We start from the raw sequence: 72,089 nt of genomic DNA on the forward strand, positions 1-72,089 counted from the left end.
GCTTGCCTTGCATGCTCGAGGCCCTGGGTTCGATTCCTCAGCACCACACAAGCAAAAAGAAAAAAGCCGGAAGTGGCGCTGTGGCTTCAGTGGTAGAGCTCTAGCCTTGAGCTGAAGAGCTGAGGAACAGCGCCCAGGCCCAGAGTTCAGGCCCCAGGACCGGACCTAAAAAAAAAAAAAAGTTGATTACAAAATAACAAGTGTAACAACAAACGTAATTCCTTTAAATTAAATTTAGTTTGGCATTAGTGTATTAAATCTTCACCTCAGAAAGGCGTTTACATAGCATAAACTTTACAAAACTTTTGAAATTAGACAAAATTGTCATTTTATCCCAAAGAAAAATAATATTAGGACCTACGCAAAAAAGGAATCTAAAACTTTCTATATGGAATACAATCTGAAAGGACACATTAATGAACCTATATATTATAAAATAATATAGAATTCAAAGTATATCTAGGAAAGAATAAAATAAATTATGGACATTATGCAAACATAGAATATAGAATATTTTAAAATATTCTTTTTCAGACAACCACCAGAAATACTTTAGTTTCTGTACTACTCATTTCAACAGATACGTTAAAATTATTTCTGATTAAAAAATCACAAACTCTGCAGAAATCATTATACATGTATACAAAAACTCTTGAATTCATTTTAACATCCAATGCAGGCAATTCACTTGGAAGAATTCCACGGAATTCATGAATTTTTACAGTAAGTATTGGTGTTGCCGGGCGCTGGTGGCTCACTCCTGTAATCCTAGCTACTCAGGACGCTGAGATCTAAGGCTCACGGTTCAAAGCCAGCCCGGGAAGGAAAGTCCGTGAGACTCTTATCTCCAATAAACCACTAGAAAACTGGAAGTGAAGCTGTGGCTCAAGCGGTAGAGCACTCACCTTGAGCTGAAGAGCACAGGCATAGCGCCCAGGCCCAGTGTTCAAGCCCCATGACCGAGCAAAAAAAAAAAAAAAAGATATTGTCCTTATTTGGATTGTGGAAATATTTTGTATGGACACAAAGGATGGACTTGCATTTTTGAAATTTAAGAAACTTAACCCGACCATTAGGACTTAAGAGAACAATTTGTACAGCCTTCCACAGCTTCATAGAGGTAGTGATAAATACTTATCCTTTGGGCAATTTCAAATGCAGTTTCTTCTAAGTTGTTCTTCACGCCTGGTTTATATAATGGTTCAACAGAAGGAGATCCAGTGTATCTTTGCTATCTCAATTCTCAGCACAAGATGTAAGGGGGTCAAGAGGCCTTTAGTTAGGGCATTGGTATCTGTATCATGATGAAGTAAGAAAGAAGCCAGTCTGGTATTATTCTGCATATATACACTGTGCAGGGGTGTCCAGCCATCTACAGTTATTGCATTTGCCACTTGAGCCACCAACTCATGGACAATGTCTAAGGGTCCACTGTCGGCTTCCAGATGAAGTGGGGTATACTCATCATCATCCCCTATTATTCACATGAGTGGCCTTTTTGAAAAGTAGTTTCCGCACTGTAGTAAGCTGAATATTTTCAGTAGCCCAATGAAGAAATTTACTTGGATCCTTCTCCATTTTTTGTCTTGCAATTGATACTATTCCTTACTTTTTCATCTTGTTCCTCATCTTTCTAAGAATTCACTAAGCAGAGACTTTGAGAGTCAGTGGGAATGAGGTTTCCATGTATTTCCCTAACAGTTCACATTGTTTGAACTGGTCAGAAATATCCGGTGAATTTTCTGCATATTTTTTTCACCATGATTTATATTCTCTTTTTCTAATTTTACTATTCGAAATTATTCTAACTGGAGAGTAGGGAATTGATGGAGAACAGAGGAAAGATGTTCCTCCATATTCAAAGGTACAGACTGAAAATGAGAACCAGTGATGTCTTCATGTGCAGCTTATTCTAGGAATGAGAAAATATGAAATAATGCCTTCTATATAAATGATTTGGGAAATGGCAGAGCAAAAAGTGAAATGATACAACCAAAAATATAAAAGCAAAATAAATTAGGATAATTATGGCGCAATCATATTATCTATGAGAACCATGAAATAGAGAAAGGAAGAGTGATACACATGTGCAATGACCTAGCTAGCCACAAAATCCATGCCTCTGATCAATTGATAGAGCAAACAAAATTGTATTTTTTAAAAAAGATTGAAATAGAATTTATGTATTTACTTGAAATTAGTAAATACATTTTTAGTAGCCTACATAAAGAGACATAGCTTTGACCAAATTACAGACAAGAATCTAAATCCTTGGTAATTCTAGTAACAGATCTGACTGAAATCAGTTGAATGACACTTTTCCTGTACAATGAAGAAATAGGTCCAAGCTAGTAAAGCAGCTAGAGAAGGCAGGCAGATTGTATCTGTGACAAAACTTTGTGTAAAATGGTATTGAGAATTTCTTACTGGTGATCCACTTGCACTGGAAGCATGATTCTGAACTATTGCTTGCTGATTCTGAACTATTGCTTTGATCATTATATTCTCCAAGAAGAAAAAATGAGAATTGATAGTTTAGGACTACTAATACATTTTCACCTTCTCACTAAGTACCTTCAATCATCAAAATCACATGAAGACAATAGACAGGCCTACTTTTTTAGATGAAAACAAGTGTCTTTAAAAAAACAAGGAATTTATGTAGTCATGCATAGGACTTCTATTTTACTAATGCCTCATATGTTTTAATAATGTTAGGTAACAATAAATAATGGATCTATTAGAAAGCTCTTAACGCTCATATGTTCAATAGTGAGTTCTCTTACACTGTATCATGGTATTTTTTGTTTATGGTCTTATGAAGAAATTTACATTACTAACTTGAATTTCTGACAGGACAATATCATCACTGTACATCTTGCTTCTATACTCTCAGTTTTACATTACTATCTAAGTATGTGCATTAGATAACTATAGAGGAAAAAGTAGAAGCCACACTGATGGCTCATGTCTTTAATCCTAGTTAATCAGAAAGATGAAATCTGAGGATTGTGGTTTGAAAGCAGACCAAGAAAAAAAAAGTCCATTAGATTCTGATTTGAAAGTGACCAGCAAAAGATAGAAATGGAGCTGTGGTACAAGCAATAAAATGCTAGCCTTGAGAAAACTGAAATAAAAAATAACAAATTCTGGCAAAAAGCTGTGTGTACAGTAGGAAATGCCCTGCTGTGATAGGAGCCATTCCAGATGTGTGAGAGGCTCTGAGTTTTGTCTACAGTTGTTCAGAGACCAATATTGCCATCTTCCCGGGGGTTGGAATATTCATGTGCTCAAGGACTGCTGAGGCCTTGGGCTACCCGTTGGTGTGTGTGTGTGTGTGTGTGTGGTGTGTGTGTGTGTGTGTGTGTGTGTGTGTGTGTGTGTGTGTATTTTTCCCTCATTTTTCTCTGTCCACTTGGTGAGTGCCTGTCTGCCTATTCCTAAATTCAGATGGTGCCGCTTCTCCATTGCAACCTTGCCTTTAGCCCCCTATCAGGATCTATAATGAGTCTTAAATTGTCAGAGACCTAAATATTCCACTTTTCCTTTGGAGCCCAAGTTCAGCTATCCATATCTTTGTCCACCTCCAGAGGAGGTGTGTGTGTGTGTGTTTGCCAGGGCTTGAACTCAGAACCTAGGTGTTATCCTAGGTATCTTTAGCTTGTTTGCACAAGGTTGGTGCTGTACTACTTGAACTACGGTAGCTCCGCTTCCCATCTTTTTCATGATTCTTTGGAGATAAGAGTTTGCCCAGGCTAGCTTTGAATCTTGATTGATCCATAGGTCTCAGCCTTGAGTAGCTAGGATTATAGGCATGAGCCACTGGCATCCAACTGCATGGATATCTTTTCCTACACTCTTCTGTTCTAACAGCTGTCTACTTGCCCTGGCCTAGATCTCTGACCTCCACATCAGCTTCCACCAGCCTCTGACTGTGAAGAACATAAAACTCAAACCTGATCCCATTCTTTTTCCTCAGGGGAGGAGGTTATGTTTCATCTGAAGCCAGGGATAGGAGGGGTAGCTGTAGATGGGTCCTCAGCTGGAGAGAGGTAGTCTGTTTTAGCCAAGAAAGGAAGTGTGGCCAGATGCTAATAGCTCATGCTCTCATACTCCTAGCTCCTCAGGAGTCTGAGATCTGAGGATTGCCATTCAGAGGCAGCCCAGCTAGAAAAGACTGTGAGACTCTCTTCTGCAAATAACCACCCAAAAGCTGGAAGAAAAGCTGTGGCTTAAGTGGAAGAGTGCTAGCCCTGAATGAAAAATGTGAGGGACAGAGCCCAGGACCTGAAATCAAGCCCTAGAACCAAGGTGCTTATGCGTACACACACACGCACACGCGCGTGCACGCGCGCACACACACACACACACACACACACACACACAAACATACACAGGAAGGTGGTAATGATGAGCTGAGCTAGAACTGGGGGCAGTCCTGAGGCATTGTCACAGTAAACTCTACAGGCATATCAAGTGTTTTCTCCCTAAATCCTTCTTGGGCTGAGGGGTCTGGGCCATGGAAGTAAGTTCCATGGAACCAGTCCCTCCATTTGTGCACTGGGCCTCAGGACCAAGGAGAGGGCACTATGGATGCTCATTTGTAGTCAGCCCACGATTGCAGACCTTCCTGTGTCCCTGAGCACTGGTGAGAAAAGCAGGCCTCTGAGCACTGGGACTCCAGGGACAGCTACTGCTACAAGCATCAGCCAGCCGGCTGTGGATTCCTGAGCCTACAAGTCTTTCATGAGCCCAACTTAACACTTGCCCAAGGTGTGCCTGACAAATTCACACTCTTGTGATACCTGCATGAATGGGCATTACCTGGTATGAAATCTTGCAGCTTCTGCCCCTCCTGGCTCAGAACTGTGGTCTGAGACGTCAATTTACTGCTCAGATCCACATTACATGCATGACAGATGCCATTCTGATTATCTCCATGCCCCAAGGCTCCACCCTTCTCTGGTACTATGTCTTGCTTTGTAGACAATGGCCTCCAAACAGGCTGCTCTCAAGCCGCGTAGGACACCTAGACATTGGGAGACCCTTAAGGGCCCACTGGAAAGTACTCTGCCTAGAGCCACAGAGGTACTAGCAGGCCAGGGGTTGGTCATGGGGCTTGAACTCTGGGACTGGGCGTTGTCCCTAAGCTCTTCAGCTTAGCACTTGAGCTAAAGAGCCACTTCCGGTTTTATGGAGGTTCCTTGGAGATCAGAGTCTCTCGGACTTTCCTGCTTGGGATGGCTTTGAACTGTGGTCCTCACATCTCAGTCTTCTGAGGACTAGTCTTTCACCACAGTGGAGTAGGAGCTCCTGAAAGCTTTTCTTTAATTTTTCTGTGCCATTACTGGGGCTTGACCTCAGGGTCTGGGCTCTGGTCTCTTAACATTTTCCCTCAAGGTTAGCACTTTACCGCATGAGCCACAGCTCCATTTCTGGCTTTTAGTAGTTCATTGGCAAGAAGAGTCTCACTAACTTTCCTCCCCTGAGCTGGCTTCACATAAGATCTCTATCTCAGTCTCCTGAGTAGCTAAGATTTACAGGGGTTGAGCCACTGGTGGCATTGTGCTAGAAGCTTTTCTTTTCTTTTTATTGTGAAAATACTGTACAGAGGGGTTAAAATTACATGGGCAAGATAATGAGTACATTTCTTACCAAGCATTGTAGCCTCCTTCTTTGTTTCCCCTTCCCATCACTTCCCAGCCTCCCCTCGGCCCCCCACCCAACCTTCCCCCCCTCCCCCCCGCACCAAAGTTGTAAAGTTCGTTTTAAACATGACAACTTATACTTCTCATTGTTGCAATGGGTCAAACAAGCGTTCTTCCCTGCGTTTGCCCTGCCTTCTGTATGCAAAGGAGGTCGGAGGGTCAGGAGCTGTTAAAAATAAGATTCCAGCCACAGGAAATGGATGGGGTCTCTGGTAAAAAGCCGAGCTAATCTTCCCCCTGGGCCCCATTGTGGGACCCCACCCTCTGCCCTACCTGTGACTCAGCCTTGAATGTCCTGCCATACTTGCTTGAAGCCACAGAACCTTCATTCCACCCACACCATCTGCTCTACACCTCAGGACCTTTGCCCATGCTGTACCTTCTGCCTGAGGCCCTCTGCCCTGAATCCACATCTTAGAACTCCTGGGGAATTTTGGCACTGCTTATATCACGTCCTGGAGCAAGTATTTACTTCCCTTCTCCCACTTTTTTTTCATATTGAGTTGCTAGAGATGGAACTTGTGCAGGCTGACTGGCAAATGCTCTATCTTGTGTGTGTGTGTGTGTGTGTGTGTGTGTGTGTGTGTGTGTGTGTGTGTGCATGTGCGTGCCAGTCCTAGGGTTTGATTTCATGGCCTGGATGCTATCCTATCCCTGAGCTTTTGTGCTCAAGGCTAGCACTCTAGTACTTAAACCACAGTTCTACTTCTGGCTTTTTGTGTTTAATTGGAGAAAAGTGTCTCATATAGACTTTCCTGCTTGCAATTGGGATCCTCAGATCTCAGCCTCCTGAGTAGCTTACAGAGGTTAACCACCAACACCTACCCTCTACCCTACCTCTTACCTTATAACCTCGGCCCTCCTCTGATTCCCAGAAGAATATGTCTCATCAGGCTCACTTATTTTTTTGCCAATCTTGGGGCATGAACTCAAGTACTGGGCATGTTCCTGAGCTTCTTTTGCTCAAGGCTAGCCCGCTATCACTTAAGCCACAGTGCCACTTTTGGCTTTTTCTCTTTCTGTGGTACTGAGCAATCGAACCCAGGGCTTAGTGCATGCTAGGTAAGCACTCTACCATTAAGCCACATTCGCACCCCAAGGCTCCCTTCTAATGGGAATTATGAGGGTGAGATTTTTTGGCATATCCCTTTCGGCATATATATTGTTGACTATTTCATATCTTTGCCAAGATTTCGGACCAGCCTGTGACTCAGCAATGAGGAATGATAAATGAGTGATAGCCACCAGGCCCTAGAGGTCTAGGCTCACATCCTACAGAGGGATAGAGAATATGGAACCAGAAACTTTGACAACTCCTACAGTCTAGGTACTGTGATCTCCCTGGAGGCAGTGACTGGCTGCTAGGTGTCCTGATTGGACACCTCAGCCAGAACATAAGACTTCAGTTATTAAATGGCAGAGAAGAATGCTTTGTTCGAGCTTCCAGCTCAGACTTAGAACTCTCTGAGGGCTTGTTCCAGCTTACCCAGGTTGGGGGACTGGGCATGGGCAACCTGCTGAATTCCTGTCATCCATACATCATCCATCCATACACAGAGATATAGAGTTATTGCCTCCTTTTTGGGGGGGCAGTGGGGGCAGTTCCAGGTTTGTTCTATGAGTCTAGGCCTTGTCCCTGAGCTCCTTTTGCTCAATGGTAGCACTCTGTCCTTGAGCCACAGCCCCATTCATGTTTTTTTTTTCCCTGTGATCTCTTAAAAATAAAAGTGTCTCAGGCTTTCCTGCCACGGCTGAATTCAAATTGTCATTCTCTACATCTCAGCTTCCTGAGGAGCTAGGATTACAGGCAAGAGCCCTGGCTCCTTCGTTTCTTTTCATCTTTTTGTGCTTTTTTGTAATTTTAACAATCTGAAATCTTCAAGGTGTCATTCTAATGGTTTGCATTCAAAAGAAACTAACCAGGCTTGGAGTTCGAAAGCCAGGACTGTCACCCACAAATGGAAGGAGATCCTGAAAAACTCATTCATATTCATGTGAATGCTAATGGCATGGTATAAAAGTAATAATTAAATTTGCAGTAAATTCATGATTCTATTTTATAATGCCACAGAAAAGTTATTGGATTTATATCTTCCATTCTAGCACCATAGTATGATTCCCATAATGGAAGGATACTGACTAATTTTTAATTAATGCTTTTATAAGTATTCAAACACGATACTTCATTAAATGGAGGCATAATTTAATAACTAATAATGGTTATCATATATATAATTTAATATCCTCACATTCCCTCTCTCTGTATGCATATATATCTACATATCTATCTATCTATCTATCTATCTATCTATCTATCTATCTATCTATCTATCTATCTATCTATCTATGTTTCTTTCTATATATAGATATATATATATATTCTATAGATATCTCTATAGATATATATAGAGAGATATATAGATATATCTCTCTATATATATCTATATATCTTCTCTATATATCTATAAATTTATAGATATATAGAGATATATAGAGATCTATCTATATCTATATCTATCTATCTATCTATCTATCTATCTATCTATCTATCTATCTATATAGAGAGAGAGAGAGAGAGAGAGAGAACGATCACTCCTGTGGCTTGATTACAGGTCATCAGAACTTTCTGGAGCTCAGTTTGCCAGAGGCTGGTGTGCTAAGACTGTGATCCCATTTATGGATTGGCCATTGTAGGCCTTGAGTTGAAATCCCAGCATGGCCAAAAATTTATTCGTGCAGTAAGAAGCCAATTTTGACACTTTTTTTCCTTCTCTTTGAATGTCCTGGGTCTCAGTATGATGTATAATCCATATGCAAATATATCCTATGTGATATGATGTAATAAAAGAACTATTATATGGGTAATAATACTAAATAAACAAGGGTAATAAAGATCATATGCAGTAAACCCATGCATGAAAATAGATCTCATATATTAGTATTACTTTTTCCAGTGCTGGGCTTCATTTCAGGCCCTGGGAACTAGTCTGAATTTCTTGTCTTCAAGGACAGTGAGCTTTTCCCCTTTACCCACAGTGTCACAGAGTTATCCAGACCCTCAGTTCAAATAAAAGGCCTGCCAGAAAAATGGTGCAAATTCCAAATCAGGGCCTTATAATAATTATTATTTTTTTGGCCAAGCACAGGGCTTGCATTCAGGTCTTGGCATCTCTGCCACAGCCCACCCTTGGATCCTAGGACCCTAGTTCAAATCTTGAGGCTGGCAAAAAAAAGGAGAAGCATAAAACTGAGAAGTTCAAGAGGTGGTTTTTTACTTTTTTTTCCCTTTGTATTGTGACCATCCTGGATGTAAATGACAAGGCAAGAAAGAGTACATGACTTTGCATTGCTGATGTTTCGCAGACTATTAAAGAAGCCATAGCCAAAACTGGCAACTTAGGTCTGGAGGTCGAATCCTGGGATTGCCACTAATGAATGGCAGAGATTCTAAAAACCCATTCCCATGTACATCTATACAAATGGAATGTTATAAAAGTAACAAGTAAATTAGTAGTTAGTGTTTGATTATATTATAAAATTATTCACAACATTTATAATACAATGACTAATTTTCAATTAATACTTTATTATGTATTCAATCATGATCCTTAAAAAAGGAAGGAATAATTTAATTCCCAGTAATCAGTAGTAATATTGTATATGCAATTTCATAGTTTACAGACATCTCTCTCTTGTTTCATGCATCTAGAGCTATCCATCTATCTATCTATCTATCTATCTATCTATCTATCTATCTATCTATCTATCTATCTATCTATCTATCTATCTGTCTGTCTGTCTGTCTGTCTCTCTATCTATCTATATCTCTGTAGAGATATGTATCTATATCTCTGTAGAGATATAGATAGATAGATAGAGATGTATCTCTATCTCTATCTCTCTCTATCAGCCACTACTATGGCTTGTTCCCAGGTCCTCAGAACTGGCTGGAAGCTCAGTTTGCCAAAGGCTTTTGTTCTACAACTGACCCTTTCATGAATTGGGCATTGTGGGCTGTGAGTTCAAATCCCAGCATGGCCAAAATTTTATATGTGATGTCAGAAGCCAATTTTGACACATTTTTTTCCTTGTCTGTGAAAGTACTGGGTCTCAGTATGATGTATAATCTATATGCAAATAGATCCATGTGATAAGATGTAATAAATGAAATAGATGCTATATATGTATTATCACTAAATAAAATAAAAACAAGGGTAATAAATGTCATAAGTTTTGAGCCCATGCACGTAAATAGATCTCATATATAGATATTATTTTTTTCAGTACTGGGGCTTGAAATTGGGCCCTAAAATTCTTGCTGAAATTCTTGTCTTCAACGACGGTGAGCTTACTCTCCGCCATAGTACCACAGAGTTACCCAGACCCTGAGTTCAAATCCCAGGCCTGCCAGAAAAACAGTGCAAATTCCAAGCCAGGGCCTTAATATTTTTTTTGGCAATGCCTGGGGCTTGAACTCAGCTCGTGCAACTCTGTTTCAGTTCTGATCATCCTAGGCTGCTGTGCAGCTTCTGGACCCACAGCCCATCCTGAGATCCTAGGACCTGAGTTCAAACATTGGGACCATCAGAAAAAAAAGTAGAAGTGCTAGGAAGATGGCTCAGTAAACAGTGCTTGCCTTGCATATATAAGGCCCTGGGTTAGATTCCTCAGCACCATATAAGCAGAAAAACCTGGAAGTAGTCTTATGGCTCAACTGGTAGGGCGATAGCCTTGAGCTGAAGAGTTGAGGGACAGCACCCAGACCCAGAGTTCTGGCCCCCAAACTGAAAACAAAGGAGAAGGATAAAACTGGGAAGTTCCAGAAGGCAGTTTTATATGTTTTTTTTTTCCTTTGCATTGCAACCATTTTGGTTCTAAATGACAGGGCCTGGAAAGTGTACGTGACCTTGCCCTGCTGAAGTTTGGTGGGCTATCAGGGAAGCCATAGCCAAAATCAGCAACCTAGGCCTGGGTGTGAATCCCAAGACTGCCACCTATGAATGGCAGGAGATCCTAAGAAATGCATTTTGATATATATCCATACAAATGGAATGTTGCAAAGTAATAATTACATTAGTAGTGTATGATTATATTATAAAATTATACGCAATAATTATAGTATATTGACTAATTTTCAATTAATACTTTATTATGTATTCAACCATAATACTTAAATAAAGGAAGGAATAATTTATTGATAATTCGTAGTAATATAGTATATATAATTAATTAATATACAGACATCCCTGTCTTGTTTTATACATACATATATATATGTACTTATATATGTATGTGTATATATGTGTGTGTGTGTGTGTGTGTGTGTGTGTGTGTGTGTGTGTGTGTGTGTGTGTGTGTGTGTGTGTGTGTAACAATCTACATATCTATTTCTACACTTGACATTCCTGGGGCTCTGTGGTAGAGTGCTCGCCTAGTATGTATGAAGCCCTGGGATCCATTCCACAATATCACATGAACAGAATTAACAGCAAGTAGTGCTGTCATTCAAGAAGTGGAGCACTGCTGTTGAGCATGAAAGCTTAAGGATTGTGTTTAGACCCTTACTCAGGCCCCAGGACTGGCACCAAACAAGTTAGAATATTCTGACTGCAAGTATAGAAGGCCAGGATTTCAAATACCTCATCACAGAGCAAGCTGCGAGTCTGAAGCCGATGGATGCCACCTAACATGACTTAGCCAGAGGTCAACAGCTGCAACCCAGCACCATGGAACCAGATGATGCTGGCTCACCCCTTGCTGCTTGGGGGATGATATCAGACACTGGTGGGTTGAAAACTCAGCCCTGACAGGAAGTCTGCTAGACTCTGAGCTGTGCCTCAAAATGGTAGAGCTCTAGCCTTGAGGAAAAGATCTTCGGACAGTACCTCCAACCTATGAGTGAAATCCCCGAGGCTGATGATACTCCCCACAAAAAAACACCCTCTAAACCGTAAGATGTTAACTTGTGTGGTTTGTGATGTGTATGTGAAAGAGTGGTGATACTGATGAAAGCACCTTAAATCTAAAGACAGTTTATACTATACAGCTATGTGATGAAACCTTCCTGGGGTGCTCGGTCCTGAGTCTTTCACGGGGTGCTGGATCATTCATGGGGTACTGTGTGCTGAGTTATTCACAGGGTGCTATGTGCTGAGTCCTTCACGAGTTGTATTCTTTCATCTGGTCCTTATAAGAGCTACACAAGTAAGATGATTGTGCAGATGAGTAAGTTGAGGCTCAGATATGTCCCCAAGGCAGGGCCAAATTTATGTATATATTTAGCTCTAGTGACGTCTCCTGCAGACAATTGTTTTGGTTTAATTTTCACCATCATGAACCTTGAACTCACAGCCTAGGTGCTGAATTTCTTCTTGGGCTTATGGCTAAAGTTCTACCATGGTGAGCCAAGGACCTCCTTGCAGCAAAGTGTCAGGGCTTAGGTGTCTTTAGCTGAGGTCTATCATCCTGTCTGCTCAGGAAGCTGAAGATCTTGGTTCAAAGCAATTTCAGATCATGGTCCAAAGCCAGCCTGGGCAGGAAATTCCTTGAGATGGTTATCTCCTAAAACCACCAGAAAGCCTGAAGGGGCCCTGTAGCTCAAGTGCTAGAGCGCTAGATTTGAGCTGAAGAGATGAGAGACAGCACCCAGGCCCAAACTTCAACTCCTCCAACTTACAAGAAAAGAAAGAAAGAAACCTGAAGTGGAGTGCTGGGAATTTTTCCTCGGGGTAGACTGCTTTGCATGTGTGAAACCCTGGGTTTGAATCCTCAGTACCACATCCATAGAAATGTTCCACATCCCTGAAATGGCACTGTGGCTCAAGTAGTAGAGTGCTGTCCTTGTACAGGAGAAACTCAGATACAGTGGTTAGGTCCTGAGTTCAAGCACCAGGATTGGTGTACACACACACACACACACACACACACACACGGAGGCATCGTTGCCAATAATGAATCATTTCATTAGGTATAGCTCCCTAATTGTCTACCAGGAGCACTCTTGAATTAATGGTAGCAGTTTGTTTCAACATTGAAACATAGTCTTATAAAGACAGGATGAGTGCAGGGAACTTGGCCTGCCCCGGGATGTGGCACAAATGAAGTTTTCCTGTCAAAACAGAGCACTGGGGAGAGAGAGATCTTGGGGTAAAAAGAGGCCTTTTTCTCCTAACCTTCAGAGCCTGCCCACACTCATTCTCAGTAATTGGCCTGGATGAATTGTTTGTTACACAGCTGTACAGGAGTGAGGCCTTTTGTCTGCCTGTTCCAACAATGAAGCAGAGTTCCTCCAGCAGCCTTGGGTATGGAGAACCCCTCAGGCTACTCTGGGAACATTGAGGGTAACCCCGGAATATGTACTGTTTAGAAAGCACTGTCTGTGCTATGAAACCATTCTATTCAAAGCAAATTTCCTAGCTGGGTGCCTTTCTTCATAGAACCTCTGGATGTTCACTGATACAAATGCATGCATACATACTCAGACACATGGAGTTAATGGCTTTTTTGTAGCAGGTTTTGAGGCTTGAACTGTTAGCCTAGACATTTTCCCTGAGCTCCTTTTACTCAATGAACCATTTTATTGTGTCTTAAACCATGATTATGATAGCCTGGGATGCAGCTTCTATACCCACATATGATCCAGGGAACCTAGGACCCGAGTTCAACTCCCAGCACTGGCAAAAGTACATCAAACCAACAAAAATGGAGGAGGAAAAACCCAGGAAGTTTCACACAACAGTTTTACATTTGTTTCCTCAGCACTGTTACCCTCCTTGGTCTCAATGACTAGTCTTTTAATTGTATGTGACCTTGCATGACAAAAGCTGGAGGGGTATCAGTAAAGCCTGAGTCCAACCCAGATATGTAGGCCCTGAGTTCGATCCTGGGACTGCACCTACACACTGCCAAAGATCTAGGAAACTTGTTCCTATTTATTGGAACACTAATAAAATGTTTGAAATGTACTAATTGAATTACTGATTAGTTAGTCATTCCAGTATAAGATTGTATGTAATAAATATAGGTCATTGATTAATTCTTCATTAACTGTTCTACCGTGATTAATTAATAGAGGCATAATTTTAGACCGAATAATTGGTAGTAAAAGAATATATTAAAAATAAGATATAGACATCACTCTTTATATAGGGTTATACACTAGAATCTACATAAATGTATATCTGTCTGTATATATTTATGGATGTATATACATATGTAAATACACACAAAAATGCACACACACACTGCAATCTAAACATCTATCTGTTTAGATTGAGTCTTTCACAGAATGCTGTGTGCTGAGTCATGCAAAGAGTGCCATGTACTGTGTCCTTCACAGGGTGCATTCTTTCATCAGGTCCTTGTAAGAGTTCTACAACTGAGATGATTATGCAGACAAGAATATTAACTCTCAGATATGTCCCCATGGCAGGAAAAAAATTATATATTTCTGAAGAGTAATGAGTTGTCTCCTGCAGACAATTGTTTTATTTTGTTTTTTCTCAGTCATGAACCTCGAACTAGGGGCCTGGGTGCTGCCCCTTACCTCTTGGCTCATGGTTAGCACTCCACTACGTGGAACCAAGGATCCCCTTGCAGCAGAGTTCACAGCCTAGGGGTCTATAGCTGAGGTTGTCATCCCGCCTTCTCAGGAAGATGAGATCTGAGGATCTGGGTTCCAAACTATCCCAGGCACAAAAGGTACCATGAGCCTATTTTCTCCAATTGACCACTAAGAAACCTGAAGTTGAAGTTGGGTGTTTGTTGCTCATGCCTGTCATACTAACTATTCAGGAGGATAAGATACAAGGATCATGGTTAAAAGCTAGCCTGAGCTAGAAAGTCCTTGAGACACTTAGCTCTGATGGACCACCAGAAAAACTGAAATGGCGTTTTGGCTCAAGTGGTAGAGCACAAGACTTGAGCTAAAGAGCTCAGGGACAGCACCCAGGCCCAGATGTCAACTCCTACAATAACAACAACAAAAATACAGAAACAAACTAACAAACCTGAAGTAAAGGGCTGAGAATTTGCCTTAGGAGTAAAGTGTTTTTCATATATGTAACCCTGGGTTTGATTTCTCAGGACATCACTAAAAAAAAAAGCCTGAAGTAGCTCTGGCTCAAGTGGGAGAGGGCTATCCTTGTACAAGAGAAACTAGTTATAGTGCTCAGGTACAGTGCTCAGGTCCTCACTTCAACCCCAAGGAATGGTGTATGAGTCTGCGTGCATGTGCACGCACACACACACACACACACACACACACACACACACACACACACACACAGACTAGAATTGATGCCGTTACACAAAATGGTAAAATAACGGGCTTCTGTACTGAGCTCATGGTCAGCACCCCAGGCTTGTTTTCAAATCCAATACCTAGCCACCCAGGGCTCAACTAGGAGAGATCAAAGGTTTCAAAACCTGATGAGATTCACCAGCCCTTGATGACAGGAAGCTTTGATATCAGATTTGTGCTTGGATTTCCCAGGCTTCCAGAATCCTAGAGAGGAATCATAGGACCATCATCGCCGTCAATGAAACATTTCATGAGGTTCAGTGCCCTAGTTTTCTGCAAGAAGGACTCCGGAATTTTATTGAACACTGTATCTGAACACCGGAATATAGTCTCACAAAGGCAGGATAAGTGCACAGGACTTGGCCTGCCACAGGAGGTGGCACAAATGAAGGCTCCTGTCAGTGCTCTCCCCGAGCATTGGGGAGAGAGATAGTTTGGGGTACAAAGAGACCGTTTTCTCCTGACCTTCAGAGCCTGCCCAAAATCATCCTCACTATCTGACCCAGATGGAGTTGTTTGTTACACAGCTGTACAGGAGTGAGGGCTTTTGTCTGCCTGTCCATTCAATGAGAAAGACTTCTTCCAGCAGGCCTGGGATGCAGAGAATCCCTCAGTCTACCCTAGGAACAGTGATGGGAGCCCTGGATTGTACACTGTCATGAAAGCAGTCTCTGTTACGAGATCATTTTATTGAATACAAATTCCCTAGCTTGGTGCCATTCATCATAACTACTCTGGAGCTTCACTTATAGGAATACATCCATACATACCCAAAGACATGGAGGTACATGCTCTTTTTGAGTGGTCAGGTCCTGGGGTTGAGCTATGATCCTAAGCATTGTCTCTGAGCTCCTTTTGCTCAAGGGTAGTGCATTAACCTTTCTGTGATCTCTTATAAATAGTAGTGTCATGGACTTTCCTATGCTGACTGGATTCAAACTCAGGTTCTCTACATCTCAGACTCCTGAGGAGCTGGTTTTAAAGTGAGAAGCCACTGGTACATTCTTTCTTTTCTTCTTCACTTTTTAATCTGGAAAATCTGACTTCTTAACAGGGTCATTCCAATGGTTTGAATTTATAGGTTAACTACCCAATATTCTTCATAGCTGCTTTCTCTAGGAAAGATTTTCTCTCTTCATCTTCTCATCTGGTCACAGTTTTGTAGCCAAACGTGACAAATGAGTGTCACAGGATTTGGGAGCAAATGTCCACAGGACATGCCAGTACTGTCAATTAGCATTGAGCTGCAGTGAATTTTCCTACTCAGGATGAGAGGACTGAAAGCTAGAGCGATCCCCATACTGTCTGCATTGCTCCTTTTGCCTATAAAATGATCTAATGATTATGAGTGTTGTGTGTCTCCAACCTTAAGTATCTAGAACACACTAGAAGCATCTTCTTGTATCTCTTTTTCTCTAGTGCCTCTTGAAATTTAGATTAAGGGTTTGTGTGGAGGGGCTCCTCGGTGAATCCCTGAGGAAAGCCACTTGAAGACTCTTTGGGAGATTGCCGTTCAAAGTCAGCCTGAGCAGGAAGTCTGTCAGACTCTTATCTCTTAAAACACCAGAAAACTAGAAGTGAAGCAGTGCCCCAGAGGATAGAGCTCTAGCTTTGAGAGAGAAAGCTGAGCAGGAGACAGAGGCTAGACCAGGCAGGAAATCCTGGGAGGCAGTTATGTCCAATTAATGAACAGATGGCTGGAAGTGGATCTGTGGTGGTGGTAAAGCCTCAGCCTTGGGAAAAACAGCTGAGGAATGCAGTGGGCCCTGTGTTCAAGTCCTGGGATAGGCACAAAATTTTTTCAAAAAGAGAAGGCCAAGTTTATGTATCAATGTCCTACCTAGTTATGTGTGTATATTACTTCCCTGAGTGCAAACAGACCATATGCAATTCTTCTCCTTTTATTTACTGGTTTCTTTTTCAGATATGCTCCTTGCGCATACTGCATCATTGCCTTCATTTCAGGCCGATGGCTTTTCTCTTCCAGGGTTCCAGGCCTGTGTCCTTATATGATGCACACTGAAGCTCTCAGCAGCCTTTATTTACATTTTATTATGGGGTCAATGCAAGAATAGTCACAAATCAGGCAGGGGAAGAGAAGGTCAGGTTTCATAGAAGTAACCAGTATTCAGAAAATTAAACTTGGGGATGTAAAATGGCAGCATACTTATGTAAAAACTACCATTAAGGAAAAGATGAGGGGGCTGGGAATGTGGATTAGTGAGAGAGTGCTTGCCTAGCCTGCAAGAAGCCCTGGGTGTGTTTCCTTGGTAGCACACACACAAAGCCAGAATTGGTGCTGTGGCTCAAGTAGTAGAGTGCTAAAGAGAGTGTCCTGGCCTTGAGTTCCACCCATGAACTGGCAAAGAGATACCTAGGTAGGTGGGTGGGTAGATAGATAGATACATACATACATACATACGTACGTACGTACGTACATACATACATACATACATTGATACATAGATACATAGATAGATACATAGATAAAAGATAGATAGGAGATGATAGATGAATCTGGGAAAGAAGGGAACAATTCCCAGTCATGAGGCCTTCTGCAGCATGCCAGGGCACCAGCATTGCCTTCACAAAACTACAGGGCAGGAAGACTGTCTGTTTCCCACTTCTCAGGCAGCAAAGGGCCCCAGAGTCAAAAGGGCAGAGCTCGGTTCTAACTCAGAGGCATGGAAACAGAAAAGAAAGGGCCCTGCCTCTCCCTGGATTGGGGATTTGCATTAATGATGTGGAGAATGAAGGAAGGAGAAAGGACTGGCAGAGGTAGAAGAAGGGCCTTCAAATCTGACAGATGGAGAGTGAAAAACACACTCCCGAAGTCCAGAGAGCAGTGTTTTTCTACTCTGTTACTATGTCCCCCAATAACTGGCTCTCTATTGTTAACCTAAAGATAGCCTGAGGCTCCCTTCACCTGAGGGAGGAAGGTTAATTAGTCATTGTTTGAAGAGGCTAAGAAAAGTTTGACCATAGTGTAACTCTAACAAATGTTTCAGGTTTCCCCCCATTGGTGGCTGTGCCTGGAATGATTGAAGTGGTTTTGCAGCTCACTTCCCTGTTGAATGTGTACATTCTGCCTCCTAATCCTGTAGGCCTGGTCTCTGCATCTAGCCTGGCTTTTGAAATTGTTTTCTGCCTTAATTACAGTGTTACACTGGAGTTCTTACTGCTACCATGGCTAGGGCTTGGATCCTGAGAACTTCATTTGAACCCATGATGGGTCAATAATGTTTCTTGATTCTATAGCTCAAGAACTCTAAGAACATTTAGAGTCTAAGTACCATGGGAAACACAGGAAGCTCTAGAACGTCTGACCTTTCAGAAATGGAAGTCTGAGTGTCATAGACTTTTCTGCCCTGGCTGGCTTCACCCTGTGATCCTGAAACCTCATCCTCCTAAACTAGGGCAACGGGCCTGATCTACTGGTGCTCTGCTAGGTTCAGAATTGTAATAACATTGACAATACAAATCAACTGCTTATCACAAAGGGCTTTGGGAGCATATTAAACCTTTCAACATTGGACCTTTCAGAACCATGTAGGACACAAAGTTACAATGGTAGAGTCTGAGAGGCAGGGCATATGGATGTCCTACACTTGAACCTTGAGCTCTGACTCCTATTCTGGTGTAAATCAGTGTTGATTTCCCAAAGAATGTTCTCTTAATTAACAAATAGGAAAAGTACTTTGATTAATCCTCACTTTTTTCCAATTGTTTGTCTCTAACTCAAGTCTGGGCACTGTCCCTGAGCCCATAAGCTCATGGCGAACACTCTACCACTTGAGCCGCAGCACCACACGGGGTCTTTTCGTGCTTCACTGGAGATAAGAGTCTAACAGGCTTTCCTTGCCTAGACTTTGAACTCAGCTTCCTGAGAATCAGCTTCCTGAGAATCTAAGTTTCCAGGTGTGAGCACTGGCATCTGGCCTATTGTTTTTGACAGTCCTGGGGCTTGATCTTAGAGCCTGGGTACTGTCTCTAAACTTCTTTTTCTCAAGGATAGCCACTTGAGCCACTCCACAGCTTCTGGCTTTTTTTGAGTATGTAGCACTGAGGTTTCAATCCCTGCCATTCATGCATGCTGAGCGAGCTCTTCACCACTAAGCCACATTTCTAGCTCCACCCTTACAATTTTATCCCTCACTTTCGTATCCTCAAGAAAAGGCTTCTGACCATAAATCATCTAAATAAATCCCAATAGGGAGATAAACATACTTGGGAGAGACTCTAAACATGTGAATACTGTGACAAATGCTTCCATTTAATTATGTATTGTTTCAACACTTAATAAAATAGTAATGAAAAATGAGTCAATGTCCCAAATTATTGTGTATAATTTTATAATAGACGTGCAAAATGTAATAAATATTGTGTTTATAATAAATACAATAATCAATAAATGAGTAAAACAAAAATAAAATACAAAATCAATAATAAAAATCGTAATATGAAATTAACATACATATGTAATTATATATAATACATTACACATGCATAGAAATACTTTTTCCATTGCAGAACCTTCATTCAGGTCCTGGGAATTCTAGCATGAATTTCTTTTCCTCAAGGACAATGAGCTTCGCCTTCACCCATGGGGCAAAAGAGTTACCTGGACGGTGTGCTCAAATCATAGCAATGGCAGAAATACTTGCCCCAGTTCCAATTTTTTTAATGGAAGTATCTATGTTTATTCAGTTCCCTACTGAACATTAAAAAAAGACAGTGCAGAATTTTTTACAGCTATTCACACAACCTTCCTTTACCTCCAAAGTGCTTGTCGGAGAACTATATTGCTTCTGTGTTTTGTACTTTTTTATTGTAAAAATGTTGTACATTGGGGATACAGTTACAAGAGCAAGGTAATGAGTATATTTCCTATTGAACATTGTTGATTCCTCCTTTGTTTTCAGCCTACCATTCCTTCCCTCCCATCTCCACAACTACTTTCCCCTAAGTCAGTGACTTAGTTTTTCATTTTTGTTTGGCATGGGATTTGAACTCAAGTAGTGGCAACTCTTCCCTGACATTACTACAGATTTACTAGGATCCTGAGTTCAAATCCCACACTAGGAAAGAAAACTAGTAGAAATTCCAAACCAGAAAGCTTTATTTTTTTAATTTAGTTACTTACTTACTTAATTAATTAATTTGTTTATTTATTCTTTTTGGGGGCAACCATGGGGCTTGACCTCAGGTCGTGGAAACTCTGCCTCAGCTTGGATCTCCCTAGGCTGGAGTGCAGTCTCCAGACACAGAGCCGATCGTGAGATCTTATGCCCAGAGGGCTTTCAGGAAGAAAAAAAAAGCTGGAAAGCACAAAAAGTGGCGAGCTGCAGAGGGCTGGGTTTTTTCAATTGTTCTCTTTGCACAGTGACCATCCTGGGTCTGAATGACAAGGCTGCAAAGTGGACCTGACCTGCCATTGCTGATGGCTGGTGGGCTATCAGTGTCAACATAGGCCCTGGGTTCAAATCCCAGTCCTGACACCAATGGCAGGAGATCACAAGAGACTCATTCCTATAAATAGGAATGCTGATTGAAAGAGAAGTTCATGCATCTGTCTAATCTAAAATTGGATGCAATAATCCTAGAATGCTGATTGATCTTAATTAATAGTTTATTAAGCATGAAAAGAATAATATTCCTTCCGTGGTGGTATAATAAATACCTAGGAGTTGGTAGGAATGTAGTAGGTGTCATTCAATCATAGATAGAGGGCTGGCACTCTTTACCAATATGTATTTATTTGTATACCACCATCTGCCTATTCATGTATTGCTGTTTTGGCCAAACATGAGAGTCAATCTCAGTGCCTGGAAAACACCTGACAGCTTCATTGGCTAGAGGCTGCCATGCTCAAACTCACTCATTTATGAATTGGGCATGCTAGGCCCTGAGTTCAGATCCTTGCACTGCCAGGCATGATGGAGAACACATCTAAAATCTAGATGCTATGTGATAGGATGTAAACAATATAATGAATGGTATAGGTGTCATCAGAGTCAATAAAATAAATGGTAAATAAATGAATAGAACAAGAAATAAAATGAATAACCACAAAAAACACAGTATGGACTGAACATCTATATAGAAGTATAAATCCTATATTTAAAATGTATATAAGGAGTATCTTTTCCAGGCCTGAGGCTTGAATTCAGTCCTACTATGAGGAGGGAATGTCGGAAGATACTGAGATACTGGTGTCTGGTCCTAGAAAGGGTCATGGAATGCTATCGATCCTATCGTTGACTGAGTAGTTATTGCATTATGTGAGTAGGAAATTATAGGTATGGGGTATAGATTATTTGTAAAGAAGAGTTGATGAAGCATGACAATAATCATCACAGTCATGAAATGGAGCCATCAGGAAAGATCCAAGAATCAGTAGTCACTCGGTAGATTGGATTCCATCACAGGTCACCATCTCTACTACTCTATACAAATATGTACTTACTTGTATTCTACCCTCAGCTTATGAACGGATGACTATTGTGCCCCCCACTCTTCCCCCGTGGGAGGGGGGGCTCAATCTTAGGTCCTGGGAATGGCCTAGCTCCTTCGTGGCTCACAGGCTGGTTTGCTCATGTGGAACCATTTACCAATTGGACCTGATAGAATCTGAGTTCTGATCCCACCCCTGCCAAAAGATTCATCTTCATGTCAGAAGTCAATTATTGCACCTGTTTTCCTTTCCTGTGCAAGTCCTGGGTCTCAGCTATGATGGAGAATGCGTGAGCCACCCTGTGGCCATGGGAATAAGTTGTTATCCATGTCAGTCCAGTTATACCTGTCATCATATACTCAAGAAAATACACAATACATACATGAATAGCATACAAAATAAAGAGAATAACTACACTCGATGCACGATGCAGTCGACTCACGGGTGTGGATACATATCCCATGTTTAAATGATTCATTGAGGAATATTTTGGCCTCCCTGGGGCTCAATCTCAGTTACTGGGAACGGCCCCGCTCCTTAGGGGCTCACAGTCTGGTGTGATCACATGGATCCATTGGGCATTTGGGCCTCCTAGGCTCTGAGTTCGATTCCCAGCACTGCCAAAAATTCACCCTGATGTGGGAAGCCAGTTGTTGCACCTGTTTTCCTATGCTGTGCAAGTTCTCAGTCTCACCTAGGATGGAAAATATATAGACAACTCTACGCTCATGGGAATAGGTTGTCATCCATGTCACCAGCGTTATATCTGTCATTCTATACTCAAGAAAATACACAATACAGCCATGAATAAGACACAAAATAAAGAGAGTGACTACATCGAGCCCAAGATGATGCCCACCCATATTTGGAAATATAGATCTTCTGTTTAATTATGAATTTATGGCTATATTGGCTCCCACCAGGACTCCATCTCAGTTCCCAGGAATGGCCTATCTCCTTAGTGGCTCACAGGCTGCTGTGCTCACCAGGACCCATTCACCAATTGGGCCTGCTAGGCCTTGAGTTCGAATTCCTGCACTGCCAAAAGATTCATTCTGATGTGAGAAACCCAAGGTTGCACATTTTTTCCTGTCCTGTGAATGTCCTGGGTCTCATCAAGGATGGAGAATGCTATATCAGCAACTCTATAGATATGGGTACAAGTTGTCATCCAAGTCAGCACAGTTATATCTGTCACCATACTCAATAAAATACAAAATAACATCCATGAATAAGACACAAAATAAAAATACACTGAATGCAAGATGCATACCACACCTGTAGGTAAAGACAGGTCCTATGCTTAAAAAAGGTGAGCTTGCTATTTTGTCTAGTGCTGGGGTGTTAAATCAGGCCCTGGACCAGGCCTGACATTCTCGTCTTCAAGGATGGTGAGCTTCCCCTTCCTACACAATGCAACAGAGCTACCCAGACCTGAGTTCACATCCCAGCACTGACAAAAGATTCATCCTTATGTCAGAAGCCAGTTGTTGCACATGTTTTCCTCTCCCATGAAAGTCCTAGGTCTCAAGTAGGATGGAGAATGCATAGGCAACCCTATAACCATGGGAATGGGTCATCATCCATGTCAGCACATTTAGTATGCTGATATTGTGTCACCATAGTTAGTAAAATACAAAATATCTCCATGAATTATAGACAAAAAAGAATTGCACTGAATACAAGATGCTGTACACACATGTATGTCAATATAGATTCTATGTTTAAATTATGAATTTATGTCTACAGTGGACCATTGTGGGGATCAATGTCAGATCCTGGGAATGGCCTACCTCCTTAGTTGCTCACAGGTTGGTATGTTCACCTTGACTTATTGGCCAATTGATCCTGCTAGGCCCTGAAATCAGATCCCAGTACTACCAACACGTGGATCATGGAGTAAGAAGCTGAGTGTGAAACTTGTTTTCCTTTTTTCTGAGAACCTTTGGTGTCAGGCCTGATGGAAAACATTTCTACAAATCTAGAGGCTCTGTGATAGGATGTCATCAATGTAATAAACTGAATGGGTTTCATCATAGTAAAATCAACGGTAACTAAATGAATAAAACAAAAATACAAGGAACAACCACACCAAACATGTATGGACTGAACATCTATAGGTAAGTATAAATCCTATCTTTACAATGTTTATGAATAGTATGTTTTTTAGGGCTGGGGCTTGAATTCAGGACTAGTGAACAGGTCTGACTTTCTCATCTTCAAGTACAGTGATCTTCCCCTTCATCCACATTTCTGCAGATTTACCCAGATCTTGAGTTCAAATCTAAAGTCTGGAAGAATAAACAGTATGAATTGCCAGCCAGGGAGCTAATTTTTTTTTAATTTTACTTTTCTCAGTACGGCGCTTGAACTCAGGTCATGGTAACTCTGCCTCAGCTTCTATCACCCTATACTGGGGTGCAGCCACTGGACTCATAGCTGATACTGGGATCCTAGACCCCCAGGCCTTTCAGGGAAAACAATGCACAGAAAAAATATGGCCTTTTTAAGTTTTCTTCCTTTGCACGGTCACCCTCCTGGGGTACTTCACCTTGCATTGCTGAAGCCTGGCAGACTAACAGGGAAGCCATAAGCCCACGTGGCAACATAAGCCCTGATTTCGAATCTCAGTCCTGACACCAACCAATGACAGGAGATATTAAGAAACTGGTTCCCATCCATAGGAATAACAATGGAATGTTATCAATATCACGGTTGAATGAGTTGATCATGAATGATGCTCCTATAAAATTAGACTGCATCATTTCAGGAGGCTGATTCATTTTATTTATTATTTATGAAGCATTAAAAGAATATTATTACTTACAGGAGCACAATAATTTCATGGCACTGATTGATTTCATTAATAGTTTAAAGATGAAAACAATAACGTTATTTACATGGAGGCATAATAAATACCCAGGAATTGCTAGGAATGTAGTCTATATAACTGAATAATGTATAGACATCTCTGGCACTCTATAAAGATATATATTTATTAACATACTACCATCTGCATGTCAATCTATTCAAATTTTGTTAACACCTGGGGCACGATCTCAGGTCCTGGGAACTGCCTGTTCACTCAATTTGCCCCAGGATATCGTGTTGACACTCACCCATTCATTAATTTGGCCTTGTAGGCCATGAGTTCAGATGCCAGCACTCCCAAACAGTGAATCGTGAAGTAAGAAGCTGATGGTGACCCATGTTTTCCTTTTCTCTGAATGTCCTGGGTGTCAGGTATGAAGTGGAATACATATGCAGAATCATATCCTATGTAATCAATGTTCTATGTGCCATAATAGTCAATAAAATAAATGGTCAATACATGAATAAAACAAAAAATAAAATAGCTACACTGAACACAATATGGAGTCAACATATGTATACAAATATAAATCATATATATTAATTGTACATGAATAGGATGTTTTCTAATGGTGGTGATTGATTTCAGGCCTAAGGAACAGACTTGAATTTCTTGACTTCAAGGAGGCATGCTTCCCCTTCTCACACAGTGCAACAGAGTTACCCAGACCATGAGTTCCAATCCCAGTCATGGCAAAAATAATGACACCTTTATACAGTCTGAGGCCCAATTCTTAGGTATTTCATTATACCTCCAGTTTATGAATGTGATTATTTAAATACCTCACAAAGTATAACTAAAATCGATCAGTGTCTTGTAATATAATTGTGCATAATTTTATCCTGGAATCATTCAATAACTGCGCATTAAATCATGACATATATCACATTCCATTGGTAATCATATGGATAGGAACAAGTTTCTTAGGATCTCCTGCCATTCGAACTGTGAGCTCTAGCTCCCACCACATCAACCCAAGGATAGGGAACTCACGGGTCTGTCCAAGAACATCAGAAAGACCAATTATTAGGCAGGCACCCGTTTCTCTCAGCAATCCTCTTTGATACTTACAATGTGAGTTGTGAAGATCATGGTCAAAGTCACCTTAGGCAGGAAAGTCCTTGGGACCCCTGTCCAACATCAGTGTCAACAAAGCCAGAAGCCCTGTGGCTCCACTGTGGAGGGTGAGCCTTGAGCCAAAACAGCTCACAGACTGTGCCCAGATCCTGAGTTCAAAGTCCAGGAGTGGCAACAAACAGACATACACAACTATCAGTGCAGCCATACAGCTAAAGCAGGTCACCCTCTTGTCCCCAATTGAATTGGACAGAGTTCCATCAGAAAGGGCTGGGGGACCTGCTATCATCTTGACTCTGCCCATGATGCTGGCATCACAGGATTCCAGCCACACCTCCATTCTTTCATGTTTCTTTCTGACCAATGAGATACAAGAATGGTGGCCACGCCCATATTCCATGCTGCCCAGTAGCACCTAGATTCCCTCTGTTAGTTTATACCACTACCAGCAGTTGAGGAATGTAGAGGTGGCTGAGTGGTGAGCAAGAGACTCGATGTGACTTTGGAGTATAGTAGGAAATTGATGCGCCAGCCCACTCCCTGGTCTCCTCCTTACCTTCCGGAGGTGATGCCAGTTTCAATCCTCAGACAATGGTGCACTGCCAGTTGACCTAAGGCCCCTACCAGGTCTCTGCCTCTGGTCCTCTGCTCTGGGCCCATATGTCCATAAGGCTGCCACCATGGCTGCTTGCCCCACCTGGAGCAGACACCAACAGCTTCTTCCAGCAGCATAGGTGAGTGACTGCCCCAGCACCACTCCTACGCATGTCAGACACCCCTCTGGGGTACCATGACCCCCTGCTTGTTTCTCCTCCCTGGCTCTGAGAAGCCACCTTTCTGTTTTGGGCATTTCTAAAATAGAGACTCAATATATGCTCAGGCTGGGCTGGATTGAGGTCCTCCTATCTGTGACAGGTATGCTCCACCAGACCTATCCTCTGTAATTGGAATGGTAGACATGTAGTGATATGCTCAGTCATAGGTTTTGATGGATTATACCAAACTCTTAGTCCACAGCAGCCGATTCTTGACCACTGGTGAAGCTCTGGGTAAGGCCTCAACCATTGGACCTCAGTCTCCTCACAGGAGAGTTGTGAGGAAACAATGGATTTATACAGAGGGATCTCTGTAGCACGGCTAAGCACAGAGGGAGCAGCCTTCAGGTAATGTTTTTAGCAATTCTGTGAGCATATGACAGGAAGATACCTGGAAAGGACTCAAGTGGTGCCAGTTATTAATCGTGCAAAAGGTGGGAATTATGAAACAAAACATGGCTATCTTTCATTATTACCCTATCCCCATAAGGAAGGGGATCCTTCATTCTGTTGAGTTTTGCAGCTAGGGAAAACGAGGCACAGACAAGCCAGGTGACCTATTTATGACCTCAAGTTCACAGGAAGCTCAGCCTGAGGTCTCTACCATGCTCCCTAGGACAATGGGTGCTATTCAGTCTACTTCTTGTGGTGGGAAGTCCACATATTGTTAGTCATGGGGTTTGCACTCTAGGCCATGGGCGCCATCCCCAAGCTTCTCAGCTCAAGGCTAGTGCTCTACCACTTGAGCCAACAGAGCCTATTCCAGATTTCTGGTAGTTCTTTGGAGATAAGAGTCTCAGAGACGTTCCTGCCTGGGCTGGTATGAACCATGATCCTTATATCTCAGCTTCCTGTGTAGTTAGGATTAGAGTTCTGAGCCACCGGCACCAGACTGACGTGTAATTCTGACTTTCTTTCTCTCTCTCTCTCACAGGAACTGGTTGAATGGATGCTGGAGGAGGTGGCAAAGCATCCCCATGTGGCTGGAACCCAAGTTGGCTCTCTCATTCTGGAGCTGGTCTGGTCTGTGGGTCAGGAGCTGTCTCGCCTTGAGGAAAGAAAAAAAAAAGGTCAGGAATAATTCCGTATCCCTGAGTTTAAGCCTCTGGTCTGGCAAAAATAAAATTGGTTAGTAAATGCAAAATAAAGAACCCATACTTGGAATATAGAATTGTTCCTTCCATTCTGACACCTGACAATAGTCCCTAATTCATAGGCTTTACTTATATTAGGATACTGTGTTGAAAAAAAAGTTTTGTTCATTTGGTCACAGAAATTAATGCCAGGAATGTGCTTAGATGTCACGTGAAGATTAATTCTCAAAATTCAAAGATTCCGGGATTTTGTGTGGTGACTGCTAATCACAAAGAGAAGGGTAGTCTAAGTGATATTTGGAAATGTTTTTGGTCAGTCATGATACCAAAAAGGCAGAGTTGTGACAGAAGAGAAGGAATAAATGATAGTAACTAAGGTATAACAGAAACTTTTCTAGAGGACCATTTTTGGTTATTGAAGAACTAGTTATCAACTAGGCTTATTCCTCATTGCCTTTAGCATTCTAAATTTCTTAGGCTAGTTCTTAATCTCTGTGTGCTACATGTATCTCCTTCTATGCTATTTTTTCATACCTGATCTCCTTTGCTTTCTAAAAATCTCAGTCTTTTTGTATTTCTCTATGAAAATTTCCTGATACTAAATACACCTATGTAGAACACATGGGCAGCAAAGATGGTGCTGGGAGAGAGAGTGGGCAGAGCACAGTTGACCTTCTGATCAGTGCCTAACCAGCCAGTGAAGGCTTAGGTGCATGATAGGGTGTGACCTTGACAGTGATTGGTTCCTCTTCCTCCCTTGCCATGCCACCTGTCTTTTATGACTTTAAAAAGGGCTGCTCTCTGTTTATAAACGAGTGTTCTACCTGCTGTATTTGGCTTCCCGCTGTGTCTGATTGTCTCCTGGGCTGAGGGAGGCTGGGGAACAGGTGAGCGCCCCACTTACCTTTCCTCGGACCTGTCCGTCTTTTGTGGGACAGACGAAGACCCAACATCTGGCGCCCAACGTGAGGCACAAAAGGAAAAGATACCAGCTGAGGCTAAGCGGTCTCTTGGGGTAAGTGAAACCCTAAATATGGATAATGCTATATCACAGAAAAAGGAGGAGGAGGCAACATTAGGCCTAGAAGGAGTACAGGAGGACTTGGGAAGTGAGAAGGAAAAGGAATGTGTCAAATCCGATCGAGAACACACTGAAACGTGCACAGTGGAAGTCAAAACGAGTAAAAGTTACCCCCTCTGACCCAGCTGATACTGATGGTCCTAGGCCCCTCCCCATTCCCCCAAATGGAGGGGAGGTATGGCGCCCTACAAGACCTGCAAGAGGGACTTGCAAGACCCAGACCCCTACCAACCTTCCATGGAAGGGCCGAGGGCTGGGAAAGTAACCTACTCGGAGACCTCCTCTGGAAAGGCAGGGCCACTCAAGAGCCCAGACTCTAGGCCACAGGATTCACTTCCCCAAGTTTATCTGGTCAATCTGGCACCAGGAGCTAACAGGCCCTTGGAATGGTATCCATGGGAAGCTAAGGATCTTAAAGAGCACCGCAAGGCGGTGGCAGAGGATGGCCCAAACTCTCCTTGGCCCAGACCCTATTACAGGACATTGCTTATCACCCATGTGTTCCTAAGGATGGGATGGATGTGGCCAAAGTCGTTCTAACTAGTTCTCAGTTTATTAAATGGTGTGCTTTCTTTAAGGAGGAATGCAGAGTGGGAGCGGAGAGTAACTGGCAGGCTCAACCCACAATACCTATTACTTATGTCATGTTAGCAGGGACGGGGGAAGCCTACTCCACCGGCATCCAACAGGCTGAAATACCTGGCCTGTACCATGACCAGGTGAGGCAGGCAGGACTTGCCACATGGTACAAACTGGATTGATGGGCCTACTGAGTCCCCCATGGCAGGAGTGAGACAAAAACTGGGTGAGCCTCTACTTGATTTCATAGACCGAGTCCAACAGAGCATTCACTGCAAGCTATGGGCAGGGAACCTCCGAGATCAGTTTGTAAAGCTGCTGGTCTGGGAAGGGATGAATGCACACCACCGCATGGCCTGCACAGGATTGAGAGAGAGTTCCCTGAGCAGATGGGTGGTGGCCTCACAGGATGGGGGAATGCAACAGCACCAGTCCCAATCACTGGCTTTAGCTTTACAGGCTCAGACATCTGCAATGACTGAAGCTATTACTCAGGCGCTGGCAGCCCAGGGCCAAGGAACCCCAAGAGCATAGGGGAGAGGGACTTTTTTAAATGTGGGCAGGAGGGGCACTTTAAGAGGGATTGTTTACAACAATCCCCCGCCAACGGGCCTGTGGGTAAACTGCCCTCTATACCCTGCCCTAGGGGCAGGGAGGGATACAAGTTTGATTTAGATGGGAAGCCTTTTAACTTGGGGAGGGGCATCCTCTAGCCCTGTTAACTCAAGGAGTAACCCCCTCTGCTGTGAGGCCCAGGCAGCCTCATGGCAGGGCGGCCCAGGCCGATTGGACCGTCCCCATGGTGGATGGACTCCACCCTAAAATGAGTATTCTCATATGCAGAAAGAGGTTTCACAGCTTAATTGACACTGGGGCAGACCGAACCATACTCAGGGAGGAGGAAGTGCCCTTGGACTGGAAGCTTGCACCTGGGCCCCAGACATTGGGGGTAGGGTGCAACTCCCAGTCCAAAGAAATGGTTGCCCTTATGACATCGACTAGCCGAGATGGAGAACAGGGAAAGATACACCTTTTAGTGGCAAAGAACCTCACTGCCAATTTACTAGGGCAAGACATGCTAAGACAAATGGATGCTGTGATCACTACAGACCATCGAGCATCCTATGATGATATCCTGGATGGGGAAGAAGCACAAAGGCTTAAACAGGATCTAGAAGGAGTTAAGGAAAGGGATTTTTTAAACTTTCATAATTTACAGAGAAGAACATATGGGACCCGCTCAGGTGCACCGCCAATCCTAAAGGCCACTGCCCGCCGAGTACCTCCCATTAGGTGGAAGCCGGGAAGCCCAATCTGGGTGGAGCAGCGGCCATTGACCAAACCTAAACTTGAAGCCTTCCACCTTCTGGTGGAGGAACAAATAAACCTAGGACATATTCGCCCTTCCATAAGTCCTTGGAGCACACCCATATTTGTTATTCAAAAAGCCTCCGGGCTTGGCATATGCTCCAAGACCAACCTAAGGTAAATGAAAGGATGAAGCTAGTAGGAACACCCCTAAAAGGCATGCCCTGGACTCCTGCTATACCTTCAGAATATACCTTGGTTGTGATTGATATTAAAGACTGTTTTTTTTTCTATCCCTCTGCATCCAGATGACTGTGAGAAGTTTGCTTTCTCTATACCTTCTCTTAATTTTTCCCAGCCTGATCGGAGGTTGGAATGGACAGTGCTGCCACAGGGAATGGCCAATAGCCCAGCCTTCTGCCAACAATACTTGGCCACAATTTTAGGGCCTGTGCTGGGTTCAGATACCTCCCTTGCTTATGCCTAAATGGATGATATAATTCTGGGGCACCGAGACCCGAGCTGCCTGGAGGGCCTTCTGGCCCAGGTTCTTGCCATATTAAAAAAAAGGGGTTTTTACCATAGCCCTTAATCAAATTCAAAAGGTAGCTCCTTTTAAGGTGCTTGGGACCCACTTTACCTTGAATCAGGCCAGCCCCCTTAAGCCTTTGCTGGATATTCCAGCCTTTCTGACCTTAATCCAACTTCAGAGTCTTTTAGGGGAAATCAATTGGCTGTTGCCATGGGTTTCTGTCACTAAAGATAGTCTTGTGCCCTTATTTGCCCTGTTAAAAGACAGGACGCCACAAGAAGTTATTACAATTACAGACAGCCATAGGGCAATATTTTTGCAGTTCCAAAAAGCCCTGGATAAATTTTCTCTAAAGAGGTATTCTATTAGTGAGACCATTTTTCCCTTTGGTTGTTTGCAGGTGTCACGTTAATTTCTGCAGTTTTAACTCAAAGTGGGGAGCCATTAGAGTGGGTTCATATTCCCCTGGGAGGCACACCTCGAGTGTACTCTCAAGCAGCCCAACTTGCAGATGATATTGTGAAGGGAAGGACGCAAGCCCAAAGACATTATGGCCTTGACCCTCACTCCATTGTTTTTCCTTTTCGGATGGCATATGTTGAGTGGCTCACTCGAGCTAATGCTCGTCTTGCTCTCTCCTTGGAGGGGTTTCTAGGCCAAATTGACTGCCATTATGGGCCATCCAAATGGACTGTCATTTTATGGCGACTTCCCCTCAAAATGCCATCTCTATTTTCTTCTATGCCTATTCCTGGCACCCTCCATGTTTTTACTGATGGAGGTAAGGTAGGCTTTACATATGCAGCCTTTGAGGAGCAACAAAAGACTCCGAGCCAACAAAGATTTCAACCTTGTCAAGGGTCAGCACAATATAAAGAAATGCTGGTCATAATTATGGCCCTTCAGGACATTCAAAAACCATTTAATTTGTATTCTGATAGCCTATAAAACAAAAAAGGGGGAGTTAGCCCCCATATACATTTACAGAGAGCTTTGTTTACCATTAACATTTTAAATTTTTCAAAAGAGGCAACTAAATCCAGATTTCAGAAGCACTGGGGACAACTAAACCCGAAGCCCCAAGTGAAAGTCAGGTGGAAGGACCCCCTGACACAACAATGGAGAGGACCTGACCCCCCAGTTACTATGGGCAGGGGATTTGGATGCGTTTATCCCATAGGGGAGACAGCCCCCATTTGGATCCCTGCCAGGAACCTTACATTTTTACCCATTTCCTCTATACAAGAGGATGCCTAAGAATAAGCTAACCAATAAGGAAAGAAAAACGGCCATGGCCGAGGCTTGTGTTTTAAAGAGAAAAGGCAGAAAGACAATTAGTAACCAACCCCAAGGGCAACCAGCCCTTGAGAAGCTCTTGTGTTCTCTAACAATTGCAGATGGTGATACTCCAGCTGTTGGCTATCCTGACTCTCCCAATCCTGGGAACGGTCCTATGGAATCTGCATCAACCTCAACAGGTGACCTGGGCAGTGACCAACGCTGGCAATGCAGAAATCGTCAATAGCACCACAAAAGAAGCTGTCCCTTTGACCTGGTGGCCTGACCTTCATTTTGATCACCACCTTATGGACTTTAATATTTTTGTAGGAGTTAATTATTTTAATGTCACCTGTTTTAATTGTTCTTTTACTAATTGCTTATATAGTGGCATTGAATCCATACTTATTGTTGAACAACAACCTTTTGTTATGCTTCCAGTTTAGATCTTGTCCAACCCCACAGGCAAATAGCTGGATTAAAACATCCCCACCTCTGGACTCTGAAGTGGCAAAGACTGCTATCCCATCCTTCACTAGTGTTAAAGGGCTAGTAGTGACATTTCCTGGCTTAGTAATGCTTTTGCTGATGGTTTTTTCTATGCCTTCCTTGCATTATATGTGCACTACAAAACTCTCATGAGCTTAGCCAGCCAGTTATCAAGCTCCAAATGAACGAATTCCCCCCCCCCCCCAAGAGGAATCGCAACCAGAGACGGGTAAGAGGGTGTGTCAGTCTGAGCAACCTAAGATAGGGCCTTCAGCTTCTCTCTGAAGAAGTTCCCGATGACGGGTAACGCAGACAAGGCAATCCACCCAACCTAAGACAGGTGGGTTCACTTCTTTAAACAAAGATGGCGGGGGGGGGGGGAGATGATGTTGTGAGCCATTGGGAGCTGACAGTAAAGCTCAAAGGTCATCTTGACCCCTGTGCTAGCTTAAAGGCACGTACAAAGAACTGGCTTACTTAAGAGACACCAGGTGCCCAGGAATTAATTGAACTGCTTCGGACATTTCTAACTGTGGTGGGACTAATGTTTATTACTGTGCTAGGTGGGGATGTGAGGTAACTGGGACGGGCTCTTGGATCATGCACAAGGGCCCTCCCTATCCTTGTCTGTCGAATCTCGACCCCCAGACTTGCCTGGAACCCCCTGTGTAGCCAATGCTATCCCTACCAATGTAATCCTGTTAAAACAACCTTTACAGAGGAGGGAAAAGCATAACTAACTGGGAGTTGGGTCTGCCATTAAAACAAAAAAAAGGGGGAATCTGTAGAGCACATGGGCAGCAAAGATGGCACTGGGAGAGAGTAGAGTGGGCAGAGCCCAATTGACCTTCCGATCAGGGCCTAACCAGCCCTTGTAGGCTTAGGTGCATGATAGGGTGTGACCTTGACAGTGATTGGTTCCTCTTCCTCCCTTGTCATGCCACCTGCCCTTTTTGGCTTTAAAAAGGGCGGCTCTCTGTTAATAAACGAGTTTCCTACCTGCTGGATTTGGCTCCCTGCTGTGTCTGATTGTCTCCTGGGCTGAGGGAGGCTGGGGAACAGGTGAGCGCCACACTTACCTTTCCTCCACCCTGTCCATCTTTCGTGGGATGGACGAAGACCCAACACACCTATACAAATGGCAGAGGATGCTAATGTAAGGGTCCCATAGGTTGAGTCATTAATGTAACAAAATGGCAAAAAGAGGATATATTTATTGCTAATTCAAATTTTCTGAAAAGCTGCAATGTCATCATTTGGTTCAAATTCTCATTCTTTGGCTACATAGTGTCATTCAGTGTACATAAATGCAAATATGAGCCAGGTCCTGGTGGTTCATGCCTGTAATCCTGACTACTCAGGAAGTTGGGATCTGAGGATTGTGGTTCACAGCCAGCCTGGTCAGGACAGTCCAAGAGATCCTTATCTTTAATTAACCTCCAGAAACCTGGAAGTGGCGCTTTAGCTAAAGTGGTAGATCACTCAACTTGAGCTGAAGAGCATAGGGATAGCACCCAGGATCAGAGTTCAAGCCCCACAACCAACAAAAAAAGTGAAATATGACTTTAAATTTTCCCCAAAGGAACGACAAGATCTTCCCAAGCAGAAAAACTAATTCTAAAATGATTCAGTACACCTACTTCTGCTGAGTTACTTAAGTTATAGTTTTTTTTTTCTGGACATAGTCTTTTTTTAAAAATTGTCAAATATTAGGTTTATAATAAACTTCATCTAATATTTCTTGTTTCAAAAGAGAAATCTATACAGTTGATGTCACTTAGCTGTCTTAATATCTTAGTTCAATGCCAATCCAGGCAGGAGAGTCTGTCAACTTCTTATCTCTAATTAAACACCAAAAAACCAGAAGTGGAATTTTGGCTCAAGCAGTAGTGTACTAGCTTTGGGGGCAGGTGTGCAGGAAAGACAATTGTTCAGGAACAGGCTCCAGCCTCTGGGTCAAGCCCCAGAACTAGCACAAACCAAACGAACAAACAAAGAAAAAAATCCCAGATATTTCCTTGAGACCCTCCTTAAAGGTGCACTAGTCTGAGAAGAGGCTACTTTTACTTATCATACTCACTGGATCCTGCTTTTTTGGAATCTTCATTGCTCTGGAGAACTCAGGACCAGACTAAAGGAATTGATCAATGGCTCCTGCAACAAGAGAATCATCTCAGGGGTGAAACATCCATCCATAAGACACTTTAAAACCTCCATGTCTTTGTTTCTTTGCTGTAGAACCCTTTTAAAACAATGTTATTTCCTTTTGTTCTATGCTGGACTTCACATGGCACATTATTTCTTTTTGTAATCCTCTCAACTAAAATTTTACAGAAAAGTTTTATATGAGTAGAGAACACAGTCAAAAAAGTCAGGGACAGAGTTTCCTTCAATCCTTGGGATTCTTTTCTTGTACAGTAAAAAGGAAAGCACAAGTTAACATGAACTTTGTCATTCCTCTATGTTCATTTCCTTTCCTGGGATCAGTTTCCACATCCAGTAGCAGTTACCTCCAGTAACAATAGATGGTGCTGCCTGAGTTATGATGAATGTTTTCTGGCTTCACTGAAATAACACAAGAACACATTTGGACCTGAGGTAACACGTCTTTCAGAGATAACTTAGTAAAGAGAAAATAATGAAATTTATGTTGCATATAAATACATTATCCATGAGTACATTGAGTTCAAACTTTGTAAGTTCTCTGTAAATTAAGGCAAATTTTAAATGGGAAGAAGGTTCTCAGATCATTCTTTTTTTGAGTGTATGTGTTGCGCATTATTTCCCAAGTGTACATGCATTAACAGTAAGGGAAACAATAGCAATAATAGGAGATAAAGAAGTTCTGTGTTTAAGTATAAGGGGTCAGTATACTATAAAAGACTCTACAAATAAGACAACATTGTAACAATAAAGCCAAGTCCAGTATTTCGATTTATGGGAGTGATATAGAGAAAACATTACTCCCAGGTGGCACACGAATTATGAGGGCACTCCCTTTCTAAGTCATGCTTGCTAATAAATCAACTTTGTAGAAAGAAGAATGGAAGTATAATTCTGCTTCCAATGCAAGTCAGATATAAGAGCATGGACTTAACTGGAAAAAAACGTCCATCTCGAGAGAGCAGGGATTATACTAGCAATGAACTGGTGGCTAAGATGACATTTCTTTTTCTATCCTTTACTTATGTATTTTTTTGTTGGTGGTCATCTTGGCAATTGAACTCTGGGCCTGGGCACTGTCCCTCTGCTATTCCACTCCAGGCTAATGCTCTACCACTTGAGCCACAGTGCTGCTTCCAGTTTTCTTCAGTTAATTGGAGAAAAGAGTCTCGGGGACTTTTCTACCTGGGCTGGCTTTGAACCCCAGTCCTCAGATCTCACCACCACCCAGCTTAGGATCACATTACTAACAGTGTACACTCAGCATATGTAATGTGTATGTTCATCTATCTTTATATGGATTCTTGAGTTAAAAATCTGGGCTGCAGTATAGACTTTACACTCATAAAAATGTTTGAAGTTTAAAAGTTGATTCTACGGGATAAATAAAACCTAAGAATGGAAAGGAGTCTGGGAAGTTCAGTTTACATCCAGCCTGGGCAGACCAGTTTTTGAGACACTATCTATAATTAACCAGCCAAAAGCTGGATTGGACAAATGGCTTAGGTGATGGAATATGAGTCATGAGCAAGAATGATGAATAAGAGCTTGAGGCTTTTGCATACATACATATTAAAATACACATACACACAGAGGCACTTATATGTGCACACACAAATACACAAATGAAGCAACTCTCAGAATACGTAGAAAAGTTAGAAAACAATAGAAAATATGTCCTGAGTAAGACTAGAATCAAATGATAATTTTTAAAATTAGAAAGTCTTCAAGTGAACTTTCTTCAAAAAAGTTTGAGAATATTATCTATGTTGGGACCAGAAATAGTAAGAGAGTCAAGTAATCCTTATTAAGGGGATCAGATCCATGGAGGAATGAATCAGACACCCCGCAGGTGCATTTGAAAATGTTCGTATCCTGTGCCAAATGTTAGAACATCTTTGAAAATAGTACATGAACAGTCTGAGAAGTCTAGTGGATAGTATCACTGGAGAAGTTCAGAATTGCTAGTCTGTATCTAGATTAAATAAACCAAGAAACTATGCCAAGGCAGTGTGATACAAGGCTAGAATTCTAGCACTCAGACTAAGACAGGAGATTAGAGAGTGGAATTACATAGTGATAGCTTCCTTGGACCAGGTAATATAATTTTGTCTTAATAAAACAAACCAAACAAGAATGGAGTGCACAGTTGGAAGTTTGGGCTAATTTTGTCACTATGATTTGAGAAGTCAAGTTTCCTATTGCAATGCAACTCATATATAATCCTCAGTTGTGTTTTAAATGCTCTCTTCATTACAAATGGCTCATTATTTCCATGCAAAATTCCCATCCAAAGTTATCATAATTCTGTTGGATTCCAAAGAATTAATGAAGGATTACAGAAGCTTAAGCCCAGAGAAAAAGCAAAGTTTGACTAATGTAGGACTTTGTAGATCTTGCTAAATTAGAATTTAGATTTAAATTAAATGTTTTTAATTTCATATTCTATAGGATACTACAAAATTCTTTTAATAGAGGGTTTAATTGACAAATTCACAAATGATTCTTGCATTCTCTTTGCGTAGAATATTCTTTCAAGTGAGTTGTAATTAGAACTTAGTTAACAGATAATTCTAACAGTTCATGTATGAAATGATAATGTGAATAATGTAGACAGAGTTGCCAACAAATAGATTATATAAATTTATCAATTTAGAAAGACAGCAATTTTTGAGGCTGTGGTATAACATGCTATAAAGAGAATAATTTTGTGACATCTTCTTTCTTCTACCTGCATGTAACACAGGAAGCAATTTCCTTAATTAGGTACCTTTGTGTACAATGGAAAAAAATGCTTAGGTTTGGGGTTTGTTTTAGTTTTTGTTTTATTGGTTTGTCCTACGGCTTGAACTCTGGGCCTGGACACTGTCTCTGAGCCTGTTTATGCTCAAGGCTCCTGCCCTCCCACTTCAATTTCAGTGCCACTTATGTCTGGCTTTTTCTGAGAAGTTTATTGGACATAAGAATCTAGGGAACATTCCTGCCTGGGTGGGCTTTGAACTGTACTCTTCCGATCTTAACATCCTGAATATCTATGATAGTTAAAAAAGAATAAATATAAATAATATTTGCAAGTATTTTGATCTCAAGAATACCACTGGTGGAAAAATGATACAGCCCAGTTTATTGTGGTGTTCTTTCCAGAACACGGAGGGCAACACATTAGCAGAGGTGTAGTATTTTTCACAATAGAGATAAGCTATTCATGATGTGAATTAAGGGAATTTTGAGGTGCACACTACATGTTGGAAACTGTTGGGCTAGGATGACTTTATGGCATAAATCTTGGGATTGATGATCATAGAAATAATAGCTTAATCTGATAAACAATTGCTTACTCTTGAAGAATTAATTATTAAGATGCTTCATTGTTTTATCCTCTACCACAATGTGGCTATTTTTCTGTTGACTTCTCAATCTGTAACATCCCATTGGAAACTGCATTTATTGCAGAATTTCATAACATGCAAACAGAAATGGAAAGTTCAGAATTTGAAAATGAGTAGTTATCAGTTATAGGAATTTTGAAGAACACATATGTTCTCTCCTCTTAGCAATACATTTTCTTTCAAAATTTATGGGTTTCTATAGAATTACAATGTTTTTGGTTTTGGTATGAGAAAGTAATAAACTTATTCTTTTTTCAAAATAATGGCAAGTATATTGTGAAAATATTGTCTAGTTGGATTCAAGTTGATGGTCCTCTGATTAAAAAGGGGTAATTAATTCAAATTAGATGCCAAATAGTGTTGATTTTTAAAAAGTTACTACACAAAGAATAATATGAACTATACCAATACAGTGAAATTACATTTTATGCAGCTTATTTTTTAAATTTATTTTTATTGTCAAAGTGATATACAGTGGGGTTGCAGTAATTGTAAGGTAGTGAATACATAACTTTTCAAAATAGTTACCCCTCTCTCATTTTTCTCACAGTTTTCCTTCACACCCAAACCCCTCAAAAGTTGTAATGTACATTTTCAACATATTGTCTTGTCTCGCCATTTTGTTGTTCATCTTCCCTTCCCTAATTAAGGTAAAGGTATACACAATACACAGGGTATCAAAATCAAATACAGCAGGGGATAAACCATAAGGGAAAACCCCAAAGAAAATAGAAATCACTAGTATATTAAAAACAGCAACTGCAAATAATATCTGTTTCCATATCTTGGAGTTCATTTTGCTCAGCATCAGCTTATATGATCATATATATGCATTACAAAACCACTGGAAAATAATATTTTCACCGACACTTTATCATGACAACAATACGTTAAGTGTTTTTGATGGTAAAGGTGGAATTAGGATTGGTGAATTCGCAATTCTGATAAAGGAATTTCAAAAAAGTTTAAAAATTGTGATAGGTAAATTTTAACTGTTTAAACTTTTTAAAAACTTAGCTTATTAAGAAAATTTAAAATTGCCTGGGAAAATAGGCTTTCATGCAAAGAAATCCATGGAGACTAAGCTGAGAGGGAGCAATGTGGGTGAAGATGGCTCATTTTCACAGTAAACAAACAAACCTCACAAACCTTGCTATAAATCCTGTAGGTTCCCGTGAGAATTGTCCTTACCCAGAAAACATATTCTCACTGTGAAACAATGTTGTACTGGAATTTAAATTCAAATTTCTTTTTAAAAAGGCATCAAAATTTATGAATTGACCTTTAATTACCAAACAGTAATTCTCTGAAAAAAAAATATTTTGGGTCAAAATATTTAGGGAGAAAGTGCCCTCCACAATGAAAGCAGGTATTGGGTATACACTTTTCTGATTAAAATACTTTCCACAATGTCTTTGCATGTGAAGCACTGAAACAAAGAAAAAAAATCTGATTGGATATCTTAAACCAAGGATTTCTCATTTCTAAGTAGCTCACAAAATATAATATCCTTATTAACATGACATAGCGAAGACTTCTCTTATTACATAAGCCAAAAAGTTTTGGGATCAGAAAATAATTGAGCAAATAAGAAAACACATTCTTAGAAGCTCTGGCTAAGCGTATTAATTTCAGCAGTAGAGGGATTCCAAAACTTTTTGAAATAGATTGTGTTAATATTTTTGCTACCTAAAGTGATTTTACAGAGCCTATTTGGCTCACTACAATGCAGAACAGATTGAGTGAAGACATGAAAATAAATTCCACATCCAAATAAAAAAGTTTAAAAAGAGAAACCAAGATGATGTAGCAGTGGGGGATGCCTTATAGTCCTTCAGCTTCACTAGACTTGAAGCCAAGAAGCTGTGATTAATTGGAAATCAGGCAAGAGCTAAGAGGAGAACATAGAAGTAGGACAAAGAATTATTGTCCGTTGTAAGAGACACTGTCACAAGGTATGGATGATTTAACTCTATTCTTCTCCATACATCTTGTTGAGCAAATGCAAGACCAAGAGAAAAATAATCTATTGAAATAATTTTTTTTTCTTGTCGGTCATGGGGCTTGAACTCTGGGCCTGGGCGCTGTCCCTCAGCTCTTCAGCTCAAGGCGAGTGCTCTACCACTTGAGCTACAGTGCCACTTCCGTCTATTGAAATAATTTTACAAAAAATATCTTCACTGTTTCTCATATGGTATCTAAGGGGAGTCTTTTTTTATTGTGAAAAAACTGTACAGAGGGGTTAAAATTACATGGGCAAGATAATGAGTACATTTCTTATCAAGCATTGTAGCCTCCTCCTTTGTTTCCCCTTCCCATCCCTTCCCAGACTCCCCCCTCACCCAAGCCTCCCCCCACACCCCCATGCCCCCACCAAAGTTGTAAAATTCATTTTCGACATGTCAACTTGTACTTCTCATTGTTGCAATGGCCGAACTTGTATCCTTATTTAAACGACTTGTTTTTCCCTTCCCCTCCACAAATTATACCGACATCAAATACAGTGAAAGCAGGGGTTATACTGTGGGGGAGGGACATACAAAACAACAAAGAAATAATCTTATAAATGCATTGGAAACAAATGCATGAAATAAAAAAATTTAAATACATATCTTAGGGTTCATTTTCCTATTACCTTATCTGACCTTTTCTGCTTGACTCATACATATACTAACTATTGCAAATAAGGGAAACCATGGGACCTATGTTTCTTTGGGCTTGGCTTACTTCACTTCACATAATTTTTTCCAAGTCTAAGGAGAGTCTTAAGAGAGAAGATAAAAGTGGAGTATTCTTCGGTTTCCTTGAAGCATCTTGTTAGCAAAATATATCTTTGAGGTTAGAAGTTATTGAATCAAAAAGTGGTGGAGTCCTTATTTTTGTGGGCACTTTAAACACAAGAAGACTTTCACGGTAAAAGAAAAATTATAGCTAAATATTTGTGATCACAGCTCCTTGGACTGTTTTTTCAGAGACAAAGTTTTACATTAGAGTTTGTCCTCATTAATATAGATGTTGGGTTTTCGTGGCAACCAAATGAAAGGGTAAAGTTTAATGCACTCTCTTGGACAAGATAACAGCATGATAGAAAAAAATGGTAAATAAAATTTATTGAATTAGTTTGACTAATTACTTTGCCAGAACAAAAAGGAAAGATATAATTCAAAATCACTTGACTTAAAAGAATGATGAAAGAGTAGTGAAGAGAGATGAGAGAAAATATAGAGGAGTGTTCTGTCTCCAGTATTGTAATGGGTTCTTGATCTTGTTTCTTCCAATCTATCTTCACAAGCTATCAAGTGTGGCTTAGGACTGGAGTATCCAGTGCAGAGAAAGAGAACTCAGAAAAGAAAATATTTGCAGCAGATGCAGGTGATTTATAACCTTAGACAATCTATTTAAATCTGTTCAAAATTCTCTGCTACCCCAAACTTCCCTCTTTGAACAGTTTTGTTTGCTTTTCCCAAGACTACCCTTCATTAAATATTTAAAATTTTGAGAGGTCATATTTATTCTATCTAGAGGTTGCTGTTTGCTTGTGATTTTTGTGTGTTTTTGTTTTTTGTTATGTTTTTAACTGAATTTCAAAATGTTGTGCAAGTGTATTACAATAAATATGTCTATCTAATTTTCCAATGCTCCTGGGTCAGGGTGACTCCTTCTATCATTCTCAACCAACCCCTTCTCCAAGATTTATTTCAGATTTACCACTTGTTTTGTCACATGTGTACATTGAGTATTCTAGGTGTACTTGCCCCTTGTTCCATTTTTCATTCATTCTATGTTTTTACTATTATTCCTTTCTGGTTTCAACTTCCTGATAGTCATTCTGTTAAACTATCTGTTAATACTTTGAAAAGTTTACATACATTCCATGGAGTTTCAATCCTGCATATACTTGAACGTATGTCAGCTTATATTTCCATATTTCATTCATCTGCAATAACAATTTGCAAGACTGGAGATGTGATAATATTCTCATTCATTTGGAAGATTAATCTTTAGTCAACAAGAAAGTTTAAAAATGGCTCAGAATATATTCCTAGCTACCAGTTTTTATGAATGGATTTGTACAAAGTTTTGTGATTATTTTATTTGACATGGGATAATATTTTCTACTACCTATAAGTTTTGGAAAAGGAAGAAAACTAAAATTTACTATTATAGAGGAATTTGATTGAAATAGAAGACAGATTTTATATTTGTCACATCTCTGATGAGTACCCATATTCAAGATTTAAAGTCTTATTTCATACTATGTTAGACAGATAGGGAAAACATAAAACAACATATGATAAGGCAACTATTTGTAACTTTTTAAAATGTACCTTATTAAGTGATGAAATTTACTTTATTAGCTAGTGTTTGGGTTTGAATTATGGGAGGCTGATCTATTTAACACATTTCTGGAAGGCACCTACTGAACAAAACAAATATTGGGGGGTACTATTTCTACACTTTAATGAATGGTTGAACGTGTTTGGCTTTAGTGCTGGGTAAATAATTCAACTCTATTGTAACTTGCTCCCTACACTTGTAAAACTTGTAATGTCACTAAGTATCATTTACTTGTCAAATGTTATTTTGGTGAATGTGATTTTAAAAAGTTTTGAAAAAGAATATATTTTCAGGAGATTAAAGGTAGGTTATCATTGCCTTGAGAATGATAGCATTTTTAAACTACAGAACCAAGATTTACTGTAGTACCAGTAGTTTGAAGCATTAAGGATCTTCTCAATTAATGTTTTTCTGAATTATAATTGACCTGTAAGTAAAGTTTTCCTAGCCTTGGTAGACCAATTATGGATCTATCGTTCCCAGAACAATTTTTAGGCCTACTTATACTGGACTGAAATCTTTCAGTAATCATTAGGAGAGGGGTATTAAAAATAATTTTGTGACATTTGTGATCTTGTTCACTCATATGGGCTGGGCATCTGTAAATTTAAAGTTGTAATTACTGTACTTTCTCTCAGATATTGTGATCTCATCTTTCATTTTAAGTTGTCTTGCATTTCACAATTGCTTACTGCTGCGGTCCTGAAATACTATAGGAAATGAGAAATTGAGATGGATTTTCAATTACTTTCTGTTGGCATGTTGCATGGGCCTAGGTGAGAAATCTTGCCCTTGTTATCTGATGATGCGGATAACTGGGACCTGGGATCCTAGGACCCTTGGTTCCTGCAGAAGAATAATACCTTGTAGACATCATATCAGCAAAATTTATGTATAATCATTAGGAATGCTTCAGAAATATGGAGAAAATCAGTTTGGGACCAGTGAGTTAAAACAATAAACAGAGTAGCAGCGTAAAATCCCTTATAGATTAGAGGAAAACTATTTTTTTTTTGCAATGTGAATTCAGAAGACCAAGAACATTAGAATGTATCACAAGTTTATACCAAAGATATTGCATTGATATTTTTATATTCTAATATGTATTCTAAACCTAATTATTTATATTCCAATTCCATTTATTGGAATAAATACCTATTTATTTGTCAAATTATCAATTAATTCTAGTAAGTTTCACTGTGTGAACTAAAATATCAGCACATATAAATATAAAATGTATAACTATATATAAGAAAAAGGCACACGTTTTGCAATATTCTGTTGTGGTTAGAGTATCAAATTATTTAAAGTATTTAATGTATTATTTCATTATCTCTACCTCAGTGTTTGGTAGAGTTGGACCTAAAGCTTTACCATTTGAAGATTTACAGCCTAGTGGCAAGAGGAAACACTTTGATTAAAACATTAACAATTTAAGGCCTAATATCGAGGAGAGACATATAGACTTCTCTTGTAACTCTGAAAATATTTGGTGATAGAAATGCAGTAGTGTAAACTCCTGCCTGGTTGGATGGTAGACTGGCCAGGACATTAGTTAATCATGCATATGAACAATTTTTTCACCTTCTTGGCTTTAGATACTTTTGAAATATTAGGTATAATAACCAATTATATTTTGATAAAATACCTTCTAGTCTAAACATTTCTATCTAAACTGTTCCTGTCTCTATGATCCCTTGTAATTAAGATTAGTTTTGTTCCAGTAAGAAAATCTATGCTGTCAGGGTAAGATATTCTGGTTCGTCTGTTCCTAAATGGAAGACAGGTAAAGGGTCAGGTAGACATTTGTGCCAATAAGATCTCATATAGGAATTTTTAAGCTGCAGAAGTTTAGAAGTAGCTCTTAAGCAAGGCTTACTTTGAATCCTTAGCTCCACAAAGCTAACTCAGCTGATAAATAAGTACTTGAAAAGCCATCACCTTTGGACCTAGCTTTAAATTCTTCAAAGTATGATGAAATCTAAAATGAAAAAGACTTAAAATACTCATTGACAAAAAAATTGCAAATGTGAGCAATCGAACAAACAATATAAGTTTTTTTCCAATATACACAGAATTTTAGAGAAGTAATATCAATAGCATTTTTAGGAACAATAAGTTTTCCTAGTTACAAATAGTCAACCAAGGATATATGCCTGTATAAAGATTGCATCATTAACTACTTAAATTTAGAGGATACTACATGCTTCAACAGCACATCTACCCTAATTGCAATACAAAGTTTAACACGGCACTTGCACAAGGATGATATGAAAATTTGTGCAGTATTCCATATTTTTCATTCTTCAGATGCAAGAAATGAAAAACAGTTATTAAAAATTGATTACAAAAATACAGTTGTAACGATACATGTAATTCATTGAATTGAAAGTTAGTTTGACATCAGTGTATTAAATCATCACCTTAGAAAGGCCTTTACATAGCAAAACCTTTACAAAACTTTTGAAATTAGATAACATTTTCAATTTATCCCAAAGAAATAAAATACTATAAGGACCTAGGGGAAAAAAAAGAATCTTAAACTATTTCTATATCGAATGCTATCTGAAATGACACATTTATTAATGAACCTATATATTATGAAACAATGTAGAATTAAAAGTATTATATCTAGGAGAGAATGAAATAGATTATGGATATTATACAAACAGAATACAGATTACTTTAAAATATCCTTTTTCAGACAAGCAACAGAAATATCTTTAGTTTCTGTATTACTCATTTCAACAGCTAAGTTAAAATTATTTCTGATTATAAAAATCACAAACTCTGCAGAAATCATTATAGATGTATACAAACAAATCTTGAATACATTTTGACATCGAAGTTAGGCAATTCACTTGGAAGAATAGCATGGAATCCATGAATATTTAAAGTAAGATATTAATGTGGCTTTGTATTGTGAAAATATTTTGTATGGACACAAAAATGGATAGGCATTTTTGAAATTTAAGAAACTTAACCAAACCATTATGACTTAGGAGAAAAATTTTTGCAGCCTTCCACAACTTCAAAGAGGTGATACATACTTAACCTTTTGGCAATATCAAATGCAGCTTCTTCCAAGTTGTTCTTGACCTGGTTTGATATAATATTTCAATAGAAGCAGATCCAGCGTACCTTTGTTATTTCTATTCCCAGCAGCAAGATGCAAGGTTGTCAAGACTTCTTTAGTTTGGGCATTGGTATCTGCATCATGATGCAGTAAGAAAGAAGCCACTCTGGTATTATTCCACATATAAGCACTATGTCTAAGTATCTACTGTAGGCATCTGGATGAAGAGAGCTATACTCATCATCATCCCTAGTATTCACATGAGTGGCCTTTTTGGAAAGTAGTCTCTGCACTGTAGTAAGCCAATTATTTTCAACAGCCCAATGAAGAAATTTGCTTGAACACTTCTCTATTTTTTTCTAGCAAATGATACCATTCCTCACTTTTCCATCTAGTTCCTTGTCTTCATCAGAATTGCCTAACTAGAGACTTTGAGTACCAGTGGGAATGAGGTGTACGTATTCCCCAATAGTTCACGTTGGTTGAAGTAGTCAGAAAAATCCAGTGAATTTTCTACTTCTGTTTTTTCACCATGACTTTTTTCTCTTTTTCCATTTTTACTATTTGAAATTATTCTAACTGGAGAATAGGGAATGGATAGGGAGCAGAAGAAATAAATCCAAAGACAATCTTCACAGAAGCAAATTCTCAGAGCTATTTCATGACTTTGCAAAGGATAAAGTGGCTGAAGTTAGTATAAATTTAGAAGTATGAAAATGGGAGGGGGGACCAAGATGGCAACAGGGCAGTAGGGAAACCCCACAGCTCTCCCCAACCAAAAAGAGAGTTATAGTTCCTAAGCTTAACCTCCCCAAGAGACCGACAAAAACAAAAAGATGAACACCCAGAGAAATACAGGAGGTGGAAAATAACAAAAAAGAAAGAGAGAAAAAGAATTTCAGAACAGAGAAGCACGAAGACTCCACCTCCAGTGCTTACTGGTGGCAAGCAGCGCAGCAGGGGCTGCTGGAGTCCCAGAGAAAAAGGAGGCTGCCTGCAGATCACCCACGCAGAAGGACTTAAGAAAAGAAGAAACAAAGAACTTCCACTCCTCTGGTCGAACCACTATTAAATAACCCCATGCTGCTGATCACATGTATGGTGTATATGTGTACACCATTATATGTTACAGACCGTGATAGACAATTTGCTCCAGGAAAGCTACAATGAGTTTGTGACTTTAAATGAGCATCATCATCCCAAAATACTGTGAAAACTGGCAAATTTTGTAATCACTTAATTACAAAAAAAAAAAAAAAAAAACCAGAAAACTACAAGTGGAGCTATGGCTCAAGTGGTAGAGCATGAGCCTTGAGCTGAATTGCTCAGGGACAGCTGCCAGGCCTAGAGCTCAAGTCCCACGACTGACAAAAAAGAGAGAGAGAGAGATCTTTCATGTGATGGATTCTAACATATTTATAAAATTATGTTTTTATTGCTTTGTATGTCCCTCCGCCATGGTATAACCCCTGTTTTCACTATATATGAAGTTGATGTATGTGGAGAAGGGAAAAAACAAATCGTTAAAACAGAGATACAGGAGGACCCATTTCAACAATGAGATGTACAAGTCTTTATGTCGAAAAAAGAACTTTACAACTTTGGTTGGGGGGACGGTGGGGAGGATACGAAGGGATGGGAAGGGGAAACAAAGGTAATGTGCTCATTATCTTACCCATGTAATTGTTACTCCTCTGTGCAGTATTTTCACAATATAAAGAAGTATGAAAATGACAAAAATGTAAAAAGATATTCATATATTTCATTATATAACCCAAACCAGAAAGCAAATGTTGTTTAGATGATTTCTTAAAACATAGTCTTTCAGAAGCTGGTAACGGGGCTCAGTGGTAGAGTGTTTGCCTTGCATGCATGAGGTCCTGGGTTTGATTCCTCAGCACCATAGAAGAAGAAAAAGACAAAAGTGGTGCTGTGGCTCAAGTGGTAGCACCATCTTTGAGCTGAAAAGCGGAGGGACAGCACTCAGGCTCCAGAGTTCAAGCCCCACAAAAACAAAAACCAAACCAAAAAACTAAACAAAACACAGCTATCACATTTGTAGCCTCAATTCTGTAAAGACACTGCTTCAGCCTAGGACTAAGATTTTAAGTGTATACATTTATCAACACTTCTGATTCAGATTTCTACTTGAGAAAATTTTAAATCAATATTTTGTTCTTAATTTTTCTCTTTGTATATTCACATGTATCAATAAAAAATGGTGTGGACATCCCAGTAACATTCTCAAAGTACCTTCTGATTATGAGTTATGAAAAGTTGTATTCCATTACAAAAAGGAAAACAATGCTACAAATAAAGAAAACCAATAATTAATTATTAATGTTTAATAAAATAAAAACCAAACACCAGTGTTTCCAGTTTTTGAAGTGTTCTACATATTAGATTTTACTATTTACTCATATTCCTGTACATTTAAAACTGGCTAAGATTATGATTTCACAAGAGTTTTGTAGGCTACGGGTAGCCTTTAAAGTTACCCACTAAGGTTACTCTTTCTTTATGGCTCATCTCATCATTTGTATATGGCTTATATCATCATTTGTTTCTCACTAACATATAAAAGAAGCCCTCAAGTTTTAACAGAAACTGTGTAGTTAAAATCTTAACTCTTCTCTCTGTTTCTTTACACAGACTTTGTAACTTCTCATAGTAAAGTTTCTATAAACTCTGAAATGTACATACTTAGTAGTATATGTCTGCTACCATAAATCTTAAATACTTTATGGAAAAGTTTTATGACCTGCCGAACAGTCTTAATTTTGGCAAATATAAGCAAATTCCCAAAATTAAACGTATTTAAAACAATAAAATTTTTAACAAACCTTAGGACTTGCTACAGTGCTCATTATGACAGGTGCCATGTATAGAATAATTGAATTTCTACTGTTACACATCTCTTGAACAACAGATATCTGGAATTATTTTGTTTTTGACATATCTAACTTGACTTTATTCTTAAATGTGTGCTTACATAAGAAATATATGGTTCTAAAATTTCACGACAAGTCTTTTGAACTTATTTTTGTTGAATTTTCTAGTTTAGGAAAATCAATTCCACTTTATGTATAAAAAATGTTCCGTGCTCAGTTTGGCAACACATACACTAAAATTGGAAAAATACAGAGAGAATTAGCATGACCCCTACGCAAGGATGACATGCAAATTCATGAAGATTTCCACATTTTTACAACAACAGATGCTGGAGGGTATGTGGACAGAAGGGAACCCTACTCCATTCTTGGTGGGAGTGAAAACTTGTTCAAGCACTTGGAAAGAAGTACGGCGGTTCCTCAAAAGATTCCACATAGAGCTCCCCTATGACCCAGCAATCCCACTTTTGGGCATTCATCCAAATGATCAAACAAGACCATACTATAACTACCAGCACAGCTATGTTTATTGCAGCATTATTTACCATAGCTAAGATAGGGAACCAAACCCGATGCCCCTCAGAAAATGAATGAATCAAGAAAATTTTGTGTGTGTGTGTGTGTGTGTGTGTGTGTGTGTGTGTATGTATTTTCCTATCTATCTATCTATCTTTCTATCTATCTATCTATCTACACATACATATATATGTATATATATATTTGTATATATGTATATTTATATACATAAATATAAATATAGATTGGAATGTATATATATGTAAGGTATCCCTTACTTGCAATAAATATTATAAGCAGAAAACTGGGATAAGCAGAAAAGATCAAAAGCTATATGCATATTACTAAATAAGATGATGTTAAGCTAAATGAACCCCAAGATAAGGACAGAAGTGTTTTTTTTAATTCTTTCTTACTGTTGTTTCTAACATATTTATAATGTACAATGTGATTTTTTTTGTTTTTTATTTGGTCCTCCCACACAGTATAAGCCCTGTTTTCACTGGATTTGATGTTGGTGCACCTACATCCTGAAAATACACTTCTCTAATTTGGGGAAGGAAAGGGAAAAATCAAAATGCTTAAATAGAGATAAAAGTTGAGCCATTGTAACAATGAGATGCACAAGACAACATGTTGGGGGGTGTGGGGGTGTGGGGATGAGAAGTGTACATGTGGAGGTGGAGGGGAAGTGATGGTGGGGGGAAAAACAAAGGAGGAGGTAACAATGCTTGAAAAGAAATGCACTCATGACTTTGCTCATGTAACTTTAACCCCTCTGTACAGTACTTTTACAATAAAAAACATTAGAAAATGTTCTGAGATGGAAGAGTTTATTTTATTTTACCCATATAATATTGTTAACAAAGAAATTAATGGGGGGGAGGATTGGGTGGGGGGCAGGGGGAGGCTGGGAAGGGATGGGAAGGGGAAACAAAGGAGGAGGCTACAATACTTGATAAGAAATGTGCTCATTATCTTGCCCATGTAATTGTAACTCCTCTGTACAGTATTTTCACAATTAAAACACACACATACACACACACACACACACACACACACACACACACACACACACAAAGAAATTAATGGAGAAGACTGACCCATAGATATTTTGAGTAAGTGTGTGAGTGTGTGTGTGTGTGTGTGTGTGTGTGTGTGTGTGTGTGTGTGTGCATGCCTGCATGTTGGTGTGCTCAGAGTTTTAACTCAGGGCTTCATGGTCTCGCTAAGCCTTTTCTCTCTAGATTGGTGAGCTACTATATGAGCTACATCTCCATTCCTGGACCTTTGCTAGTTTATTTAAATTTTGGAAAAATAATCTTAGGAATTTTTTAGCCTGATTGGCTTCCAACTCTTATCCATAATTCTCAGGGTCCTGAGTAGATATGCAGAGTAAACAGGATTACACGTGTGACCAACCATCACAATGCTTTCAGAATAACTTTAAAAGTAGAAAAAAATTTAGTTCACGGGGGGACTGTTTTATCATTTCCTACTTTTAAAGCATTTTGGAGTGATTATATGTGAATTTATTTCATGTTGAGATTCTTAAAAAAGAGTAAGTGATAGTATTTAAAAGTTTTAGTACTTTTTTAAAAGAATACTGGAACTGTGGGACAGAAGAAATTTGCCTCTCTTTGGACCTCAATTTATAAGCTCAGCTCTGTGCACGATAACCCAATGTCACAACACAATCTGTGTTGAAGACAAAATGTGACAGAAAACAATTACCATGGGCAATAATTGCTATGCTATTATTTATTGGACAATATGAATATTGAATTGAGAGTGTAAGAGAATGGAGATATTTCACCTACCGTTTTTGTATTGCTGAAAGGCTTTTGGAAACTTTGACTCATTTCCTTCCTCACTGTGTGTCTTTGGGCCATGCACTTAGTGACTTTAATTACAATTGTTCTCAACTCTAAAATGGTAATAACATTAGCATCATAGCAAATATTTTCTTAAGTACTAAGAGACATAAAACTTGTGAAATTCTTAACATAAATTACTAATGAACTTTGAGTTTAGCCAGCAGTTATTTTTAATACTAAACAGAATGTGCTATGTATTACAGAAATCAATACATGTAGTGAGCCACCAGAAGTAACGTTATCTATTGACTATGCTGTGCTTCCAAGGAAGCCAGGTGGATAACTTCTCATGCTGTAAATGAAACTGCTTATCTTATGTCTTGATAGTGCTAAACTATCAGGGTCAGAATAATGAAGGAATTGTAGACTGAGCTAAGGTCCATATGAAAATGTTCAAAATTGATAAAGCCTAAAAGTAACTAAGCAGTATATTGTGTTTTTCATTATTTAAGTTAAATTGCAAAGAAAGGGAAGACCTAGAAGAATGAATTCTCTTTTTGATAACCTATCATAGGTCCTTAGCAGGATGAACTCTTTCCTCATTCTTGTAGAGGCATCATCAGATGAGAGGAACTCTATTTTTTTGGTTGCGTCTTTCAATTTATTCTTCAGTTTGAAATCTGAACTACATGAGACTGAAAGAAACCAAGGAAAATTAGACACACAGGCTTTGGAAAAAGCAATCAGAGTAAAATAAACTAAATACATATAGCCTTGTAAAAGGCTTCACTAAATTGAGTTATATAGTCTCAAGCATAAGCAAAAATGATTTAAGCAATATCATGTTATTGAAAATTGAAAAATGTTAGGTGTTGCTTAATTTTTTCCTTTCTACTACCTGGAATGTATTATTGATTTTGTATAGAGAGATTAAAGATGAGATTAACAAGGAACTTGATTAAAAATCGATAAAAGTTCTGAATAGACATATTTTCCAATATGCCCTGAAAATCACCAGTGGCTTTAAAAAGTTGTGTTTAATATCACTTCTATGCTGGCTTAATGCTGTGTGAACAGAAGTCATTAGAGAAATGCAATTCAAAATTACTATGATACTACTACATAACTATTATAACTCTTATCAAAAATATTCGAAGGAACTTGGTGTGGTGGTAAAGGCTTGTAATTCCAAGCATTTGGGAAATTGGAGTAAGAGGATTTCAGCTTAAGGCCAGCCTGGGATACTGCACATAGTAAAAACATGCCCTTTAAAAAAAACTTAAAAGGTAATAATGTTGGTGAGAGTGTGGAGCAAAGGAAATTTTCTACACTCTTGGTCAAAATATAGATTAGTATTCTCGTTGTAGAAAGTAGTATGCAATTTTCTAAAGAAATGCAAAGTTGAAATATCATCTGACCCACCAATCATATGATTAATTCTCTCTGGGTAACTCGTAAATATATCTGTAGTTCACTGTTATTCACATTTTTCACAACAGGCAAGATATAAATCAAAGTTATGTGTTCAACTACAGACTAATAAAGCAACTGTGGCACATGCACAAATATAATTTTCTGTTTCATCTTTAAAATAGCAAGAGATTTCTCCCATTAGCCACAACTTACAATGACCTAAAAGATGTAATCTAAATGATGTAAAATGTTGCTTTCTGATTTTTGTAAAACAACACACACACACACACACACACACACACACACACACACACACACACACACACACACACACACACACACACACCAACCTAAGCAACAGAGAAATTTTTCAAAAAGTAAAGCAACTGATATTGCTGGGGCATTTATGTCACAATATAGATGATAGTGGATATACAGGATGACCAAGTATAGAGTTGTAATGTATAACGTGAGGATACAGGGGACATCACTGGCCTTACATAGGAATGAAGCTAAATATGTAGGAGTTGGTCTTCCTTGTAGGGGTTTCTCTTTTAGGTGTTCTTCCTTCAGTAATGGATGAAATAAACGTAATTCTTTACATATACTTGCCTGTTTGCAGAAATAATAACAAACAATATAGCAATAATGTTTTATGCTCAACATGGAACAAAATGCCAAATTAATGTACATGAAATTATCCTTGATATAAACTAATTATTATTAATAAGGGAACCCATGGGACCTATGTTTCTTTAAGTCTGGCATCACTTGATGTGATTTTTTTCGACGATCTCCTATTTCCTTACAAATGAGGTGGTATCATTCTTTCTGATGGAAGCATAGTATTCCATGTGTATGTATGTGTGTATGTGTGTGTGTGTAACATTTTCTTGATCTATTCATCTACTGAGGAGCATCTGGATTGATTCCATATCTTAGCTGTGGTAAATAATATTGTGATAAACATAATTGTGCTGGTAGATTTAGTGTGGCCTTGTTTGTGATCACTTGGGTAATGCCCAGATGTGGGATTACTGGGTAATAGGGGATCATGATTGTGTACATCAAGGATAATCTTAGTAGATGAGCAGAAGAGGTCAATTGCTATGTAGATATGACCATATAAGGTGATTCCAAGTGAAATGAACTCTAACACATGATCTTCGTTGTTGTTGTTCTAATGTACTATGTGATTTCTTTTTAACTTTTTGTTTTTCCCCACTTATAATTTATCCCCTGCAGACACTATATTTGATTTTGATACCCTGAGTAGTGTAAATATGCTGAGCTGAACTAGGCAAGGGAAAGGGAAAAAACAAAATGGTGAGACAAAGGAAAAAGGGGAAACCTAGGTAACAGTGATACTCACAAGACAATATGTAGGAAATGATCTTGGTGTGGGCATTGGGAGGGAAGAGGGAGAAAAATGAGGGACTGGGTTACAGGTTAGAAAAGAAATAAATCTATTATCTTACTTACATAACTATAACCCTGCTTTAAATTACCTTGACAATAAAATATAAATAAAAAATAGGATAAAATATTCAGGAGCAGCAATACAGGAGATGGGAGTGGGGGAAATACTGTACTATACAAAGAAGACTACAACAGCTGTGGAGAACAGGAATTTTACTTTATCATAGGAAGTAATGAACTGGCGTACAGATTTTCAGCCTCATGTCAATCACTAAAAAGGGAAAACAAAATGCACAATCAGCAAACCAATAAAATAGAAAACTAAACAAGGTAGAGAGATGACTTGGACGAAGAGAAACAAATGACACAACTAGGAAACAAATAAAAAGCTGGTAAGTTTTAAAAATATTACCCATAATTCTAATAAATGTTTTTTGCATCACAATTGGTTAGAACTATACTTCAAATCACAGTTTAATAGTATATCATTTTAATAATAGGTTACTCATTATTGATTTCTTAATATTGAATGCTTAATATATAATTTTAATTTCAGCAGCTATAGAAAAGAAGAAAGTGAAGCTAATTTTAATGATATATTTTATGAATTGTAAAATTGAGAAGCATTAGAACTTAAATAATATATATTATTGTTTCATTTCTGTGAATTAATGTAGTAGTTCAAAGTGTATTCTACACTTAGCACTCATCTTAACATCAAATAATAGATTATTCCACAATACACTTGGTTTTAGGTGGAAGGGTTCAGCACTGTGGTAAAATTCACACCACACAGTACACGAGAGTATGACTCCTCTCATCTAGCTTAAATGGTGGAAATTTGATTTCTGCATGCATGTTAAATACGTGTCTAGGTGATATCTATTAAATTATATACATGAGGAGTATTTCAGATGATAATTAAAAGTCATACTCATTAATTAAATTTTTATTATTTTACAAAATAAATATTTATGGAGACTGAATTTCTGAGTAGATGATGGGTTATGTGTGCCAGATTATACATATTGAGGCTTATTTTATATTCCTGACAGTGTTTCTACAGTTAGATTTAATTTTCCATAAGGGGTTAAGTGTATTATGTTGGATATATGAAAGTAAACTTAATGTTTATTCCATTAATCCTTTGTAACTTGTCTAATCCCAATATAAATTATCCATGTGCTTGAAGTAAGGAAAATAACAACAGATATAAGCAACAGATATGAATCAGTCTTAGTAGACAAGTATTTTCACCTTTATTTTTATAGTTGATCCTCTTTTACACTACAGAATATTATTGGGAAAATGTGCTCCAGGCTGGCCACAATTGCAGAATATTATGGTTTGATCTATCATAAGAAAAGAAAGGAAGGGGAACATTCCTTCCAAAATTCTCCTCCCAGGGATGTGATCAGTTTTATGGTGGTAAGTTGGAAATGAACATTTTTCACAGTCAACCTTGAAAAGCCATCTTGATAGACTATTTCTGCAAGTGGTTACAGAGGATTATTCATGGATTTGCAAGGATGCCAGATTGCCTCATTTTGAGACAAATAAAACAGGAATTTAGCCAGCTGTTTTTGTATCTTTAGGAGAATAACACATTGACTGTACACCAGGGGATCACTGGGGCCCAGAGAAGCTAATACATTGAATAGTAATCCTAGACCTCTAAAAACAAAACAAAACAAACAAACAAAAAACTCCAGTGAGCACAGCCAGTCAGGGCTGCTATCACAGCCTACATTAAATCAGGCAAAAAACAAAAGCTGAAAGTCATTTAGCTGATAACTAATATATTTCTTATGAGGCAGACTGAAATGAGAGTCCCAAGAGTGGGTCAGAAAGACTGATTAAAGAGACTAAAATTGGTAATACAAAGATTGGAAAATAGAATTCCTTGTAGAACAAATAAATCATAGAATGACTGTTTGTGTAGGGACAAGACAGCAGACCAAATACCAGAAATGCACATTTTCTTAGAGGTCAGCTTAATGAAATATCAATGGAACTCTTTGAATTCTTAAATATTTGACCACATGTGGAAGAAAGCCAATTGCTAAAGAGAAAGAAAAAGTCATCACTCTGTTAGGAGGTCCAATGAAGTAATCAATCACAGATTTGTAATAAAAAGAGAAAATAATTATTCCAAATGAGGTTTTCATTTGTTTTGATGTAAGTGTTCTTGATTTAGGTGATAGATATAACCATACAATTGATCCAGTCTCACAACTGAGTTGATATTGACTGCAGTATTCCCACATGAAGGAAAAGAGAAAATTTACAAATGTCTGATGAAATGAGTTGAGGATGAAGTGTTTTAATAGTGATAGTTGAGGTTTAGACACTGGTGAAGAGATGAGTTTTCTTTTATTAACCCCCACCCCATTTTTAAGCTGATGACAGTGGATCACAGCTGTAATCCTAGATACTCAGGAAACTGAGATCTGAGGACTGCTGTTGAAAGCCAGCCTGGGCAGGAAAGTCCCTGAGACTCTTATCTCCATTAAACCACCAGAAAATCAGAAGTGGCACTGAGGTTCAAGAGGTACAGACCTCACCTTGAGTTGAAGAGCTCAGGAACAGTGCCCAAGCCCAGACTTCAAGCCCCTGGACCAACAACAATAAAAACAAATCTCCCTTTTCTTGGACTGCCTACATCTTTTCCTAACATTCAAAAAAACCATTTTATCACCCACTACAGTTAAGTCCTATCCTAGCTGCTGCAAATAGGATGATTTGATATCTTATGTCAAAAGTTTCATATTTGAGGAAACAAATACCAGCAGTGGTAACTTTGCTTCCCATCCTTGAACTCTGAGACTGGGCCCTTAACATGTTTATGCTGGTAGCTTTAATGTGAGGTTGGTTGTTATTTATTGGATTACTGCCCACGAGAGGAATTAATGGGTCATAAGAGATCTATGTTTAGTCTTTTGAAGAAACTCTGTACTTCATTCAAGATAGGTTAAAAAGTTTAATTCCCCACCAACAGTCTAATAGAGTTCCCATTTGGCTACATCCATGCCAGCATTTGCTATTTTTAGTTTTCCTCATAGTGGCTATTCTAAGTGGGACGAGGTAGAATCTGTCATGTTTACTTGTACATTTGTTGGCACCTTCTAACTACCATAAGTGAATGAATCTATGAAACCTATATTGCTCTGAGTCTTCATTCCTTTCTCTTTGTAATTTTCCCAAGCCTTTCATTTTCCTTAAGACTGGTGAAAAGTCATCCTTTCTTGCCGCGGACCAGCTCTGTCGGGACAACGGAGGACACCTAGTGGAGGAACTGGAATAGGTGGGGAGATGGCAAACAGACAACTCACACACAAGAGGAGTGGATGCTGAGTGCGATTTAATGCAGAGGATAACAAACTTTTAAAGCAAAAGTCTCCATGAGAAAGGGCAAAAGGTTACACAATCTTGCTGCAGGGCTTCATTCTTGGGTGGTCACCAGCTGGTTGCCTGATAGGCACTTGTTTCCGGCTTTACCTCTATTTTTAAGAAATACAATGGGTTTCGATGTTTATCACCAATTAACCATTACTTTTTTCTATAGAGGCCTTAACTGTCCCATAAGATCTTTCCTGTTCCTTCTTTAATAGTAAGCACCAAGGAGGCCTAGATCTAGCAAGTTTCTTAGTAAATGAAACAGAGTAACAGGAAGTTCTTTCTCCTAAGTAGTTCTCCCAGCAATTGCCATACATTCTTTCTGTTCTAGCCACGCCTACAGCTTCTTGTAAATCTCTTACAAACAATTCTTTCTGCTGAAATGAAATCGTGAAACCCCCAATACTTTTATATTTACTTATGATTTGTCTACTAGCCTCCATAAGAGGGGCTTTCAGGGTAGCACTTAACTCTGGTGAGTTAGTCATATTTTTAAGACACTCATCAGATGTTGGAGTTGTCAATACTCTTAAGAAAGAGCCTTGAATAAGGGAACGTTGAGCATGAGTAAGTACAATGTGCAGCAGGAACAGTAAAAGATTAATAGGCACTCCTATACAGTGAAGAAAAGAAAAACAGGGACAGAAACACATCTTTCCCAGGGGCTTGCCAGCCTTTCCAGGAGGTAGGCCTCTTTGAAGCCCCATTCTCTGAGGTAGACTTCGGTGAAGTCCCATTCTCAGAGATAGGTCTCTGTGAAGCCCCATTCTCAGGTCTGAATGCAGGTTTTCCAAGCTAAGCAGACTCCACCGGAGTAGGCGTGGCACTTTCTGATGGGTGAATAGAATTCCATTGTGTGTGGGGTGTGTGTATGTGTGTGTGTGTGTAAGATGACAATAGGCCCATGAGTTCCTTTCTAAGCCTTTTGTTTCAACTGTAATTTTGTAATTCCATATTAAATTTGGATTGCTTTCTCTACTGCATTGAAGAATATTGTTGGGATTTTGATAGGTATTGCATTGTCAATTGTTTGGGGGCAGTATAGCAGTTTTCACAATGTTAATTCTTCCAACAAGGAGCATTGAAAAGCTTTCCATTTCCTTGAATCTCCTTCAATTTCCTTTTTTGGAGTTTTAAAGTTTTCACAGTAGAGGTCCTTCACATTTTTAGTTAAATTAGTTCCTACTTTTATTGTTGTTGTTTTGTTTTGTTTAGGTTTGATTTGATATTGAGGCTAATACATATGAGGTGGTTTTTTGGATTTCAGCCTGTGTCTTCCAATTGTTGGTAACACAGAAAAAGTACTGATTCTTGTGGGTTTTATACCCTGCTACATTGCTGAAGGTTAGCATCACCTTTACTAACTTGAGTTAGGAAGCTATAGGGTCCTTTAAATACAGGATCATTTCATCTGTGAAAAGTGATAGTTTTACTTCTTCCCTATTTAAATTCCCTTTATGTTTTTCTCTTACCTATAGCCCTTCTAGAAAGTCCATTACTATTTTGAAGAATAATAGAGAGAGTGGACATCCTTTTCTAATCCCTAATTTTAGTATCTTCATGCTTCCACCATTAGGTACATGCTTATTATCTCTTTTTCATACACATACTTTAAATTATATTGAGGAAATTTCCATGCGTTCTTAGCTTCTCAGACATTTTAATCATAAAGTGCTACTTGAGCTTGTTAAAAGCTATTTCTACATCCCTATAGATGATCACGTGGTTCTTGTCCTTGCTTCTGCTGATGGTGTGCGTTATGTTTATTGACAAGTATATTGAATCCAATTGTATCCTAGGATGCATACTGTTTCATCATAGGATATGATTTTTTTGATAGTTGCTGAAATTGGTTGGTGAGAATTTTATTAAGAACTTTTGCATCAATGCTTATAAAAGTGCTGGGTTCATAGTTCTCTTTCTTTGGTGAGTCCCTATCTGATATGAGGAAAAATCTAATTCTAGCTTCATTGAATGTGTTTGATAATTCCATTTCCCTTTCTATTCCACTGAAGAGTTAGATCTGAGTATTGTAAGTTATATGCACGTCTTAATTTCATGGTAAATCCATTGAGTCCTATATTTTTCTGGTATGAAAAATTGTTTATTGACATTTAATTTTCATTTCTTCTTATGTATCATTTCTTGGTTCAATTCAACTATAGGAAAGCATCAATTTCTCCAAGATTCTCCAGGTGATTGGCATATGGTTTTCAAAGTTCTCTCTTATCACATTCACAATTTTGCTAATTTATGTTGTGATGTCTCATTTTTTTCCAACTAATTTTATATATTTGGGTGAGTTCTTTTAGGAGCTCTTAGGAGCTGTGCCTCATCTACTCTTAATGTATTTACCTTGTTCTCTGGTAGGGAACATCTTATATTACCAGTTTCTTTTCTTCATGATCTTCTCTATTTGATTCACTTCTATCCTGCTGATCTGGTGGAGATAAATTGTTTCGTTTTCTTTGTCATGATTTTTTTTTGGGGGTGGTGTGTTCATGGGACCTGAACTCTGGGCCTGGGTGCTGTCCTTCAGCTCTTCAGCTCAAGGCTAGCACTCTACCACTTGAGCCACAGCACTGATTCTGGCTTTTTTCTTTTTTCTTATGTGGTGCTGAAGAATTGAACCCAGGGCCTCAGGCACGCAAGGCAAGCGCTCTACCAATTAGCCACCTTCCCAGCCCCATGAAATATTTTTATATATCCTTTAAATATAAAGGAGAGTTTGGCTTGGGATCATATTCACGGTTGGTAGTTGTTTGCCTTTAATGTTTGTCATCTATCATGCAAGCCTCTTTTTTCCTTTTTACCATATCAGCTAAGGAATCTGTATTTATTCTGACTGTATATCCTTTATAAATAATCAATCTTTTCTCTATGACACCTTTAAGAATCCTTTCCTTGATTGTAGGACACATGGGCAGCAAAGATGGCGCTGAGAGGGAGTTGAGTGGGCAGAGCCCAATTTACTGTAGAGCACATGGGCAACAAAGATGGTGCTGAGAGGGAGTTGAGTGGGCAGAACCCAATTTGCTTTACATTCAGTGCGTAACCAGCCTGTGGAAGCTTAGGTGCATGATAGGGTGTGACCTTGACAGTGATTGGTTCCTCTTCCTACCCTGCCATGCCTCCCACTCTTTTTTGCTTTAAAAAGGGCTTGCTCTGTTAATAAATGAGTTTCTTCCTGCCTGACTTGACTCCCTGCTGCATCTGATTATCTCCTGGGTTGAGGGAGGCTGGGGAATGGGCGAGCGTCAGCACTTACCTTTCCTCGGGCCCCGTCCATCTTTCGTGGGATGGAAAAAGTCCCGACATCTGGCGCGCAACGTGGGGCACAAAGGTAAAAGATACTTGCCGAGGCTAAGCAGTCTCTCAGGGTAAGTGAAACCCTTACTATGGGTAATGCTATCTCACAGAAGAAGGAGGAGGAGACAACATTAGGCCTAGAAAGAGTACAGGAGGACTTGGGAAGTGAGAAGGAAAAGGAATGGGTCAAATTCGACTGAGAACACACTGACACATGCACAGTGGAAGTCAAAATAAGGGTGAATGTTACTCCCTCTAACTCAGATGCTGCTGATGGTTGTAGGCCCCCTCCCTATTCCCCCTATTAGAGGGGAGGCACGGTGCCTTATGCAACCTGCAAAAGGGACTTGCAAGACCTGTACCCCTACCAACCTTCCATGGAGGGGCTGAGGGCTGGGGAAGTAGCCTACTCGGAGGCCGCCACTGGAAAGAAAGGGCCACCACCCAAGAGCCCGGACCCTAGGCCACAGAATTCATTTCCCCAAGCGTATCCAATCTGGCACCAGGAGCTAACAGGCCCTTGGAATGGTATCCATGGGAAGCTAAGGATCTTAAAGAACTCCGTAAGGCAGTGGCGGAGGATGGCCCAAACTCCTCGGGCCCAGACCCTATTACCAGACATTGCTTATCACCTGTGTGTCCCTAAGGACTGGCTGGATGTGGCCAAAGCCGTCCTTACTTGTTCTCAGTTATTAAATGTTGTGCTTTCTTTAAGGAGGAATGCAGAGTGTGAGCGGAGTATAACCGGCAGGCTCAACCAGCTATAGCTATTACTTACTCATGTTTACAGGGATGGGGGAAGGGTACTCCACTGGCATCCAACAGGCCACAATACCTGGCCTGTACCATGACCAGGTGAGGCAGCAGGACTTGCCGCATGGTACAAACTGGATGATGTGCCTACTGAGTCCCCCATAGCAGGAGTGAGACAAAAACCAGGTGAGCCTCTACCTGATTTTATAGACCAAGTCCAACAGAGCATTCACTGGAAGCTGCCAGCAGGGAACCTCCAATATCAGTTTGTAAACCTGCTTGTCTGGGAAGAGATGAATGCAAACCACTACATGGCCTGCACAGGATTGAGAGAGAGTTCCCTGGGCAGATGGGTGGTGGCCTCGCAGGATGTGGACATGCAACAGCACCAGTCCCAATCACTGTTTTAGCTTTACAGGCTCAGACATCTGTAATGACGGAGGCTATTACCCAGGCACTGGCAGCCCAGGGCTAAAGAACCCCAAGACCATCGGGGAGAAGGACTTGTTTCAAATGTTGCCAGGAGGGGCACTTTAAGAGGGACTGTTCACAACAATCTCCTGCCAGCCAGCCTGGGAGCAAACTACCCCCTACCCCCTGCCCCAGGGTCAGGGAGGGATACCATTGGAAAAAGAATGTGTATCCAAGTTTGATTTAGATGGAAAGCCTTTAAACTAGGGGAGGGGCATCCTCTAGCCCCATTAACTCAAGGAGGAATCCCCACTGCTGTGAGGCCCAGGCAGCCTCGTGGCAAAAAGACCTCAGCCCATAGGATCGTCCCCTTGGTGGAAGGACTCCACCCTACAAATGGATGCCATGTTCACTACAGACCATCAAGCATCCTATGATGATATCCTGGATGGATATGAAGCACAAAGTCTTAAACAGGATCTAGAGGGAGTTAAGAAAAAGGATTTTTTAAACTTTCATAACTACAGAGAAGAACAAAGGGGACTCGCTTGGGTGCACCCCCAATCCTAAAAGCCACTGCCCCCCGAGTACCTCCCATTAGGTGGAAGCCGGGAAGCCCAATCTGGGCAGTGGCCATTGAACAAACCTAAACTTGTAGCCCTCCACCTTCTGGTGGAGAAACAGATAAATCTTGGGCACATATGTCCTTCTATGAGTCCTTGGAACACATCCGTATTTGTTATTCAAAAAGCCTCAGGGGATTGGCTTATGCTCCAAGATGTAAGGTTAATGAAGGGATGGAGCTATTAGGAACGCCCCTAAGAGGCATGCCCTGGACTTCCTCTCTACCTTCAGAATATACCTTGGTTGTAATTTATATTTGTTGGGAGCCGACAGTAAAGCTCTAAGGTCATCTTGACCCCTGTGCTCACTTGGAGGCACGTACAAGGAGCTGGCTTATTTAAGAAACACTAGGTGTGCTGGGAAGTTGGCTCAGTGGTAGAGTGCTTGCCTTGCATGCCTGAGGCCCTGGGTTCGATTCCTCAGCACCATATAAGCAAAAAGAAAAAACCCAGAAGTGGCGCTGTGGCTCAAGTGGTAGAGCGCTAGCCTTGAACTGAAGAGCTGAGGGACAGTGCCTAGGCCCTGAGTTCAGGCCCCACGACCGGACCAAAAGAAAAAAAAAGAAAAAAAAGAAACACTAGGTGCCCGGGATTGCTTTGCTTTGTCTGCAGAGTTTTTTTTTACTCTCTATCAGTTGGCCTTGTCTTGTTTTTACTGCACTCCGTTTTTCCTGAAATTTACCTTGTTTTTCTGGACTATTGTAGCCTTATGTTACCTCTTGACTTCTAATAGTATATATTAGGGAAAGTTAAAAATAAACGGTGCTGCAGTCTTGAGCTGTAGACCTCCCAACCCCATCTTGTGTCTTATGTCTTTATTTTTCCGCATCCTCGCCCCCTAATTCAGGATTGCCTTTCGTTGCCGGCAGGCTCCAGCAGATATTAAAGATTGGTTTTTTCTGTCCCCCTGCATTCAGATGACTGCGAGAAGTTTGCTTTCTTCATCCCTTCTCTTAATTTTTCCCAGCCTGATTAGAGGTGTGAATGGACGGTGCTGCCACAGGGAATAGCCAATAGCCTGGCCTTCTGCCAACAATAGTTGGCCACACTTTTACGGCCTGTTCTGGGTTCAGATACCTCTCTTCCCTATGCCTACATGGATGATATAATTCTGGGGCTTCAAAACCCAAGCTGCCTGGACGGCCTTCTGGCTCAGGTTCTTGCCATATTCAAAAAGTGGGGGGTTACCATAGCCCTTAATAAAATTCAAAAGGTACCTCCTTTGAAGGTGCTCAGGACCCACCTTACCTTGACTCAGGCCAGCCCCCTTAAGCCTTTGCTGGATATTCCAGGCTCTCTAACCTTAACCCAACTTCAAAGATACAGACTGAAAATGAGGGCCAGTGGTGTCTTCATATGAAGCTTATTCTAAGAATGAGAAAATATGAAATAATGCCTTCTATGTAAGTGATTTGGGAACTGGCAGAGCAAAAAGTGAAATGATGCAACAAAAAAATATAAAAACAAAATAAATTAGGATAGTTATTGAGCAGTCATATTATCTATGAGAACCATGAAAGGAAGAGGAGAGAGACAGATGTGCAATAACCTAGCTATCCACAAAATCCATGCCTCTGATCAATTTATAGAGTAAACAATTGTATATTATCTGAGTCAAGCAGAAAAGGTTAGATAAGGTGATGTTAGGGAAATGAACCCTAAGATATGTATTCAAATGATTTTTTTTTCATGTGATTGTTTCTAACACATTTGTAAGATTATTTCTTTGTTGCTTTGTATGTCCCTCCCTCACAGTGTAACCCCTGATTTCACTGTATTTGATGTCGGTATAATTTGTGGAGGGAAAGGGGAAAAACAAATCGTTTAAATAGGGATATAGGTGGACCTATTGCAACAATGAGATGTACAAGTCGTTATGTCGAAAATAAACTTTATAACTTTGGTGCAGCGGGGGGGAGGGTGGTGGCAGGGGAAGGATGGGAAGGGATGGGAAGGGGAAACAAAGGAGGAGGCTACAATGCTTGATAAATGTACTCATTATCTTGCCTATGTAATTGTAATCACTCTGTACAGTATTTTCACAGTTAAAAATAATAATAAAAGAGATGGAAATAGAATTTATTTATTTACTTGAAATTAGTAAATACATTTTTTAGTAGCCTATATAAAGAGACATAGCTGTGAGCAAATCGCAGACAAGAATCTAAATCCGATAATTCTAGTAAGAGATATGACTGAAATCAGTTGAATCACACTTTTCCTGTAGAGTGAAGGAAAGCAGCTAGAGAAGGCATGTCGATTGTATCTGGGACAAAACTTTGTGGAAAATGGGATCAAGGATTACTTATTGGTGATCCATTGGCGCTGGATGCGTGATCTAAACAATTGCTTGCTGATTCTGAACTATTGCTTTAACCATTATATTCTCCAAGAAGAAAAGGTGAGATTTAATTGATAGCAAAGGACTACTAATACACTTTGACTTCTCAATAAGCACATTCAATCATCAAAATCACATGAAGACATAGACAGGCCTACTTTTTTAGATGAAAACAAGTGTCTTTTAAAAATCAAGGAATTTAAGTATGCCCACAAAATACTTCTATTTTACTACTGCATTATACACTTTTTTTTCCTAATGTTGGGTAACAAATAATGGATCTATTAGAAAGCTCTTAAAGCTCATATGTTCAATAGTGAGTTCTCTTATATTATATCATGATATTTTTTGTTTATGGTCTTAAGAAGAAATTTACTAGCTTAAATTTCTGACAGGACAATATCATCACTGTACATCTTGCTTCTATAAAGTTTTAAATTACTATCTAAGTATTTGCATTAAATAACTACAGAGGAATAAGTAGACGCCACATTGTTGGCTCATGTCTTTAATCCTAGATAATCAGAAAGATGAAATCTGAGGATTGTGGTTTGAAAGCAGACCAAGAAAAAAAAAGTCCATTAGATTCTGATTTGAAAGTCACCAGCAAAAGTTAGAAATGGAGCTGTGGTACAAGCAGTAAAACTCTAGGCTTGAGAAAACTAAAACAAAAAAACAACAACAAATTCTGGGACAAAACCAGCCTCTGAGTTCAAGCCTGAGTATTAGCACCGAACAAATGAATTATTAAATAATTAAAATAAATTAAGTGGTCACATGTGGCGAGCCAAGTAAAATGTAACACCCACGGTGACTGGATTGTGCATTATTTTGTAATAAGGCAAATTATCATTTGTCCTAATCACCAATATTTTATTTGTACTTTTTTTGGTACTAAATCCTGAATTTGAATGCATGTATATGTGTGTGCATGTGCACACGTGTGTATGTGTATATGTGTGCGTGTGCTGTTGCAATGTTGCTTGCCAATGTGGACAGAATGAGGCTGAAAAGAGCTAACTGTGTTGCCATGTTTTTATTTATCAGTGTTCTGTCATGTCATTTCAGTGGAACCACCCTTCTGTACATTTTATTTGTCAAATAATATCATCACAATATAAGCATTTACAACATTAAGTTAGATAAATGAGATCACTTTCAGCTCTTAGTATATATTAGGTTAGAAGATACAGATATAATTAGGTAGAAAGTTATTGCTGTAAGATGACTGTCAGTACAATATATGTATTTGACCTCTTAAATTGGTTATACTTTTAAGATATACTCAAGGAGTGCGTTTGACCGAATTGACCAAACGGGTATTACTCTCTGGTTATTCCTATGAAACACAAGGTTGATAAACTCTTTCCGGATTTCTGTTGAAAATAACTTTCTTTGTAAAATCATATCTATTCTCACTAAGAGATAATCAACCCCATATTATGTTTGAATATCCCATCTAATTGACTGAAAATAAGTATTGTTAGATATTCCTTTCAAAAATGAACAAACAAAAAGCATGTGTCATCTTGAGATTATGAATGCATTTGAAGTTGTTTTGTACATGCACAAGGATCTTCACTAATGGTTCTTTTGTGGGAGTAACTATCACAACTTTAACAAATAAGGTTTTTTGAATATCTTTTCCAGTATACATAACATCCCAGAGAGGCTCTTGCAATTTTTGAAAGGCGTTTGAATATTTTGGTATTCTTTCAGTTCATTGACTATAGAGCTAAAATTTCTGAAATAAATATTGTTAAGATGTAAGTGAAAATGAAAGTGGGTATATAAGCTTTTTTATGAGTCATTTTATGAAAACCCAGTTTTTATGAAAGTAAATGAAATAGAATAAAAGAATGTAAGTGAGTTTGTTAAGCTAATTATTATATAACTTTGTTTTCTATTAACACAGTCCTTTGATGTATGTGATGTACTTAAATTATTTCCTTTGTGTCTCTCTACTTCAGTTAGTTTTGAAATCTTTGTAGTTATGAGTGAATTTTTAGGATAAATAAAGGTCTTTGAAAATGATTAGGATTAATCTTGGGTTTTGTGTCCTACTCCCAAGAAAATGAGTTATTTTCAAGTGTTAATATTTTATGATTGAATCTTCAATATCCAAGAAATTTTGAAAATATGCCGTAGTATTGATGTCTTTTTAAATCAATGGTATTCACAAGTTTGAGTGTCTTTAATTCGTGCTTAGGTCTTGGTGTCTATGATTTTTAACCTCTCATTCCTAACATTAATGAGGGGTCAGACTGCATTTTTGGGTATATGAAACGTAAAATATTTATCTGGGGTCAAAGCTGATTTTTATGTCAGTCTTGCTTTAATAGCATTTTAAAGTAGTACCTTTCTCTCAAAATGTTAGGTAAGAAAGCAATCAAAATACTTCTAATGGTAAACAACTTAGGTGAGCTACAATGTGGAAATGATTCATGCATAAGTACTGTAGTCTGTTTCCATCAGGAATTGGGCAAGTCATTCTTTCAGTATGAGTGTGTTAAACAGTGATGGGGGGGGTCTTCAGGCAGTGCTGTTTTGAGTCATGAGATAGCATATGATTTCTACAAGTTTGAGCTACAAATAAAGAATGTTATAGTTTAACAGCTCCTTTCACCAGGGAGGTATAAATTGATTATGAACTTGGAGTTTTCATATTACATTTACTTATTTCCTTTTTGTTTTTATGGTTGGTCGTGGGGCTTGAACTCTAGGCTTGGGCACTCTCTCTGTGCTCTTCCTCTCAAGGCGAGCATTTTACCGCTTGAGCTACAATGCCACTCTGGTTTAGTAGTGGTTTATTAGAGATAAGAATCTCTCGGGCTTTCCTGCCTGAGCTGGCTTTGAACAGCCATCCTCAGGTCTCAGCCTACTGAGTAGCTAGGATTACAGGCGTGAGCCACTGGCATCCGGCTCAGTTACCTATTTTCTAACAAGGATAAAGTGAAATATTATTAGAGTGTGGACAGTAATTCTGGGAAAATTTCCTAGATTTAGTAGACTAAGTGCTGGTATTTTAGTCATAAAATAGAATTTGATACAGTGGGAATGGGCCGCAGGCTAGCATTTACCATGTGTGCAATGTTGTACTAGTAATTCCAACTCTGAAGACCTCAATATCATCATCTTGAGCATTAGAAATAGATGTAGTTCTACTTCATGGGATTATTGTGAGGATTAAGTTAGATACTATAGGTAACGTACTTGGAAAAACAATCAATCAACATTTGATATTTTCTACCTGTTATTTTATCATGTGATGAATTCTAACATTGTGTTCTCTTGAAACATGAGTCAAAATAATAGTTTCCTCCACAGAAATTTTCTTTGCAGGTATTTTCCTCATAATGACAGAAAAATGACCAACACAATGAATATCAATACATCACATTCCATATCCTAAAAGCTGGATGCATTGGATCATTTACACCATCCTGCACTATCTAGACACTAAGATTTGAAGGACTGCAGGATCCAGGCAAGCTAAGGTAGGAAGCTAGAGACGTTGGTTTGCAACTCTGATGCCATTGATGATGGGAAGGATAAAAGGACAGATCAGGTGCATGTTCTTGTGGAAAGGAATCCCTATCCTAAAATTAGCCACTGATATTATGCCAACCTAGCAAGAACAATACCCAAAGTTGAAATACCCACAATTTCCCACAACAAAAATAAGTATATACATTAACATCCCAAAACTTAGTACAATCTGTTCTTTGTTTTAATATCATCTTTAACTGATTATCATATGATGTGACAGAATAATTCTTTATTAAACTTATGATATATTTAAAAAGACCTAGAAAATTAATTCTCACTTATTATGTGCAAACGAATGGAAAATTGCCTCATTTCTTACATATTTGACTACCACTAAAAATTCATATAATGATCATTATAGTAATATATTCTGATTTACTACTTAACTTTGTAACAGTTTTTAAACATTTTGCTTCTCTGCTGAAATTTATGTATTTATATATTATCCTCAAAATATATCCCTTGGGTAAGTGGGGCGGATTTTACAAAGTTTTTAACCAGTGGTTTCTAAGAATTCTTAATTGGAATATTATTTGGTTCATTTTTTAATTTCAATTTAATTTTATTATGAAGGTAATGTAGAGGGGGTTACAGTTACATAAGTAAGGTAATGAGTACATTTCTCATGGAAGGAACATTGTTATCCCCTCCATCAATTTTATTTATACACTCAACTACTGTACTTTTTCTTTCTTTGTTCATGTATTTTTATTATTAAATTTGATATACAGATGGTTTGCAGTTACATAAGTCAACTAAACAGTACAATCCGTTTTACTGTGTAAATTTCAAATTTTGAACTTAATTACTTATTTTCTTTTGTTTCTTTAGGGTAATTCTTTTTTCATGGTTGTAGGATTAGTTAATTTAATTTTGCATAATTTTAACACATGTAAATTATTCAGACATATATATTTTACTTTTAAAATATTTAATATGTGAATATCTAAAATTATTTTCTGAATTTTATATGGTTGGTGAATTTAAATAAATTTATTTTCTTATAGTGCTAAACATATTTTCCAGGTAACAAATACTTACTGTATTTCTAAGAAGCACATACTTTTAATAAGAAAGGCTTCATTACCTGTTCACTTTTTGGTACTTGTATTTGGTATTTGTACTTGAATTAAAAAAAGGTTTGAGCTGGGCATGGTGATTTGTGGCTTCCAATTTTTAGCAATGGTAGGAACTGCGAATAGGGTTTGTAATTCGGGAGAGCCTGAGAAACTGAGACCTAATTATAGAAATATCCACATTGAGATGATTAGAGATATAGCCATCCCTAGTGAGATATAGAGCAGCCCGTTATCATATTCTAAATTTTGAGTTAAAACACCAGTAGCATCAATCTTTTGTCAAAATAAAAGGATAAATATTTCAAAATGTTTCTTATTTAAAACTTGTTTGCAAAGGTTCTCATGTCTTCTATTTCTTAATTTTCAATTAACTTCATCTATAAAAATCCAAGTATATTGTGTCTATTTTATTTCTACTAAATTTTTAAATAGTATGAGCTATATTATGATTTCATATATTAACTTACTTTTACTATTTGTGATAATTTCCTCTGTTTAATATGATAATAACAATATTCCAAATGTGTGTATGTGGTGTTTGTGTGTGTGTGTGTGTGTGTGTTTATGTTGTTTTTGTGTGTGTATGCTTTGTGTGTACTTTGTAATGCTTGGGAGATCACACCATTGTTTCACATATGCTAGGCCAAGGTTTAACCACTGAACTATACTGTGTAGTTATAATGTAGTGTTTTAAATTACGACTTTTAAATTTTCATCCCTAGTATGTTTTTTTCAAAATTATATATGCTAAAATGTGATCTATATTCTATCCATGTTAGCAATTTTTATTATTCTATTGTATTTAGAATATTTCCAATGCCTTTCCACTTCCAAACTCTTGCATTTGTTGTTGATAAAGGTTTTACTTTTCTTCTTTTTTTGGCTTCATTCTTTTTCTCTTTAGAGATTACCTATTCTTTCTCTTATTTCTTTGGAAATTATTTTTCATATTCCTATTAATATTTCTTTACATTGTAAGTGGTCTATACAATGCTTTATTTTCTATTTTATTTTTTCCCATCTTCTCTGACTTTCAGTCCATACTATTAGGTGGATTAAAAAGAAAATTGATTCAGGACCCTTTGATTATTTTCCTCCTTCTCTTCTCTGAAGAGTTTCTGATTTTTGAAACACAATACCAATGACATACAGCTCCTATGTGGTCCATCATTCTATTCTATCCCCTCTCACTCTCTTCTGTAGTACAGCTCAAGTCATTATCATTCGGGTTTATTATGGTATAGTGCTATTCATATATCTAAATCTATATCTAAATTTTAACTCATTCCTAAATTAATTTTAGTTGTTTCAAGCATTCTCTTAAGACTTTTTCTATATATAATATCTGGGGTCTTGTGTTTCACAAAGTGCACAATATGAGTGACTATCAAACATCTAGATAACTCTGTAGAATATTGGTCCAGCTGCTCAATAAACACATATGTAAATTCAAGGAATACAGGTCAGTCAGAACAATTTTGTAAAATGTAGCTTGAGCCCCCATACTAGATTTGAATCTTATTACCATGTTTAGTGGTGAAGACAACATTGCTCTACTATAAGGACAGACACATAGAAGAATGTAACAGATTTATCAAAAATAAATTCTTAGATTTATGGTCAATAGATTTTGAAAAGGATGCCATGACTTTATGAAATAAAAATAGAATCTTAAATGGGTGTATTGGCACTATTGCCTTTCTAGATCTTAGACTACTTCCTCAAAACTTAAACAAAAATTTAAAATAAAATATGATTATCAAACTAAATGTGAGATGTAAAAACCTATAAAACATAAATGTAAAAATTAATGACATTGGATCAGTAAAGGTTTCTAAAAATTTGAAATGGAAAGCATTAGTGGCTAAAGAAAAGCAAGAATTAACTGGTTAAGATCAACTGATAAGTTTTCATAATTCTATGAAAGAAGTGAAAACATATCCAACAGATAGAGGGCACATATTTGTTAAAGCTACAATGATACTGAGTGTTAAGTACTTTTATATCTTCTAATTTTATATAATTTTTTCCCAAACAGGACATTTCTTTAAAGAATATATGTAAATTAATAGTGAATAGGAGGAGCATATGAAATAAGCTCCTCTTTAGTATCTAAGAAAAAATAAAATGAAAACTCACTAGTATGACCATAATATAAAAAGATGACACAAAATATAGTAATGCATTTGTGGAGAAATTTATATACTCCACATATTGGATTGATTTGTATAATTCTGCAATCATTTTAGCAAGCAAGTTGTCAAGTCTTCAAATGGTCAAAGAGAATTGTATAAGATCCAGCCATTACACTTTTATGTATGTATTAAAGAGAATTAAAAAAAAACTTGTTTGGACAGAGAATGTAGTTTATTGACAGTGCACTTGAGTAGTCTGTGTGAGACCCTGGAAATAATCCCCAAAAACGAATTTTGAAGAGACACACTAGAGAGGATGTATGCTGGACAAATTCTTGTAAGTGAATTTTATATCTATTTTAATGTATGTTCTAAAATTTACAGCATTTCTATTGGAAGAATCGCAAGTTTGTGAAAATTAGGCTTGGCAAAACTATGATTGCACAATTCACTTCCAAAGCACTAAAATGTATACTATAGATGGAGATCATATATGGCATGTGAATTACATGTCAGCCAAAAAAAAAACTATTGTTAAAAATACTTCACAAAATTGCAGAATATCTGAAAAGATGTTTTCGGTGTTGGCTAAAAACTATTTGTAAACTACAACTTTTTAAACAAATATTTGATTTCTGTTTATTTTGAGTTTTTGGTCTGTTTATTTTGAGTTTATGCAGAGATAACTCAATCAAAAAGTGTATGTGATAACTAGAATACCTGGGAATTGTGCATCACTTATAAGTAATTGATAACATTTTCTGGAAGAAACTTTTAGCAAATGACAGAAGACCCTAATCTGTGCATCTGCATTTTATGAAAGCCATATGTTACTTGCTGAATCCAATTGCTTTTCTCTACTTTGCTAGGAAAAAATTATTCT

At 38.9% G+C, this 72,089-nt stretch overlaps 1 non-coding gene and 1 pseudogene across 1 annotated transcript; both read left to right on the top strand.

The window, feature by feature from the left end:
* Nucleotides 1-44,681: 44,681 nt before the first annotated feature.
* On the top strand, nt 44,682-44,778 carry LOC122101222 (annotated as a pseudogene).
* Nucleotides 44,779-48,654: 3,876 nt separating this feature from the next.
* On the top strand, nt 48,655-48,761 carry LOC122101219. The gene has a single exon (XR_006146340.1). It is a non-coding gene; the product is annotated as a U6 spliceosomal RNA (small nuclear RNA).
* Nucleotides 48,762-72,089: the final 23,328 nt, after the last annotated feature.

Source organism: Dipodomys spectabilis, unplaced genomic scaffold (assembly GCF_019054845.1).
Source record: "Dipodomys spectabilis isolate Male_0828 unplaced genomic scaffold, ASM1905484v1 ptg000641l, whole genome shotgun sequence".
Lineage (NCBI taxonomy): Eukaryota > Metazoa > Chordata > Mammalia > Rodentia > Heteromyidae > Dipodomys > Dipodomys spectabilis.